Source organism: Aplidium turbinatum, chromosome 12 (assembly GCF_918807975.1).
Source record: "Aplidium turbinatum chromosome 12, kaAplTurb1.1, whole genome shotgun sequence".
NCBI classification, from domain to species: Eukaryota; Metazoa; Chordata; class Ascidiacea; order Aplousobranchia; family Polyclinidae; genus Aplidium; species Aplidium turbinatum.
This window is the reverse complement of record NC_137483.1, coordinates 8378403-8449051: the sequence shown is the minus strand read 5'-3', so window position 1 is coordinate 8449051 and position 70649 is coordinate 8378403. Positions and strand designations below refer to the sequence as shown.

The 70649-nt window shown below is 38.2% G+C and overlaps 6 protein-coding genes and 1 non-coding gene across 8 annotated transcripts in view; 3 read left to right on the top strand and 4 right to left on the bottom strand.

The window, feature by feature from the left end:
- LOC145780788 (vacuolar protein sorting-associated protein 29-like) overlaps positions 1-2561 on the bottom strand; it is a 3666-nt gene extending 1105 nt beyond the window's left edge. Inside the window, exons 1-5 of the mRNA XM_082592423.1 lie at positions 2495-2561; positions 1584-1775; positions 1260-1331; positions 826-989; positions 1-130 (exon numbers count right to left, since the gene is read on the bottom strand). The exon at positions 1-130 is cut by the window's left edge and continues 1105 nt beyond it. Of these exons, the coding sequence (XP_082448549.1) occupies positions 10-130; positions 826-989; positions 1260-1331; positions 1584-1775; positions 2495-2500 (555 nt within the window). The 5' untranslated portion in view covers positions 2501-2561 and the 3' untranslated portion in view covers positions 1-9. The remainder of the gene's footprint in view (positions 131-825; positions 990-1259; positions 1332-1583; positions 1776-2494) is intronic.
- Positions 2562-14217: 11656 nt separating this feature from the next.
- LOC145780726 (methylmalonate-semialdehyde/malonate-semialdehyde dehydrogenase [acylating], mitochondrial-like) lies at positions 14218-22268 on the bottom strand. The gene is made up of 13 exons (XM_082592348.1): positions 22179-22268; positions 21108-21161; positions 20567-20638; positions 19961-20122; positions 19764-19842; positions 19470-19624; positions 17679-17826; positions 17168-17331; positions 16608-16755; positions 16126-16307; positions 15673-15841; positions 15142-15251; positions 14218-14925 (listed from the first exon to the last, which is right to left on the bottom strand). The coding sequence occupies exons 1-13, from the start codon at positions 22206-22208 to the stop codon at positions 14824-14826; spliced, it is 1575 nt and encodes a 524-aa protein (XP_082448474.1). The 5' UTR covers positions 22209-22268; the 3' UTR covers positions 14218-14823.
- A 1522-nt stretch (positions 22269-23790) lies between these two features.
- Positions 23791-23897, bottom strand: LOC145781466 (U6 spliceosomal RNA). The gene has a single exon (XR_014290758.1). It is a non-coding gene; the product is annotated as a U6 spliceosomal RNA (small nuclear RNA).
- Positions 23898-23986: 89 nt separating this feature from the next.
- Positions 23987-25929, top strand: LOC145780834 (dynein light chain Tctex-type 1). Its single transcript, XM_082592480.1, has one exon. The coding sequence runs from the start codon at positions 24115-24117 to the stop codon at positions 24454-24456; it is 342 nt and encodes a 113-aa protein (XP_082448606.1). The 5' UTR covers positions 23987-24114; the 3' UTR covers positions 24457-25929.
- A 33-nt stretch (positions 25930-25962) lies between these two features.
- LOC145780984 (uncharacterized) lies at positions 25963-40478 on the top strand. Of its 2 annotated transcripts, XM_082592673.1 has the most exons (20): positions 25963-26124; positions 26317-26521; positions 26785-26951; positions 27276-27457; positions 27785-27900; positions 28128-28294; positions 31360-31477; positions 31866-32041; positions 32420-32653; positions 32977-33185; positions 33559-33689; positions 34115-34265; positions 34851-34914; positions 36150-36314; positions 36730-36928; positions 37647-37951; positions 38379-38531; positions 38764-38840; positions 39186-39331; positions 39765-40478. In XM_082592673.1, the coding sequence occupies exons 1-20, from the start codon at positions 25963-25965 to the stop codon at positions 39902-39904; spliced, it is 3267 nt and encodes a 1088-aa protein (XP_082448799.1). In that variant the 3' UTR covers positions 39905-40478. The 2 variants fall into 2 exon arrangements, with proteins under 2 accessions (XP_082448799.1, XP_082448800.1); XM_082592674.1 differs by lacking the exon at positions 25963-26124 and having other exon boundaries at positions 26354-26521; positions 28137-28294.
- Positions 40479-43923: 3445 nt separating this feature from the next.
- Positions 43924-47362, top strand: LOC145781026 (uncharacterized). Its single transcript, XM_082592733.1, has 2 exons — positions 43924-44189; positions 46526-47362. The coding sequence occupies exons 1-2, from the start codon at positions 44004-44006 to the stop codon at positions 46910-46912; spliced, it is 573 nt and encodes a 190-aa protein (XP_082448859.1). The 5' UTR covers positions 43924-44003; the 3' UTR covers positions 46913-47362.
- A 7666-nt stretch (positions 47363-55028) lies between these two features.
- On the bottom strand, positions 55029-61152 carry LOC145781101 (protein C-ets-1-like). The gene is made up of 13 exons (XM_082592856.1): positions 60977-61152; positions 60559-60730; positions 60329-60411; positions 59578-59675; positions 58861-59048; positions 58618-58737; positions 58187-58387; positions 57957-58043; positions 57121-57825; positions 56670-56906; positions 56428-56554; positions 56187-56291; positions 55029-55972 (listed from the first exon to the last, which is right to left on the bottom strand). Exons 1-13 carry the CDS (start codon positions 61046-61048, stop codon positions 55864-55866), a joined length of 2304 nt encoding a protein of 767 aa, XP_082448982.1. The 5' UTR covers positions 61049-61152; the 3' UTR covers positions 55029-55863.
- Positions 61153-70649: the final 9497 nt, after the last annotated feature.

Below are 70649 nucleotides of genomic sequence, written 5' to 3'. Positions count from 1 at the left end.
TGTTTCTCTCTATGTCGCTTTTTGGTATTCTATTCGTTCAACCTTGACATCATTACCCTGTAGTTGGTACACATAAGTTACCACGGTGCTGGCTTGTATGTCCATCAGCACAAACGAAGGAACAACATCACTGTAAAAAGACAGTAAATGATTTAGCAATGAAGTTGTGAACTTGAATTAAAACTATTGAGAGTTGCCTTAAACGAGAACCGGGTACAAACTGATTGAGCCAAATAAGGATAAAAGAACAGTGAGTGCTTTGAACAACAATGAGGCAACAACGTTTCAAGTAACTGCAGAAGTAAGCTCCAACGTTTCTTAAGATCACAACCGTCTACATCAGTGTTGTGGGGGTTTACATTTTATGCACATAAATCGCTTATATTGGGTTTAATCAACCTTCGAGCTAATCATAATGCTTTATTTTCATTACCAAATAATTCAATAGAGTTGCTTGTAAACTATAGAGCACTATAAACAGAAGAATAAAGCTACTGTAATTGCTAATATTTTTCCAAAATAGGCGTGCTTCCTATTTACATGGTGCTGTAACAAATTTCACATAAGCTGATGTAAAAACTTATCAAAAATTTCATGTTAAGCAGTAAAATGTTGTCGTTTTCTTTTCATTTCCAAACTGTGTTCAAACAACTCCAACTAACAGCAGGTTGGTGAGCCTGCTTACTAATTATGCAAAATCAAAGGAAACTCCAGTAACTGCTTGTTTTAGGATTAGGAGAGCTTCTTGACAGTGTATAATGTTGCACAGCTTTCAAATTTCAAAAATAGTAGGATACATATTCTTCTGAGATACGTTCAACTCACCTTGACACAGGAGAAAATGCCCCAGTTATGCTTCCGGGATTAATATAAAAATGATTTTCATGTTCATACGCTTCAAACTTATGTGTATGGCCAAACAGAAGAATGTCAACATTCAGTTGTCGCTGCAGCATAGCTAAGCTTTCTGTATCTCCCCAAGGACATATCTAAAAGCAAAGAAATATGGGAGAATTAGGAAATTGCCACTGACTGAAAGAGTAGGCTAGTAGGGATAGAATAAATTTGTAACATATATAGTTTTATATACATGCTGGAATTTTTATTGTGCGATAATGCTAGTGTGAAATAATAGTCAAACTACATATGTTAAGCATGTCTTAATTGTAGATATCTGCACATTTAAAGATAAAATGATATATAGTAGGCTAAATTGTAATGAACAACAGTTTAAATTCTGCAGAAAATAACCATAATACCTGGTGACCATGACACATTCCAATGCGAAACTGACCAACACTGACCACTTTTTGTTCAGGATAACTTGTGTTCTACAAATAGAAAGTCTTCAACACTGTGGCTTTTACTGAATGTGCAACAATACAACTACCACTACTATTTCTACTCATAGCTTTATTACGCAGCCTACTTGAATGTAAAAAAACAAAAAGAGATTCAGATTGAATATATTTACACCTTCAAAAATCCTAACACAACTATGTAGAATGTAGATTAACCGTTAAATTATTAGAAATTAAATGTCTTGCACTAACACATAAAAATAATTTATCAACAAATCTTACATCATCAAAGTCTCCACGCACGACATGAACATCACTTGCTAAAGTCTTCAGATAATCATATGAGTCTCTGGTGCAGAGATTCCCAGTACATAATATGTGCTGTATCTTTCCAGGGACTAGCAACTTCTTGAACTTCGGCGATAAACCTGAAGCTCGATAAGGAATGTGAATGTCTCCGGCAACGAGAACAAGCTGAAAAGACATGTCAGTTAATGCTGAGCGTATGATACAGTAGTCCCCATTTGTTAATCCAACCGTTAATAGGCCCAGTCACTTATTAAGCACAATTTTGTACAGTCCAGAATTACTGAATGTATAAGAGTGGCAGAGAATCATTCCCTGCTTAATAAGCCCACCTGCTTAATAAGTCCAAAATTGTCCAATCCCAGGATTGGTTTAACAAGCGGAGACTACTCCAGACAGCAAAATCCTTCAATTTTACGTTGATCCAATGTCTGCAGACGTTGAATCAATGTAAAAATGCCAAATTTCGGTTTCTGGGACTGTACCAAAATTTTAATAAAAAATATAAATGATAAAAACAGTCATTGTAATATCCATTGAATCAGCTGCTTCTCTGATATTAGTCAATAAAATTAAATCTTTGTGACCAGCTTCTTATATACATTACTGATTTTGTCCATCACACAATTGCATGGAAATGACAAGCAGAGTACCTCCACAATGTTATTCAAATGCTCTGATTAATTGTTGTGTAACGAACATACCGTACAAATTTAGCCTAAAGTATCACTCAAAATTAACTTCTGGGCCTAGTTAGATTTTAGCCATTGATCTTTGATCAATTCAATTCAATTTATTTTTTGCTGCTGGCGCAAACATGTACAAAGCGGCCTTGTTAAAAAAATTAGCCTTGTTAAAAATCTTTAATGTGTTTCTAACAAGCTTACCACCATAATTTTCCGAAAGTTTCAGCTACTGAACTACAAATAAAACTTTCTTTATAAAGCTATGTCTGCAAATTAAAAGAACACATTAACATTAGTCCATATGTTTTAGGGTACAAATTTGGTAAAATGTTCATTGTTTCTAGCACTAGTTCAATGAAAAATAGTACACCATGACAATGCGCAATTGCGCATTGTCATGGGGCAAAAAATGTCAGTGAAGCAATAAATCAATCTGTTTGTTGTTGCTTTAACTTTCATCAGATGAACGTTGCAACTAGTGGTAGAAATGATAATTGTCTTGATCAGGGGTCACCAAACTTTTTTCTCTGAGAGCCAGATTGCTGCAAGATTAACAGCTGCGGGCCGGATGCAAATTGCGAAAAGATATACAAGTATTTAGAATCTCCATTGACTTGAATTGAGCACAATAAATAACAAAGTCAGCGGTGGAATAGCAAAGTTGTGATGAAAATCGAAAGGTTGCTGGAAAAGTCATCCCCTGCTGTGATACACTACAGGGCATCGTGTTCTTGAAAAAACATTACATCTTTCCAAATTTGGCCTAGGCTGTCCCCATTTGCGGCCTAACGATGAAAACAGAGCACCAACATGTAGGCTGCCTGGTGGAAAAATGTAGGCTACAAATTCAACATACAACAACAAACTATAAGAACAAACAATTTTAACAAAGAAGTCTCTATTACACAAAAAGGCAAAGCCAAAGACAGTTGCTAATGCCAAGGGAAGCACATTTACAGAATTTATAATCAGTGTCTGGCAGTTTTTCTATTACAGGTTTTCCTTAACAGTTGTAGTGCAGCTGTTATTTCCGCAGCACGTGGCGGGCCGGATGAAATCAGTTTGCGGGCTGGTTCCGGCCTGCGGGCCGTAGTTTGGTGACCCCATGGGCTTGATGAACACCCAAAATTTTCAGTAGGCTATTCAAAATGTTCATTATTGTTTTCTTTTCAGAAGACTAGTTAAAATGCACAATTAACCTGTTTAAGTTAGGGCTACCATATGTCCTCTTTTTTCATAAAAAATGAATTGTCCTCCAAGGACACTTGAAAATGCTGAAGTATCCTCTTTTTGCATTGCTATCATTTTCAACAAGGTTTTATTTTGATGTGACCTTGGCAAAAGCTAAATAAGGCTAAGCAACGATACCAAAAAGGAAAAGTGTGTTTTCTGTGAGCTGTAGCAGAAGTAGGCTATCCTATAAAAGAGTTACCTCTCTACCCAAATTGTAGGCTATCCTGTTTAAGAAAAGTGTTTATTGACTTTGAGGTTGACAATACATTGCTTGCTGTGGATATGGTGGTTACATTTATTTCTGTTCCAAACGAAGGCAGTGTTACTCAATGACCATGTCAGATGTATTTTTATTGTTCGACTCTTGTGTTGCCTGTTTGGATGTATAGACAACTAATTTCATTTTCCGAGTTTACATCCTTTGATTGGATGCTTATTGCTTATGCTGTCTTACACCAAAGAATAGAATAACGCTTTTCAGCGGTGTGTAGAAGTATCTGTCAGAGAAAAAATGTTGACATTGATGATGTTAAACTGTTTGATCTATACCGAAGCTAGTGCAAAAGCGTCTTAAACCTGATAGCTAGCTTGCATCAGCTTTGTTTAAATGATGGCACATTAGAAAATGGACAGGATAGTTCAAATAATGCAGAACTATAATTTTTTTTTAATAAATTGTTAAAAATCGAGCAATTCTTCATCTGCAACAAGCTATGGCTTAAAATGCAAATGTAAAACGCATGTTTTCTGCGAAAAAAATCAAATGAACAGCAAAATGTTCATTGACTGAATCTGACAAATAAATATGTTATGTTTTTTATTTGTCACTTTTGCTACATAGGCTTATAATCATCTAAGAATATGTAAAAATTGTTTAAACGTAAAAATCCACTTGCTTACTAAACATGTCCTCTTTTTGGGTGATGAAAATGGATGCAACCTAGTTCGTACCATGAACAGTTCGGACCGTCAGTTTGTACCTTGAAAAGATCGACAAAAAAAATTAAAAAAAGCCGAAGTCGCTGATCGCAGTTTCCGCAATCATTTTTCCGCAGTTTCCGCTTACCCTAACTCTAACCATAGAGTAATCTATGCTCTAACCCTTGCTGATCGCAGTTTCCGCAAACATTTTTCCGCAGTTTCCGCTTACCCTAACTCTAACCATATACGGTAGTAATCTATGCTCTAACCCTAACCCTTGCTGATCGCAGTTTCCACAAACATTTTTCCGCAGTTTCCGCTAACCGCAGTTTCCGCTTGCCCTAACTCTAACCATAGAGTAATCTATGCTCTAACCCTACCCCTCGCTGATCGCAGTTTTCGCAAACATTTTTCCGCAGTTTCCGCTAACCTTAACCCTCGAGTTTGTTTCAACTTGTTTGGAGAAAGTGGGGAAACTCCGATCAGCGACTTCGGCTTTGTGCTATTAAACTACGATCAGCGACTTCGGCTTTTTTAAATTTTTTTCTCGATCTTTTCAGGGTACGAACTGACTGTACGAATGGTTAAAGGTACGAATTAAAAAACAAGAAAATTGTATAAAACAATTCAATTTTATTTTTCATTGCTGGTGCGAAAATAATTACTTTACCACGTATTTGGTTCTTTTTTGGCATGACTGACAAGTCAAGTTATTTTGTTTTAACAGCGCCATGTATTAACAAACAATTAGAGTAAAATGTAATTGTCAAAACAATGCATTGTACAACTGTTGGTTAGATTATGGCGCAATCAGGATGGTAGCGAAAGACCATGAGCAGTCATCTAGTCAGCCACCACCCCATCACAGTAAATCTAACTACACATTCATACACACTAGTGTGCAGAGGCAGGCACACTACTTTATTGAATAAGTGACAATTAAGTGACTAAGTGAATTGCCCACATGACTTCAGGTCTGCACTCTGCGACCACACACAAAAGCTGAGTTGTGACATATCTAGAGCTGTGAAATTGGACAAAAAAAAAACATTACTAGACTACCGGGTAACTGGAACAGGCTAGAGCCGAGCCCGAGTCTCCCACTTTTGGTTTGACGACAACAGGCAGTCAAAATTGCCAGATGTAAATTTAAAGACAGTGATAACACAAGCCCAAAATTTGACAAATTTGCGCAAAAATGATGTCAAAATTAAAAAAAAAGTGGTAGAGATGGAACAAAACTAAACAAAAAACTCGCAAAATGTTAAAATGTTTCTGCGACTCCAAAACTTGCCCAATTCTGCAAAAATGGCAGCTCTGCTGACTCCATTATCAGTGTTGCCAAATTTTTAAAAGTCGCCAAATTTTTTTAAAATTTTGTCCTTTTTTAATTTCACTCAAGTTGTGATCAAAATTGAAACGATTGATTTAATGACAATTCAGCTTATTGGCCATACTGAAAAATCATTAAAAAAAGTACCACAGAGATGTTGCGAGACAACAGCGAAAAGACTAGATCTTATAATCCAAAAAAGAGCCGTTTTTTTGTTTTATTATCTTTATCCTGCATAGCGGGAAAGCGGATTTGAGCGCTATGCATCGGTCTACGCCTTCCGACGTACACCTGACCCACGCTGCAAAATATTTCTCTCGAGAGCAGCTCGGGGTACTGTTGATATAATCAGTTAGGGCGATGACAGAGAGAAACCAGGGCTATAGTCTGGCGGCACCACTTCGTAATCGACAGTTTGTGATCAAGGCTTAGGCTACTGCCTTTTCCTCAAAAAGCATGACCTTCAAGGCCATGGCTGGTTGAGCAAGGCAGCACAAGTAACTGTGATCAATGACCATGACAAGCTTAAGCCCAGTGCCGGATTAAGGGGGGGGGGGGGCAGACTGGGCTGAAGTCCCCCCACCTCAAAGAAAAAAATCTGCTATTTTTTTTAGTTGCACAGCTGGAGATTACTGCTTTAATTCGTATCTCAAACAAGCAAGGGCGGCTCACCCATATGTGCTGCGGTGCTGCAGCACCCCTGCCCAGCCCCAGTTATTCAATTTTTCTTCGTTTTTTTTTTAACAAAAAACATATTTATTTGATACTTTCATATCCGAAAATGGTACGGATTACGGGTCAAAGTTATGATAATGCTGCCAATATGAGTGGCAAGTATAACGGTCTTCAAGCTCTTCTGCCCGAGAAATGTAGTGTAGCTCATTAGGCTATGTCCCTTGTACCATTCACTTAATTTAATCGGTAGCCTAAATGTCTTGTAGAAACATGCCGTTCTGCCGCTGAGCTTTTTGAATTGTTGCAAAGCCTTTATTCATGGCTCGTCTCGTCTACTCATCGTTGTCAAGTCCATCGAAAATTCCTAGATGGTTTGCTTGTTTTGAAGACATTATCTGATACAAGATGGTCAGTTAGATATGATGCAGTTCTTCTTCTTCTATCGAGTCTTCTAAAGTTCGTTGATACACCACAGATTGACACATTCTTCCGCAACGGAGTTATACACTGACAGGTCCCACCTACTGCACCGGGTGGCAAGCCGAGGGCAAACAAGAAGGTGATCCGCTGCATAGGCGTAGTCAGGGGGAGCGAAAGGGGCCATGCCCCCCCAAATTTTCAAACTTTTGATTCCGAAGTTGAGCCCTTTGTTGAAAATATAATAAAGTTTGTAGAAATTTATATCGTTTTCCAAGACATCTGGCTATTTACACCCCCAAGGACTTGTTTTAGACACACAGAAAGACACCAATAAATTTTGCAAATCGTAAATCGCGCAAAATTTACGCGATTTACGTTTTGTTTGTTTGTTTGTTTGTTTGTTTGTTTATCTTTATCCTGCATTGCGGGAAAGCGGACTTGAGCGCTATGCATCGGTGTACGCCTTCCGACATACACCTGACCCACGCTGCAGCCGACGGTAGCCACTTTAACAAGTCGAAATTCTGCCACTGCAAATGACTACAATGCAACCGCCAACCAATCAGAACATGTTATAAGAGGCTACTGTCCAATTGTGACCCTTCTAGCACTCATCCAGAGAGTTAATGCTTGTTTTGAACTTTATTTAGTAATTACAGAAGAAAAAGAGCAATAGCAGTGGTGGGAATCGAACCCGCATCAATGAAATGACTACTTTCTAGCCCTAACTCTAACCCCTAAGCCAACCAGCTGACAAAAAATCCATCACTTAATTTGCTTTCTATCATCTTCTTTTCGCCATTTTTTACGTCACTTAAACCGTAGCTTATGATTGGTTGGCGGTTTCATTCTAGTCAAGTTTAGTGGCAGAATTTCGACTTGTTAAAGTGGCTACCGCAGCCGACAGCAATGTCTGTTTCCGGTTGTCTACTTTACTTATGACTTAAATTTGGTACTACCATTACTCGAAATCGATCACTAGGTAGAGGCAATTATCGTAAAGTTTCTTGCCCAGAGAAACAACAGCAAGTGCGAGTGGCTGGAGTCGAACATGCAGGCTCTCGACTGCGAGCCCAACGCGCTAACCACTCGGCCACGGCTGCCGACTTCTTTGAACTAATTTGTGGAAGCAATTTCAGAATGGCTTTACTCTGTTGGGTTTTTGTGTAGTTGTTGAGTTTTTGTGTAGCTGAGTTTTTAGTGTTCTCTAATTTAGCCGCAGTTTTTGCCCGTTCGTGTGCATAGGCGTAGCCAGGGGGGAGCGAAAGGGGCCATGCCCCCCCCCCCCCCCCCAAATTTTTAAATTTTGGATTCCGAAGTTGAGCCTTTTGTTGAAAATATAATCAAATTTGTAGAAATTTATAACGTTTTCCAAGACATCTGGCTATTAACACCCCCAAGGGTTTGTTTTAGACACACAGAAAGATACCAATAAATTTTACAAAACGTAAATCGCACAAAATTTACGCGATTTACGTTTTTTTTAACTAAGTTAATTTGTGGAGCAATTTCACAATGGCTTACTCTGTTGGGTTTTTGTGTAGTTATTGAGTTTTTGTGTAGCTGTTTTTGGTGTTCTCTAATTTTAGACGCAGTTTTTGCCCGTTCGTGTGTAAGAGCTATCTTTAATAGGTTAATAGCTGTTTATCTGCTAATAAATTTCATACAAATATTACCCTGAAAGTGTTTCCAGAAAGCGCTATAATCCATTATTTGAGTGTAAATTTGCAAAAAACTTTCCGGGGGCCATGCCCCCGGACCTCCCTAAAATTCGTGTGCCTTCGGCACCAGGCCCGGATTAAAGTCAAATGGGGCCCCTGTGCTAATGAATTTTATGGGGGCCCTTACCAGCTTACGTGGAGCGTAATGGAAGTAAGCTGGTTTTGCTTGCAGAGGAAACCGAGCCTTGCTTATAGATAAGTTAGATAACTTTGAAATAGCACGTGATCGATGATTAAATAAGCATGTGCAAATTAAGTCAACAATGTTTACGTTATAATGGATGCAAAATCAGTAATCACACACATTAAATCAACGAAACCGTGCAAGGGAAAACATTGTAGCAAGGGACCACTGTTAGTACTGCACACTTCACTGCAAATTGCAATGAAAGGTTATTCTGAATTTCTATTCTAAACTGCTCTTTCATTCACTACTAACTACTAATAGGATTTAGAAAACTAACATGAAATTCAGCCGAACGACTTTTTTCTGGCTTTCTTAGCTGCAAAGTCTGTAAGGATAGCATCAAAATTGAGAAGTCGCAGTTTATCACACTCTATGCTGAGAAGGCTCAGATGGGGCCCTCTGTCTGCGGGGCCCCTGTGCTTTAGCACACCCTAGCACAATGATTAATCCAGGCCTGTTCGGCACGCTCTAACCTCCCACCACTTCTATTGATTCCCTTGCTCAACCCACCAGGATACGCTACTGCACATCAGGTGGCGATGGCTTAATCAAACACTTTGTCGTTCTCATGATTTCATCAAATATTTGGCCCCCCCCAAAAAAAATTTCTGGCTACGCCACGAATCGTGTGTAAGAGCTATCTTTAATAAGTTAATAGCTGTTTATCTGCTAATAAATTTCATACAAATATTACCCTAAAAGTGTTTTCAAAAAGCGCTATAATCCATTATTTGAATGTAATTTTTCAAAAATTTTCCAGGGGAGCATGCCCCCGGACCCCCTAGAATACGCGTGCCTTCGGCACGCTCTAACCCCCCTACCACTTTTATTGCTTCAACCCACCAGGATACGCCACTGCACATCAAGTGGCGATGGCTTTAAATCAAACATTTTGTTGTTCTCTTTAATTCATCAAATATTTGGCCCCCCCAAACATTTTTTCTGGCTACGCCACTGGTCCGCTGTTTGGGACTCGGTGCCACAGATACATGGAACTGGGCCCGTGTCGTAGCCCCACTCCACCATTAATTTTTAGCGAAAAATGTCACTTGATAAGGGCCCCCACTTTCAGCTCAGCCCAGGGCCCCATAAACCCTTAGCCTAATCCGGCCCTGCTTAAGCCAATATCGTGGCTTGAAATGAATATAATTTTTATCACAAATATTTAGATTTTACTTGTTCGTGGAAGTGCCATCGCATTTGTCAACTCGGTTACATTAATCGTGTCATTCCGGAATAAGGTTTGGTTTGGTTGTTTGTTCTGCAGATCAGCCAGACACTGACCCATGACACTGCCAGACCCATGACACTGCCATGACAGACCCATGACCCAGCCAGACACTGACCCAAGCTGAATCGGAGATCGAGTGGCTTTGTGTAGATGTAGCAGGCTACAACATCGTCAATGTCTACAAGCCCCCACCTTCGCGGATAACATCAACAGCCATCCCAGTGTTCCCCCACCCCAGCCTCTATGCTGGCGATTTTAACTGCCACCACACTGACTGGGGATACAACTCCATCAACAACGACGGAGATAGTCTGGCCGCTTGGGCAACCAACAACAACCTCGCCCTCTTACACGATCCTAAGGGCGCACCGAGCTTCCACTCCGGTCGTTGGAACACTGGCACGAACCCAGACCTGGCTTTCGCAAGTGATGACCCCGATGATCGCCAGCCGGACAGACGTGTGTTAGAGAAGTTCCCAAGGTCTCAACACCGACCCTCGCTAATCACGGCCCCCTTGCTTGCCACACCTATTCCGAGCAAGCCTGTCAAGCGATGGAACTTCAGAAAGGCCGACTGGGAATACTACAGCTTCCTCACAAACGAAGCTACGCAGTACCTCCCATCCCCACACACCATCAAAGTGGATGAAGCCTACCAGGACTTCTGTGATGCAATCATATCTGCGGCAAAAGACTCCATCCCGCGAGGTCGACGGAAAAACTACATACCTTGCTGGGATGTGGAGTGCGACAGGCTTTACCGCGACTTCCTCCGTTCCCCCCAGGGTACCGCCACCACCAACTCAGCAACAGCCCTGCTGGCAAGATTGGATTCAAAGAGGAAGAAGCGCTGGACAGAAGCCATAGACTCAATCGACTTCACGCACTCCAGCCGCACAGCTTGGAGTACACTCAACAACCTCACTGGCAGATCACGTGCCTCTCGTCGCCAATGCCCCATTTCAGCAAATGCCATCGCCTCACAACTTGTGGAAAATGGAGTGCACAGAACGAGAGACCGTGAATCAGACAAGTCCGTCCTCAAGGAAATGACGGACCTCTGGAAGGTCCCAACACCTGTCGAGGGCAACATCTCTGGTGAGTTTACGCCAGAAGAATTTGCCTCCGCCCTCCAGCACCTAAAGCCAGGCAAATCCCCGGGCCTTGACCACCTATGCCCGGAACTAATACTCCAAGCTGCCCCCTCTATGAGGTCCTGGTTAAAAGAATTCCTTTCCTGCTGCTTGCGTCACCTGCGCATCCCAAGAATCTGGAGAAGAGCCCTAGTGGTTGCAGTCCCAAAGCCGAAGAAGCCCCCAGGGGATCCGAAGAGCTACCGCCCCATCTCTCTGCTCTGTATCCCCTTCAAGATATTCGAAAGACTTATCTACGCCCGTGTCGAACCGATAATAGACCCTCAGCTCCCTCGGGAACAAGCCGGCTTTCGCCACGGAAGATCAACTGTAGACCAGGTCACCCTGATGACCCAAGACATCGAGGACAGCTTCTCGGCAAAAAAGAAGGCTGGCGCCGTGTTTGTCGATCTCACGGCTGCCTACGACACTGTATGGCACAGCGGCCTTACCTGCAAACTACTCCGTCTCCTTCCTGACAGGCACATGGTCCATATGATTATGGAACTTGTGCAAAACCGCAGCTTTACCCTTTCCACCGGTAGCGGCCGACGAAGTAGACTACGTCGACTCAGGAACGGCGTCCCACAGGGCTCTGTCCTGGCTCCCCTCCTCTTTAACACTTACATCTATGACCTGCCTGACACCATCTCCAGGAAGTATGCTTATGCAGACGATCTGGCTCTCCTGCATCCAGCCGGAGATTGGCAGTCAATGGAGAGGAACCTAAGCCAGGACATGTCAACTATATCAACATATCTCCAGAAATGGAAGCTACAGCTCAGCAAGGCAAAGACAGTGTCGGCGGCCTTCCACCTAAACAACAAGGAAGCAAAACGTGAGATCAACATTACCACCGATGACGAACACCTCCCCTACTGCGCCGAACCCACCTACCTCGGCGTAACCCTGGACAGGTCACTCACGTACCGACGACACCTGGAGTCACTGCGCAAAAAACTATCTGCGCGCGTTGCACTTTTGAGGCGGCTGGCGGGTTCCGGCTGGGGAGCTGATGCGAAAACCCTTCGCACAGCTACCTTGGCCCTTGTCCATTCTACCGCTGAGTACTGCGCACCAGTGTGGTGCCGCAGCTCTCACACCCGCCACATTGACACCGCCATCAATGACGCACTACGCACTGTGACTGGATGCCTGCGTCCCACTCCAACGGACTGCCTTCCCATCCTTGCAGGCATCCAACCTGCTGAGCTTCGCCGTAAAGGAGCCATGATTTCCCTTGCTCGTCGCGCACTGGACCCCGACCACCTCCTCCACAGTACATTCCAGCGCCTACCTGGAGGACAGCAGCGACTGAAATCAAGACGCCCATTTGTGCCCGCCGCACGACAGCTTCTGAACAACGTTGAAGATCTTGAAATAAGTGCGGCACACTGGACGAACTACACATGGAACATGGAGTGGCAAAACAACACCTCCCGACTCCGTGATTTCCTACCCGACGTCGATCCCCACCCTCCGGGAATGTCCCTCGCAAGACTTGCGTGGGTCCGGCTTAACCGCCTACGAACCGGCGTCGGTCGCTTTCGTTCAGACATGTGCAAATGGGGCCTGGCTCCCTCACCGGGATGCGAGTGTGGCGCCACAGACCAGACAGTAGATCATGTCGTCCATGACTGCCCAATCCATCAACCACCACATGGAGCGCTTGGACTGAAGGCCCTGGATGACGAAACTGTCGAGTGGCTGATGACATCATGCCCAAACATATAGTCCAGAAGAACAGCTCATACGACGAAGAAGAAGCCAGACACTGCGGTACCACCTGGCTCAGACCTGTCAAGAAAAGAATGGGTGACTCTGAATCGCCTCCGTAGGCTACTGGTGTTGGTCGCTTCAAGCACAATATGTTTACCTGGGGATTGTGTGACTCACCAGCCTGTGTTTGTGGTGACTGTCAAACAGCACAGCACATCATTAATCATTGTCCAATGTTTCGACCTGCAGAACCTGTGGATCTCATAGACCCTGATATGAAGACATCGCTCTGGTTGCAACAATTGGGAGATGTTGCCTGAATTGCTGCCTCATAGGTAAGAAGAAGCCTATTTTTATACAAACTGCCGAAGTTATGGTTATACAATAGAAGGCCCTGTAAACTGCTAATGATGTTTAATACTTTATACCCGGCAGCTCTTACTTGCGCAGGGGAGCGAACAATCTCCGGATTGTCTGACGACTACCTGCTGCTACAAATGCGCTTCTTTCTGTGTGATTGTGCGAGGAAGAGTGACTAGTCCTCACGCCCTGTGGTCGACGTCGCCTTACATGCGAAAGTGGGAGCTTTCGATGTTGGGTTCTCAGCGAAGGCAAGTCGACCCTTGTGTTCTATCAGAAACAACTTAGGTTTGGGGTACCGAAATAGAGCAAAATCCCGAAAGCGGATCAAGCTGTTTCGTACCACATAACACCCCACCAGTGTCTGAGGTATGGGTTTGCCCGAGACACGCAAAGGTAGAGTGTCTTGCGTTGTTCTGAACGTCGGGGTCACCAGTGCGGGAGAGAGTGACTAGTCCTCGCACCCTTTGGTCGACGTTGCCTTACATGCAAGAGTGGGAGCTTCCGATGTTGGGTTCTCAGCGAAGGCAAGTCGACCCTTGTGTTCTATCAGAAACAACTTAGGTTTGTGTGGAAGCGGATCCCGAAAGCGGATGAAGCTGTTTCGTGCCATAACTGCAGTTCGGAACGAATTTTATATGTTACAAAATGTAGGCTATAGGCTAATAACGGAATGATCTGACAGAGAGAAAGTTAAAAATCGAAGATGCCAACGATAGAGAGAAGTCGCTGCAGACAACTGGTCGACCCTGATGTTTCGAGATGAAGACTTCTTAGCAGCAAAATGGAGAGAGATGCCGATATGTTACGAAATCGTAGCAAAGTTCAAAAAACAACACTAATACCGGTAGATTATTAGGCTACATTTATGCTGCTGTATCAGTAATCGAAAACAAAAACACTGGCGACAACGCAATTACCAGTGACTGTCGTATACTGGTAGAGCATCAGTGAAAACACCGCTTTTACCATGAAAAAAATCACGCAAATGTTCAAGCTTTGACATGTATTTTGCGATGGCGTATATTTTCGTTGTGTACAACAGGTATAGACACTTGGCATATTGGTACAGTACATTAGGCTATTTGTGATGTTAAGTTGATCTTTAAGAAAAACACATAAATTCCACGTGAGAACATCAATGACAATAACTTACTTATCGGCAAACGCAAAATCCGCCTCCAAGAGACAGTACAATTGCTATAGGCCTACAGATTAGGCCTACACTAGAACACAGCTGGTTTTAAAATTGTTAAGCTGAATATTTCGGAGAAAATATGGATTTGGGGAAGTGAAAGCATAGCGACCTATAATTAGAGCTTACAAACGATTGTAGTTGGTTATTTTGACAATACACGTTATAAAACAAATAAAGCTTCAATTGGAATGATAAGAGGAAACATAGCTATTACAAAAAACATAATTAAATTTTTTATTTAACTCACCAATAGCTTACAACAAAAGCAAAATTGCTTTGAACGATTTCATTGAACGACAGAAAAGCGTTAAAACACCACCGTACTTTTGCAAATTTCAAGATAAAAATTGTTCTTCATCCAAAACCGAGAGTTCACCACTGATTATTTTATTTGAAGGTTCAACGCATGACTGGCATGGCTACAGTAGCTTTGGTATCGGTGGCATCTTCCTCGCGCCACAGTTGAGTGATCGTTTTCAACTGGGTGTAGAATTGGATGCCCTAGGTATGGTAAATATGTGATTAGGCTAACATAAGTTGTAAACCAATAGACCACCACGCTGTTACAAAAACACTAAGATTCGTCTTTAATCAATCGTATGCAACGTAAACCAAATCATTGCAATTTTGCAGTGCAGGTAGCCCATAGTTCAATTGAATGAAGACGGCTTATAAGCATGGTTGTCATTCAGGTTTTTGCTGACAACACAAACTGACCTGTTTGCCGTAGAAGTGCATGTCACCTCGGAAAGAAGCTCTTGTGCCCGTGAATGAAAACATGGGAAGAGGAACTGGAATTGGAACGTTCACTCCAACTTGGCCAACGTCTGAAAAATAATTCATTAGGAGTGTGTTGGGTGGCCTTAAACCACTTTGCATTTGACAATGGAGCTGTGGCACCGAGCCCCAAACAGCGGACCACCTTCCTGTTTGCCCTCGGCTTACCACCCGGTGCAGTAGGTGAGACCTGTCAGTGTATAACTCCGTTGCGGAAGAATGTGTCAATCTGTGGTGTATCAACGAACTTTAGAAGACTCGATAGAAGAAGAATTTGACAATGGAAAGTATTTAAAAACATTTTAACGTTATTTGCACGAGTTTTAACCACATGTTTTATAGTCAACATATTATCAGAACTAAGTTTATTCGTCTGTAAATAAATTAAACAATAACAATATGCGCATAATTTGGCGCGGCACGGTCACTTAACATTACATGAACGACGTCGTCTCGCAGGAGATCACTCACCAATTTCGTTGATAAACTTTCTAGCGGTGGCACCACTGCGTGTGAAGATGGCAGTCCCGTTTCCATACGGGTTGCCATTGGTGATGTCTATGGCTTCGTCAAGAGTGTCTGCTTCCAACACAATCAAAACTGGGCCGAATATCTCCTCACGGTAGCACTCCATGTGTGGCTGGAAAGCAATGTAAAAAATGAGTAAATGACTGATTAAAAAGTTTAGGCTACAAATGAGGTTTGTGAGGTTTTTCCATTCGATAAATTCAACTTCAATTCTTATTTAAACACACACGACTTAAAATTTTTGAAATAAATTATAGTTTAAAGATATAAAATCAAAAAATTAAATATCAGTTTTGTTGTAAAGTACTGATGAACCCAAGCAGTCTCGTTGACCAAGTGAACTATAGATCGTCATAATAGAATTCAAACCGACAAGATTATTGAAAAGTGTATCACCTTCACATTGGTTAGAATAGTTGGAGCTAAGAAGTTTCCGTTTTCATAACCTTTGACCTTTGCGTTTCGCCCATCGAGCACCAAGTTGGCACCTTCATCTACTCCGCTTTGAATGAGACGTTCGGCTCGATTTTTGGCTTCTGGAGATATCATGGGACCCAAATCTGCGCCTTTTTGGTCGCCTTGAAAGAAGTAAAAAAAGGTTTAAAATTAGAATGTTATTTTCTTCCTCTGCCACAAGCATAGGATACAAGTTCATGAATGCACGAGATCGTCGTATTATGGGCGAAGCCTAAGTTGGGCTGCTCTCAAACTGCATCTCTATGCATTCAAACTCTAACAACGTAGCATACTGTAAACGAAATTGAAAGCAGGACAATTCGAAGTAGCACTCGTGTTTTAAAACTGCTGGTTTACTGGGTATATCACAGCAGACACTAGACATCCACCCATATAAATGCGATCATACATTAAATCATTACCAGCATTGACTACAAGCTTCTCCGATCGTTCTTTCAACTCTTTGATCCATGCTTTAGCTTCACCAACTAACACAACGGTCGACAAGGCCATGCACCTTTGGCCGGCCGCCCCAAACGCTGCGCCCACCAACGAGTTGAGAGTGTGTTCCTGGGAGGAAAAGTTTATTCTAAGAAATCTTTGGTTTCTAAATCCTTTTCAGAGAACTGTTGTCAAAGGCAGTCACGTTTTCATAGAAGTGCGCTGATGTGGTAACCGCAACATTAGTACGTATAAGCAGTAACTTAGTTACTTTGTTGTCAGGAGGACATAAAACAAAACAAACAAAATTATTGAAAGAGAAACTACACGAAGACTTGATATACTATGATTTCAAGACATATCTTAAAACAAAATAAGAGTAATGTTCTTACAAATTGTTTTAACACTCTGACTGTCCTTGGCAAATAGTGCAGGCACACCGATGCAACCTATCTCACATCATCATGAGATTTCATCAAAAGCGACTTTAATCAATAAGAAGAAACAACGAAGCTTATAATTTTAACTGCAAATAACTCACTTTGGCGGCGTCTGGCATGATGATTCCATGATTCTTCGCTCCCATGTTGGATTGAACGCGCTTTCCAGTTTTCGTTGCTCGATCGTAAATGTACTCGCCAGCTGGATTGGATCCGACAAACGAAACCGCTTTGATGTCAGGGTGGTCGCAGATAAAATTAACAGCTAAAAAAAGTAAGAAGTATGACATACTGCAACCACCTGCTTGCATTTATCGTCATGACAAAAACATTAATCAACTGTTACGCAACAGTATATTACTTGAAACGGCACGATTTTGTTACTTTTTTATTGTTTGAAAATTTAATTTCAACAAAGGTCATCTTTCACCAGCTGTAATCTATACGTGTAGCAGAGTATTGTATGACATGTAAAGCTGTTGAAAAGACGGGTCTATTAAGGACTCTTACGCAAGACGTTTATCACAAGAAATACTACAAATTTTTCTATCAACCAAGCGCAAAGCTATGAAAGTATTAGAACTGTAATCATCAACCTGTAATCGCACTCACAATCGTGGGCCCCATGAATGACGTTGAGAGTTCCGTCTGGGAATCCGGCATCTTGAGCCAATTGCGCAAGCAACATCATCGCACCAGGGTCACGCTCCGATGGTTTGATGACGCTTGTGTTGCCGCAAACCATCGCCATTGGGAACATCTGCAACCAGGGGAAAATGCTGAATCAGCAAAACGTACTACCTTGGTATTCTTATTTCTAAAAGATTCAAGTAAACATAAAGTTGGTGAAGAAAACAGTCACCAAATTAATAGAACAAAAGCATAAAAAAAGTTACAAAAACAGACGATATTAACAAGGTTTGACAAAAATTTTTTTATTGCAGGCTGTGCATTCAATGCATGGTGCAAAAAGCTTAGCTGGGTGGTATGCTGTGTAGTGTGTACTGCAATTACCTTGTGTATAATGACTTATATTCTAAAGCAGGACTTCCCAAACTTTTTTGCTCGCGACCCCTTTTAAGCTCCTAAAATTTTCCAAGGCCCTTTACGGTTAAGAGGATAAACAATGCGAAATGTACGTTTGTGATATTTATTGAAAGGTTTAATTTAAACGAAAACTAAAAACAAGCTATCCGTACTCGAAGCCTACTACTTTTCTACTTGTAGCCTGTTGAAAACAAAACCAAAAAGTGAACATACTGCATTTATTCAGTGTGATGGGTGCGGCTGTTCTCTGCTACAAAGCAAGTCTAGGCGTCGCTCGATGTTTGTCAATAGGCGGTTTCAATGTTAGTTACGTCGGAACGGTATTTTACCAACGTTGAAAACACTGACACGCACATACGCGGAGAAGAACGGCAGGAGTGCGGTTACTGCTAAGCCATAATATAATGGTGAATATTCCGCTCTAACGTTCGGCTAAGCCAAAAAGTATAAAACTTTTTTCCAGAAAATTCAAGCCACAACTTAGTCAAAAGATAGATCTACAAATTTTTTCTGAGATTTGAAAGAGAGGTGCTCGGTACTTTGTTTTTGCATTGCAAATGGGTTTTAGATCCTATCTAAATTGGTTTTGTCCAACTCTAGAAGAAAATACTTTTTAAACAGTCTTGACAAGCGTCGATAACCAGAGGCTTAATAAAGCTTGATTCCACGCCATTGTTAACCAAAAACTTTTCAGTAGGCCTAAATGAGAATATTTCAAATGAATCATTTTCAATCTTTTGTTTGTTTGTAGATGATGTACACTCCAACTTTTGATTTCAATTAAAAAACATAAATGTTTTCTTCTAGGAACGACAAATTAAATTCGTACCCCTTTTCCAAGCAAACCTGACTAATAGCATGATTCGAAATGCCTTTACAAAAACGGCGGACAAAGTCTAAACTTTTTTCCGTTGGTAAAATCACGAATTAACTTTTTAACACGACTAACTTTTTAAAGTATTGGTTTTGAAATCCACGTTTACAATGCAGCAAAGAGGGTTTTAAACTCCTATTCCATATTTCACTACATAAATTTACAAAATACGGGTAGCCTATTGAGTGCACGACGTTATTAATAAAGTTAATAACTTTCGCAGCATCTTGCACAGAAGTGTTAATATGCATCTTTTTGTAAAATTTGCTTTGTGTAATATGCTTTTTGTAATTTGCTTTTTGTAATTTGCTTTTTGTAATATGCTTTGTGTAAAATTTGTGTAGCCTACTTTCTGCGACCCCCGAAGTTCGTTACGCGATCCCTTGAGGGGTCGCGACCCCCACTTTGGGAAGCCCTGTTCTAAAGCACTGTATTTTAAAATGCTAAATATGCTTTTATTAGTTAATACTAATCACTCTTACCCATAGCGGGATCATAACAGGAAAGTTGAAAGGAGTGATGCCAGCACAAACTCCAAGAGGATATCTATAAGTCATTGTGTCCATATCTTTAGCCACCGATGACATGGTTTCACCAAGATTCAGTGTAGTTATGCTGCAACAGTGCTCCACGACCTCTGTGAAAAGAATATGATCGGATTAAAATTAAAACCATCCGAAGTTAAATCCATCCATCTCAAAGTAATTGATCACAACTTTTGTGAAGTGAGCGCACACTGCTGGTTAATTTTAGAAAAACAACTGTCACAAACATACGCAATCCACGCAGAACATCTCCTTCAGCATCTGCCAGTGTCTTTCCTTGTTCCTTCGTAATCTCTGCAGCTAACTCTTTCTGCAGAACAAATAATGCTTAGTAAACGCAAGAAAAAATAATAATGAAAAGCCATGTCTGATAAAGAATATTATTTTCGGAAGTGTACAGCATACACATACAATCTTGCAAAACCCACCATATTATTTTTGATTAACTGCTGGTATTTGAACATGATCTGCTGCCTGTTGAGAACAGAACTTTCTGACCAGGTTTTAAAAGATCGTTTAGCAGCAGCAACAGCTGCATTCATCTCATCTTGGGTGGCTTCTGGGACCCTGGTAATGATTTCATTTGTGGCCTGAAATATAACACCAGATGTAACGACTGTATTAAATACTGATGTATAAGTTGATATAGCCAATGTCATATGCACAAATATTCTATGTACTACGTTTGTGCACACATTAACTATAAATAACAAATATTTACTAATATTTGTATTCACTATAACTGTTAGTTTTTAAGCAATCCAGAATCTTTTACAATATCACACATTGTTGAGCCCTTATGTTGGTAAAAACAATGTAAATTAACATGGTGAGGCCAGAAAAAAATTTTAATAGCAAAAAGTACCGTACTTAAAGTTTATTTTAGCATCAGTGTGGTTGAATTTAAAAAAACAACCTATTTCCAGCATCTGTTTTAACATTCAGGTACATACCAGTACACATAAAATTAAGACAACTAAATTGTGAAACAATCATAAATTTTGACAAACACGACAAATTTTAACTCAACTTACAGGATTGTGAAGGTCTATCCACCTGTCTGTCTTTGATTCAACAAACTTGCCATCAATAAATAGTTTTGTGTTCTGTATAATTATATAACATGTAAAGAATTCTTCATAGGTAATTATTCTTTAACAGCAATATACGAAACAGTACCACATATTTTTAAAACAAACAATTTAATATTAAGCAGTTGCAAAGCTATTGTTTCAATATAAATTTATTCTATATATATTGTAAATTGACTTCAACTAAACTTACACCCAAACACTGCAAACAGTACAAAATCCATTTTAGCAATGTCTTCAGATCAACGATTACCGGTGAAGACAAACTGATTATTGTCTACAAATTTTAACTTTTTCTAATTTAATCTAGTTTATAAAGATTTAAATCAAGTGAACAGAAATGCAACTCAGTCAATCTTCATTCATATGTCAAGAAAATACAACTTTTTGAAATCTGATACAAATTGTAAATTTAATATTATGAATTAAATGCTATGTCATGTTATGTCTTATACTTTCAATATGTTTTAAATAAAATACTTACATTTACAGCTGTTGATGCACACCTATGAACTGGTTTAGTTGATTGAAGAGTTTTCTAAACAAACAAATATATAAACCCTTTTAGTAAAAAAAGTTGAGAATTAATGTTCGTAACTAGTGTGACAATAATCTTTAATGATCTCTGTGATGTCACAAGGCCAACTTAGACTGACTGTGTCTTTGTTTCAAGCTATTTTTAGATCTGTTGCAGTGTGATTATTTCCTTTGTCCATTATTTTGCTTCAAACGAAGTCCAGCTGTTGAAAAATTAGATCTTTGTGGAGCGATGTCTTGCGCATGAAATCACAGCACGAGATTACAGTCGCTTGTTTTTCTTTTAATAACAGGCATCTGTCTGGCAATCTTATTTTCTTCACTTCGCTTTTGCACATGGCAGACAGTTACGTGAAAGAAAAAAAGGACATTCTCCCTAGCTTTCTGGTAAACGTTTATCACATGACTCATTGTCTTTGTTCAGATGTTTGTAAGCAACAACAATAAGTATACAACAATAAGTAGGCAACAGCAATAAGTATACAACAATAAGTAAGCAACAACAACAGTAAGTAAGAAACGTTGGAAATACAAAAAGCTAGGCTAGTTATCATCTTTAACATCAGGAGGTAACCTAGTAAATAGTCACCAGAAGAACGCAAGTTACTTTAATTAACAATGATACGATTAAATGAATGAAGATAGTTTTACTCTACATTAAATACTGTAGGACTTAGTTTGGGATTTCAGGTTTTGATACAATAAAACGATTGATATGTTTAAGCAGTAGCCCTATGCAATTAACCTATTTTGTTAGTATTACATTAGCCAAACAAAATATCAAATTTACATTTGGAGTTAACAAATTCTAGTTAGTTAGTGCATGGTTTATGTCTTTTGTTTCCCATGTAACGAGGGTTAGACATCAGGTAACTACAGAAAAAGCCTTGATATTTTGCTTAACATGATAAATTTTCCAGGTGGGCAATTGTTGCCAGGCTGTTTTACATAATTCTTGAAACATCAAACAAAAATAGGCCTATAGCCTACAGTACACACACAGCTTACTGAGTCTCACCTTTGAAACAGAATAAAAACAACGAAGCATATTGAATATACCGGTATTTACTAGGCAATTATATCTGTGATTAAGAAACCTTTATAACCTGCAATTTAAAACAATCATTAAAAGTAGGCCTACCCATGGCCTGACAAAGTCTTACAACATATGATTCAAACACTGTTTGTATGCAAAATATGATTTATGTGGTTATGATAGCAATGAAATGGAGCAGAATGTCAACATAGTCTATAGCAAGTATATAAAAATCAGTAAACTAGCCAACCTGTTATTTTGTTTCAAATAATCTGTAGGCCTATTTATAACATCTCTTCCAGTAAATAGGCGTATAGGCCATTATGAATGATTTATTTGCATCAGACAAAGCTGTTCATATGGAAACCGATTAAAACTTAATCACTATCTCTTTATATAATCGACACTTTCAAGTCCGGTCTAAGTTATAAATGATGCCTTCACATGTTAACTCCCTACGTTTCATCACTTATAGGTAGCTGATACTTGCAAGTTGCAGCAATTCACGTTATGCAACGTAGGCTATGTAACCCCAGCAATCCCTCACACTCAGCTCAATTAGGTTTCGCTTGATTGGTCAAATATTGTGGGTTGGAAAGCGAAGAACAAAATTCCTTTTTGTTCGGGTTAAGTAAAAAATTTTGATTTTTTTAAAATTTCAAATGTGTACCATTGTTATGAGCCTGTGTTCATTAGTTTTACCTCAGCAATAGTTGAGAGAATTTCATTGACCTTACAATGACATTATTTTATAAATAAAAACAATAATGTTTCTGGACGAGTTACGAAAGCTGTTTTTTTAAAACATCGCAGAACTGGAACGGATAATATTTGTAATGCAGGATTTAAGGTGTAAAACTCAGCCAGTCCCTATCGGAAATTGCGATAGATATGGGCATTGCTGCACAACTACAAAGCTTCAAAAATGTGGCCTATAGAAAACTTGGGTTTGGCTGTCAATGAAAGAGAGGTTTGTGGAAAAGAAAGACCTGGACAAAGACGTACGAAGTAGATCGACAGTGCTCTAGATTGAAGATTTGGACTCAACCGGACAAAAAATTTGCAGTAAAAAAATTGCCTTCGGCCCTCCTTGGGGCTATAGCCTGCTGAACTGAGCAAGTTGTCGGCTGCGTAGCCGAGTGGTAAGAACGTCTGCGCGACGTTCGAAAGGACGTGGGTTCGACACCGCTCCAAAGCACGCGGCTGTGTCTCGGCGAAAGACACTTAAAAGCAAGCCAAAATAAGGAGAGCAGCTGACTCGAAGACTATATGTCGCTTCGCTGCTTCCTGTCGTCTGTTGTATTATCGCATCTGTGATCGCAGTGTTACGTATGTTATCGCAATGGGCGCAAATAAAAGCATGATTATTATTATTATTATTGAGGCTATTTTTCTTTTGCTTGTGCCAATGTCTAATTTAAAGAAAACTCCATTAGTGAAACAAATTTATCTCTTCCAAAAACATTGATTTATCAATATTTAAAAAAAGGTACATCTGTTTTTAAAATTACCTAAAAACAAACACGGATGTTACTTTTAGTATGAAGATTACAAAATCTCAATCAAAAGATGGGTTGTTTTTTTTTTTTTAATATAGGCTATGGAACGCTTCACGATTTTGCGTGTCATCCTTGCGCAGGGGCCATGCTAATTTTCTCTTTATCGTTCCAATTTTAGTATACGTACTGCCGAAGCAAGTACAAAAGATGGGTTGTTTGAGCCCCGTCAAATTTAATTTGTGAACAGCGCCTCTTCATAAAACGGTCATCCCTAAGCAACCAAATTGGTAGATAACCTTTCAACTCCAGATTACTGAATTTGAAAGAGACAAGTTGCTTTACTGTGTGACAAAAACTTCAGGCAAACTATTGAAACTATCCTTCTTTAAAAAAACTGAACGAACAGAAATTTTTTGAAAATGGATGACTTTCAAGGCGGCGAGGAGACTACGTTTGTGGTTGATGATATTAGCAATGTAATTAAGGAGTCCATTGAAAATACGATTGGTGGAAATGCTTATCAGCATAACAAAGTGAACCAGTGGACATCTAATGTTGTGGAACAATGTCTCAATCAGCTAACAAAGCTTGGAAGACCATTCAAATATATTGTAACAGCAGTTATAATGCAAAAGAATGGGGCTGGCTTGCATACAGCTAGCTCGTGCTACTGGGATAACAGCACGGATGGAAGCTGTACTTTACGATGGGAAAACAAAAGCATGTATTGCATTGTCAGTGTTTTTGGTCTAGCGATTTGAATGAATTGTTTAAGCGCATTTTGTCATATATTTTGATGTGTTTTATCTCCTATCTCAATTTTTTTAAGATAGGATACTGTAAGGCTTGCTCACTGGTATTAATATCCCTGTTCTAGGCTATTAAGCTACCTGCATAGGTACTTTCACAATTTTTTCTAACTTTTTTTTTCAAACAGTGACCTATGTATGTGCAAGCACACAATTGAATTGAATTGTATATTTGCATTGAAATCTTGTAACACCAGCTTTAAACAAAACTTGCATATATTGTGGAGTTTAACAATGTTACCGTACGGGTAATTCTTTATTAAACTGCTGCAACTTCATCAATTTTTTTGTGAACAAACTAAGAAATAGTTTTCATTGCGAGGAAATAGTTTTCATTGTATATATACTTAATGTACTTATGGTACGTCAAAAGCATAGTTGGAACATTAAAAATGATTCTCAGTATATGCTTGAAAATAGCTTAGTTGCATATGAAAATTTTTTATTATATTAAAATTGACGGTACCGTAACTTGTTGAATTGTATACATTGATATGTATAATATAGTAGGTCAAAACATTGCATAATTAGGTGTAATAACGCTTTTGCCAATATGACCCTTTTTAACAACCAGATAGTCTTCTTTTTTATGGTTTGGATATTTCATAGCGTCGAAAAATTCTGTATGAACTACATGTTTGTGTACTCCATGAAGTCTAGTTTTTAAAGACGTTAAGAAAATTTAATCAAGTGACTAATTTGGGGATTTGTAAAAATGAAGACCTCTATATCCTAAAAGTTAGCATTGTCAGGGACTGAAAAACATTTTTAGGATTTGTTAAACACTTTCAAGGGTTGCAAGGTATTGTCAAGTATTTTCAGAGATTATTAATTTATTAGGTATTTTTAGGGATTATCATGTCTGTTGACAATGTCTAACAACTTCTAAAATACTCAACAAGGTCTCACAATGAGTATTTGGAGGTACCAATAAAAAGTTTAGTTGAAGTAGGTCATAAATACAATTCAGTGTACGCAGCAAAGCCTACAATCCATGCAAAATATAATATCTACTTCATTTGTTTACTGTATTATCTTACATTTTACTTGCTGATTTTCTGCAGTAACAATAAATTGTAAGTAATAGATGATGTTGTTTTGTAGATGTGTAGCCTAATTAAGATGCAAAAGAAGCAAATAGTATAACATAATTTATGGATATTAAGTTTTATAGACTTTTGTATAGTCAAGATATAGTTATAACAAGGAATCCAGTACCGTACATAATACTTCATAAACCTCATTACAACTTTCATGCATCATGTTTAAAGTCAACTGGAGTAATACGAGCATCAACCTTTTAAGAACGCATTTGTAATTTGGTTGATTTGTTTAAACTTGTTACTGTGCTCTGTAAAGTTAACACTATGTTTAACTAATTCATTTTGTGTTTGTACTTTTCATGAATGTGTTGTGTTACATTAGTTTTACACAGTCATTACTTAGTTGTACTTAAGTATGGATGACTGTGATTTAGAAAAACTCTCCGCTGCCCCTGCTAAACTATCCCCTAAATTTAATCGGAACACAACAGAATATGATTCAACGGTGCCAAGTAGTGTTGAAAAGATCAAACTTGACTGTTTAACAAGCGACAGTGGGGCATCTTACCAGATATTTGTAAGTATTGTATTTTGCATGACCTTGTTTTTGCATTACAATTTTTTAATTTTGATACTATTGTATGTTTGTTTTCACTACAAGTAATTGGTTTTTATTGCAAAACACAGAATCAGTTAGTGAGATAGTTAAATGCAAATGTTTGATTTTTATTAGCTTATTTTTTGACTACTGGATTATATGCATCATTAGGGAGGTGGTGGTGAGAAGACTATCCTGTTAAAAGAAGGTGAAGTTAATGAGATTCGAATCGAAGTTTCAGCAGAAGATGGCACTGTCAAGAATTACTTCGTCCGAGTTAAGCGACTATCTGCATCCGATGCATCTCTTACACAATTATCTTTATCTTGCGGCAAACTTGACCCTACTTTTGCAATGGACGTAGACGAATATACATGTAGGTGTAAATGTATAGTGCATTGATGTAAATGAAATACAGTATGGTATATGATCTGTTTGATAGATTTTATGTAAAATAATTTCTGCATGTTTTCATATAATTGAATAAGCCTAACTGCTTTTTAGTGTCATTACTTGTTAATTTTTGCAACTATGCAAGCTAAATATGCTACAATTGTGTTTTTCAATAACCCTGTGCATACAATTTTTAAAGCATTTAACATTAAAGGTTACTGATTGATTTAAATGTGTGTTTAACAGCTACTGTGCCTTGTAATGTTGAAGAGGTGACTGTGAAGCCAGTAGCACCTGACAAGAAATGTGTCATAGTTGTTAAAGGAAGTATGGAAAATTTTGTTATGCCCTTGCTTCTGGGTGAGACCACAATTGTTGTTAAAGTGAGTTCTGTTGATGGAACCAACACAAAGGTATGATATTTCCTCATTTACTTAAACATATTTGACCCAATTGACTTTTTTAATTGCGAGCATCCCTTTCAATATAAAAATGTAACGCATTGCCTAACCCAGGAATACATTTTAGCTTGTGAGGCTACATGGAAATACTATTCGTTTTGAATTGTAGTTAACTTTCATAAACCTTTTATTGAGAAAGCTTGTATCACTAAATTTATTCAAACAAAGAAGACCAAACAGTTGATCAAGTTTGACATAAATCTGATGATGATGGTTGCTACATCACTGTATTTTTTTATATTTCTTTGTAATATTGATGGTTTTGTTTTATCTAAGGATTACAACATCATAGTGTACAGGAAGCAATTGCCATGGCCAGTGACATTGAAAGATGCAGCAATGGCAATGAAGACAGAATGTCCAATGACATTGTCACCCATGTACAATCCTGTTTCGATTTGTGGGAGTGACCCTAAAGTCTCAATGTCACAACCATGCATTGATATGCTTACCAGAAGGTAACAGTCTTCAATAAAAAACAAAAATGTGACTATGAATCCAGCAAGCTCATTGAAAACTATTTCTGTCCACATTCTCTCTTTTTTGCTGTTGACCTCATAAAAAAGTGCTAATGATCAAAGAGAAATGTTGCTTCTAAACTTTTCAGTTATGTTTTCTTAATTTGCACTTAAAAACTTTGAAATAATAAAATCTTCTGAATTAAAGTCTAAAATCTTATCTGGTAACAGTTGTTATTTGTATGCTAAGTCTTAGAACAAGACACCTTAAAACATAGTGTCTTGCATTTACCATGTTGTTTACTGCATTTGTTAACATACATTCAGGTCTAAAGTGAATCCTCTGAACGATGTTGTATTGGATAAAGACTGGAGAATGATTGATATTGATTTGGACAAACTAATATCTGATTGTGTTGCTTCATCTGTCTATTTGTACAAAGGTATATGTAAAAAAATACCATCGATAAGTTCATACTGGCAGCTATATTTGTCGGCATCAAATTTTAGGAAAATCAAATCAACGAATTTTGAAGACTATTTTGTGCTGAAACGAGATTGCATTATTCACTGACCAATTTTAAAGTTAACAATTAAGTTATTGCTGTCTGGCTTTTGTTTATGAACATATATTTGAATTTGAAAACGAATAGAATTTTAATCGTGTTAGGTGTGAAAGATGAATTGCCATTTCGAAGCATGGCCAGTCACTTGACTAAGTGCGAAGCAAAACCTGCAGCTGAGGTTGATCCAAAAGCAGTCACCGACACCGCCTGGTATAAAGCTGAGTTCGAGAGTTCCACAGTGAAGCCTTCTGAATTGAAGCATAAAGTTGAAGTAGGTTTATCAATGATCGTCTACACATATAGTAGGGCAGGTCGATTTTATACTTTTTTCGGAATATTAAAGTGAATAATGTACCGGTAGTTAGATTTAGCTGAAAAACTCACTTGTGAAATATCAGCCATACCGGATGAGAAACGGCTTGCGGAAATTTATTTGATTTTTTTTCTCGATTTTTGAAAGAAAATTGCATTACCGCTAGATGGCGCAAAACCAACTTCGAAAATGGCTGCTTAGTTTTCGTTTAAACTGCTTTGACTCAATCCTTCGGGAACTCAAAATGAAAACTTTTATGTTCAGGCGTACGCTTCGAAGTAAAAAATTAATAAAAATGAAACAAATATTCAGTATACGCGAACTACAGTAAGTGAAAGTTGGTTAGCTGAGCCAATTCGTCGTAAGAGTGACGATAATGACCTTAATACAGAAACGGCCTGCGCATATTTCTAGTGAGAGCTTTATAGCAACAATTGTTTTGTGACGATTTTCGAAACCGTAGGAAACTTGCGAAGCTTCCGAAACCAGTTTTACGCATCTCTCCACACCTTGCGAATGTGAAGGTACATCAGAAATGTTCAGTTTCCGATCGTTGTCAACGAATGATTGAAGGTCCTAATTTGAAACTTCCTGTGTCAGTGGTGGGTTTGGGCTTTCAAGATCGCTGATATCCACTAACTCTTGCCACTCGTTTGCATTCCAGTTGACTAATGGAATCTTTTTTGCTGCACTGTGCTCGCTAGAAAAATACAAAAATAAGTTAGCGACTGCTAAAATTTTTACTATCGACGCCAAGAAAAAAACAGTTCAGATTTTGCTGCTGTCTGTAATTTTTCGCCGATAACTTTGGTTTTTGCGTAGGCTCGATCCAGTTTGGACTTATTCATAATAATGTGACGGAGATCAATTTCCGGTCTCAAAAGATGTTTTATGTCATGTAATAATGCATTGCCAAGCGATGATACAGTCACTCCTCAAAGCTCTAAACGGAAAAAAAGGAAATTTTACGGTGCTGTATTCGCAGGCCGGCACTCTTGCTTGTCCTAAAATAAAACATGATGACATTAAAAAAAAGTAACTTACGGTAATAATAAATCTGTGATGCAAATCAAATGTTACCGGCCTAAATTATAAACATTCAAACATCAGGGATTTATGGCAAACAAATGTAAAATAGTTTCGGTATATAAGTTTTTAGGTTACTTATACTCTTTGTGCACTGAGCTTATTAAATAACATCAATATTATGCACGTGTTGATTTTTTCATTGTGGTGCCAATTCATATGTAGCCTATCACTTTCAATCGACTAGATAAATCGTGCTTACCTTGTCTGACGCCGAACACGACGTGCTTGAGCTACTTATCCATTCGGGTAATTCTGATGGTCCAGGTATGTCGCCTTCCTCCTCGTGGAAGTCATGGGGAAGTTTTTGTAGCCGTTTTTCATTATTTTGTGCTTTTGAAACTGCTGATCGATCAACCAATAACAATTGAAAGATACCTTTAGGACCAATTTTTAGCTTTTGATCCATCAGATAAGCTCTTTCTTCCAATGGTATTTTGGCGTTTGCAGAGAATACACAGAGAATGTGCTCTTTCTTGCAATCCAAGAGCTTGCAGTTGACTCGAGTTTCCCTGCATGCCACAACTTCCAGCGAACAAATACATGCCCAGATTAGCTTTTGCTCGGCCTTTTGCGTGTATGCAGTTTATATTCTTAACCAATTTCAATAAATCTTTAATTTTTCTGTTGATGGCTTTGTCAGAAATCAAACGTAGGCGAGGATTTAGCTTACTGCCTGCCAGATACTAATTAAATTCTCGCTGATGCGCAAAACAATACCCCAAATATTTCTTTCAATTTTAGCATTGTTAAGGTGGTAATAATATTGAATTAGTTGTTTATAAGTGCTAGGTTCCGTTTTGGCAAGCTCGCAAGGGCCTCCTCCATGATGCTGTTCACTTTGTTGTGTTAAACGTGGATTTTCTTTTGGCATGTTTCAATAAGAGTTTGTGAACAAGAAAATTTATCACATACTAGCTGAAATTAAATAAGATTTAAAAAAACTTTATTTAGATCAACTGATTCACTGGCTTGTCAAATCGTTGTTAAAGTGAGTTCAATTCATTGCTGGCCTGTCAATTCATTGCTCAAAACGATCTATTATATTCATAAGAAGCACATCTCCAATGCTGTAATGATAAGTTGATTAGGCTACTCAATCTAATGGATAGCTTAAGTATATAGAGACGCGTCAGGCTTATAACAAGCACTAGGCCTACAGTCTATCCTGTGAGTCCATCACTGAATTAACTGCTTAATTTCAATTCAAGCTAAACAACAACTTTTTCACTGTTCAGGTCTCCTATTCTTATAAAATTCCGCTAACTTACTGTGATTAGGTAGGCCTACATCATCTATAAAGTATGGAGAAAGTCATCGCGCGTTTGCGGCTGTTATGACGACTTCCGCTAACGGCGCTACATATTCGCGCTTTTCATAAAAAACGCGGGGAGCAACTTTTAAGAATTTAATCGTATTTCCGCAAGCGATCGTTGCACTTTACTTATGTTTTTTACTTGCGAAAGATGTTTTTCACTTATTGGCAGCTACCGGTACTATATTCCATATCAAATTTTTAAATCGACCTGCCCTAACATATAGTAGCTTACTGAAACAGATAGTTCCATTGATATTCATGTTCAAAGCTCTTCGACTGCTTGAATGTGCAAAATCCATGCAACGATTTTGTCTTCATCGATTCGCCCCCATGTTGTCATTGTGAAAGGTTTTGAGTCAAGTGCACAACTAAAAGTAACTATTCGACGCCGATTGAGAAACGGCTTCGTACCATTTTGATACATACTGTATCAAACTATGTCTATCAAAATATTGTTTTAATGGTCACGCTATGCAATTGACTGGCGCTATTTAGCATTATTACCTAGGTCATGGGCCACTTTAATTAATTTTCAGTTATTTTATAAAAGCGAGTAATTTGCCGTTGAAAAGCTTTCGTAGTTGTTTGATGCTTTTATCAGTACATTTGACCTGGTTAGGTGCGCAATTGGGAGAAAAGACTCCATCATATGGCCAGTGAGTCTAACTCTGATGCTTTGATGAAAGACGTGGAAAATAGATTAAAGTCTTATAGAAGCAAACTTCCATTGAAGCCGGGTTTGTAACTACTCTAAAATTGTCCAAATAAGCTGCTGCTGATCACTGAAAAAGTTAGGTTGTTCATCAGAATTGTTTACTTTTTGCAGTATATTCTTCCAATAATAACGTTTTAACTTTCACCTTGTACATTATTTTTTCGGAGGATGCGTCTTTGCATGATGTGCGAAACGTCAGTGTAACATTAAAACACCTTGAATCTTCACTTATGCTGTCCATGAAAGTTAAGGGTTTCTACTTGTAATGTTTCTTCTTCTATTGTTAACTTCTCATCTTACTCACTGCATACGCATGCTGATGTTGAGCCAACGTTAAAAAGGACGGATTTTGGTTTACGATGTGTTTTCAACGTCTCATCTTGCCACATTAAACATTATTTTGTTTGAAGGTCAGACGCTGACATTCCCAGAAGGGGAATCCCCCATTGAAGACCTTCATCAAATTTGCATAAACTTGGCCGCGGCTGTCAAGGCGAAGAACAAGGAATCCAAGTTTCATTTGAAGCTTGCATTCGCTTTGGAAGAACAGCAACATCTGGCGGAGTTGTTCGGACTCTCGAAGCAAGTCAGTTCTGTATATCTTTGAAGATGAGTTTTGTTTTAACTCTAATGTAGATTGTCTGTCATGTTGTTTAATTATGAAAAGAAGATTTTTTATTATATATTTTTTTTTTGCTTGAAGTGTTAGTATATGAAGAAATGACCTTGTAATAATGTTGTACTGTTATTATACGTTATTGTTGTGCAATATTGTTGCACTGTACTTCATGTTTGTACTACCGTTTCACAACATATTGCGAACGAATTGGCACTCTACCTCAACAGCCAAACCTATTTCCCCGACCAAACGAGTTTCTCAAAGTTTGAATCAGATTTGAAATAGGATTTATAGTATCGTACTACAATGACACATTGTTTTACTTTATATTTTGCAACTTTCAAGGATGAAGACTCTTCGGAGGTGGGAGCGGGCACTAATAAAGCTGCTCAGGAGAGTTCAAGGCTGGAAGAGTGTCAGGCTATCGCTAGACTCCGCGGTGTGGCTGCAAACGCTCCTGTTGCTCTTCAACTAAAAGCTATTGATGAGGAGTACAAGAGCCTGTTGGACAGTGGCCAGTCAGGAAGAGCAGATCACGTACAGGAATTGTATGCCTGGAGGTCGAAACAAGCTTTAAAGGTGGGTTGCAATATTTTTTTTTTTTTCTATCTGTTGTACCGAAGGCAAGCTTGCAGAAATTGCTTTTGCTTTAAAATGCATTTCATAGACTGAGAAATATCAAATAACTCACAAATCGGATTATATGATGACTATTATTACTGCATCTTATAAAAATAGATTGCATTCTGACATTGCATATTGAATGACTTTGTAGGTGAGGCTTGTCTAAATGTCTAACTAGTAGCGGTGTAATTGAAACTGCAACCGCTACATTGGGTTGTGGCTAAAGTTAGGTTGTCATCAGAGGTTGGTGTGTAATTGTATGTGCTGTTTTCACCCAGGGTGAACAATCTGGGTTGCGACACTTGGATGAGAATGAACCACTTGCTCAAGCCTATCTCAAGTTCATGGACGCCTTGACACTAGACCCGAACAATCACTTATGCAACCTGCATGTAGCCCGATTGATGCTTGAGAGGGGCGACCACCAGGAAGCAGTGGTGAGGCTCCAGCAAGCAGTTGGCCTCAAACCTGTTAGCGTTGAATCACGGTGATTTTGTGTTTGTTTTTCGTTGCATGTATACTGTAATTGTATATGCATGTACCGTACCTATGTGCTACGTACTGGCTAGCTGCAGGACTAGGTTCGTTGTGGCGCCATGGATGATCAGGACTTAATTCTGACGACACGATTCTGAAGACAGTCTGATGAAAAGTACTTTGCAGCTTTGAGCAATAAACCACCTTTTCCTGCCATCTTCAGATGCTGAAATTAGACATATATCCTTATCAACAAGAAAATTTTGTGAACCTGTACGCATAACCTCCTTCGGTGATGGTCGGAGTGTGTTTACAATACTGTATAAGTAAAAAAAATTTACAAGTTCAAAAACTTCTAAATATTGTGCATCGTAATGTTTTAGATTTTTTCTTGGCTTGGCACTTTGCAAACAAAGTGGTGGCCCGGGAGATCGGTTGCCAGAAGCGCTGCTGTACCTGCATGAAGGATTGGAACGACTCCTTATGCGAAGACAGAGCGAGGCCGAGACAAAAGGTAAAGCTTAAACAAAGGACAACTTAGATAAACGTTAATGAAGAACAATTGCATCTTTGCAATTGCAAAGAAACATACGCAGATATAGGACTTGATAATTTGGTCAGTTTGCTTTAAAATTATTCTAACCGTATTATTATTTAGATTTTCCTAAAGGGATATTTAAACGCAGTTTGATAGTAATTTTGTTTTGGCTTAAAACTTGGTATTAATGATTGCTTGGGTTTGTGGTGAGTTCACTTCGCAATTAAGTTTGCCTACGACTGATGATGTGTTTTACAGGCAGATAGACAGTTTGGCTTATAAGTTAGCCTCAACAATGATTGTGTTGATAATGTTAGAAGATTGTACTTTGCCTTACTGGTTGTTCCAATTCCTGTCAAACATCTGTTAAAACTATAACACTCATCTAATCGTACTCCCAGAAATGACACGTTCTTCGTTGACTGATTACCACGCTGAAGATATCTTCAGATTGTCCAATGTCCAAGTGCTCCGTGCTTTGATGGTGCTGGCTGAGACGTTGAAGAAACACCCGCAGCCGGGAATGAGGTCGGCGAAGGAAGTCTACCACTGGTGGGTGAAGGTGTTGATATCAGTGGGGAAAAAGTGTTTCACTACTTTAGATGTTGACTGTCTCTATTTGATGAAGTGTTGCCACACATGAGTTTGCGCGCAATTGCTCGTGAGATGATTTGTGGACTGGACAGTCAGGCAATTTATTTTTAAACATAATTAAAATAAAATTATGCATTGCAAGCCATCGATTTTTAAGTAAACACAACGCATACTGCGCACCAGCGTAAGTAGCTACGTGAATATAATATGAACGCTTTGCTTACGATTTCAACCTGTGTTGTGAATCGAAGAACTGCACAGAGTTATTTCAATAAAGTTTCAAAGTTGCGAAACTTCTGCAAAAACTGGCAGACCCCCGCTAGCGCGGACAAACGCCAGGTCTCATCTACGGAAGAAGGGAAAAACGGATGGCGATGAATGCAATGGCCATAACAATTTATTCTCATCTGGTACCAGCATTGAAAATTGAATCAATGCAAAATTGCCCATGTTATTCTTAATTATGACGTGCGATGAAAAAACGCATGGTTTCAGTGATTATAGGAATGTAAAACTGCATCATCTCACTCAAATATTTTTCAGCGTATGTCTCCACTCTTCAATAGCGCTGTGTTCCATGTTTTACCGCGGCCATACTTATCAACAGGTGAGAATCAGGCAGCGCCCTTACGTTTTTTTGAAATTTAGCCAAAATCCTGATCATGAAATTGACGTTTGGGATTAATATCGGACCAAACCTGCTGCTAAGGTTTGATTTGCAGGAATTTTCTATGGACCTTAACTGGTTATGCGTCAATTCAAAGCCGATAATTCAAAGCTGCCAATTCAAAGCCGATAATTTATTTACGATAAAGGCAATAACCCTAACACTAACCCTAATCTTAACCCTGAGATCTCTGAAGAACAGACATCTTTCATTCTGAGATCCCTGCCTTAAAATTTTGTCTTTGAATCATCGGCTTTGAATTGTCGGCTTTGGATTGTCGGCTTTGAATCATCGGCTTTGAATTGTCGTGACACCACCTTAACTATTCCAGCAATCTCTGCTAAAAGTCAGAAAGGAAAGATTGTAAAATAGACAAATTGCTTGTTTATTTCAAGTGTGTCGTTAAAACTTGATCTGATCACAGCTTTTCATTTGGTAATAAGTGTTGCACTGGAAAAACCATCGTCACCATTTCAACAGCAAAACGGTGTATTTGTATCTGAGGAAGAATAGATAGGCGATAGTGGCTATTGTAATGTATTGGAACCGCACCGTTGCACTCTTAATTTTGTGTTGGAATTTGCTCTTACCAGCGTCTCGCATTTTGCTTTACGCGCTTTTCATGACGTCGTAATTGGTCGCTTTTAAATAGACTTCCTTGGCGGTGTTGCGGCAGTTTTCTTACATTCTTACATTTATTACGTTATTACAATTATATGTTCAATCGACTTAGTGTCGGAGTCATGTTGTAGTTGTCGAAGTCTGTGCAACATTATAACTATAACTCTGCATAACAACTCACAGATTTCTCTTTCAAATTCTCACAAACTAATTGAAAAGGGGTTTCAGTTTAGCAGGCCATGGCCCTAAGAAGGGTCGCAGGGCATTTCTCACAGGAGCGGCGTAGGCCTACTATTCATAATTATGAGAGTAATCAAGGATGGCCACTCCGCAATCGACGGCATGCCTTTACGTGTCTGGCAAAGACACAGCCACATGCTCTTGAGCGGTGTGCCTTTTGAACGTCGAACCATTGCTCTAACCACTTGGCTATGCAGCCTACAGATGTGTAGCCGATAAATAAAATGTAAAAGGTGCGTGACACTGGTGGCTTCAACAAAACTCGGCTGTAAGATCCAGCGCACCTGCTTCACACGTTGACTATTTGTTGTTAGATTGAGTGGACGCTACTAGATGCACATTATCAGCTGCTAGTGCTCATGATGGGAGATACTTCCAGCGATACCGCGTGGACAGCACAACGATGCAGGTACTTGTCAGCCATGATACGTTCGACAACCATCCCGAGAGACAATCAGCTGCTTGCTTTGCAAGAAAAGGTATTTTTTTATGACATCTTTCTCGAAACTTGACTTCTCTTAAATGGATTGTTGCTTCTCTTGTTTGCAACTTTAAACGAAAAACTTGCTTCAATGTGTTTTCTTGTTTGCTTCTCGGAAAACATCCTGACTATAAAACCTAAACGATTCTTTGGTGCTTAATAACCTTTACATACAGATGCAACTTCATTGTAGCGTTATGCCTTCTGTACATCTTTATGTGAAGATGGAATAAAAATCTTTTTCTCTCTCCCTTGTGGAATGATTTTCCTTAAAATAATGTTGATAAAAGTGTTTCTTGTCTTTTTTCAATTAATCAGTGTTTTATGTCATCATAAACGTTACAAGAATTCTCCTGGCTGCTCTTCCAAATGAGTGTTTTTCCTGGTATCATCCAAGTCCTTACTTCCTCCAGGTGTCACAGCATCTTGCCAGCATCAATCCCTGTAACAGTGAGTCCCTCTACCTTCTTGGGTTATCCCAGCTCATGATCTACGATAGCGAGCTGAAATCCACCAATGAGAAGTCTTTACTAGACGCTATAGCCAGTCTGGAAGCCAGCATCGCTCTTGAGGGCAAGCCGGCGTCCGGGGAACCCCCTGTACTTGTAACAGGTGAAGCATCGTTTTCATTGTTTGGCCGATATTTTTATTTACAACTTTGGTGTAGATGGAGTGATTACTTTGTTACACCATAAACAACAAAATAAAATAAAATAAATAAAAGAAACATAAAAGAAACAAAAGAAACAACAAAATAAAAGAAAGAGTGAAACCATTCACCAAGCAACAATACGACAATTTTCATGTTGAAAAAGAAACTGTCACCTTTTTCGGCTTGTATCAAGCCTTCCTTTAGCATTTGAAAGAATCATCATCCCCACTACACTGGTACAAGAATTGTGTTGAAAAGATTAACACGTAACAATTGAAAACACGTAACAGATCTAAGGGTCCTCTGGCAAACAACTGCCTGTTGAGCCCCTCCTGGTTTGCATGAATATAATATTTATATTGACTTTCAGAATCGGTTTTGAATGTCACGAATCAGAAATTTACTTTTTAGGAACTTCTTGTTTTTTTATCTTCATAGAAAGTAGGAAAATTTGTTTGTTGTTGAAAAGATTTTGTAATGCATTAATGATTTTCATTTACATTGGGTAATTAATTAACTAATTATATATTGAGTTGTAAATATAGTTTGCGAACCATTGCGTTGTCGCGCATTTGATGTGATGCTACTGCGTTTTCTTAAAACTAGACATCTAAAATTTTGATGCAAAATAATGAGTACTTCTTCTTTTAATACGTTGACGGTTTCTTTTTTTTACAGGCCAGCAATGGTGGCAGGATAAAGTTGCAGCCGAGAAAGCAAAAGCTCAGCCGGCCCAGCCAACCAGCCCGACGAAAGCACAACCTGCTGCTAGAGGTAGAGGTGCCGCGCCTGCCGCTCGTGGTCGTGGTAAGGGAGCTGCATCAACGCAAAGAGGCGGTAGAGCACCGGCTAAGCCAGCACCAGCGAGAGGGCGCGTTGCACCCGCTAGAGGAGGTAGAGGTGGCGTGACGTCACCAACAGCTTCGTCATCCGACACGAAATGCGACAAGGCGGCACTACCTGCTAAACCAGAAGAACCGAAGGTGGTTTGCATTGAAAAATAAACCCTATATTGTTCCAATATTTCAGAGCACGGCCCACGAAGCGATTGATCAGCTTTGGTCAGATTTTTATAAACAAATGCAACTTTTAAAAATTGTTTTAACTCTACTGCTCCGTGAAATTTAGAAAATGGGTGGACAATTCTTTTTTACCATCAACACTGGGCAACACTCACCAGCGCAGCTACCATATTGCGCTTCGCTAGTCAACGGTGTAGGCTAACTTACGCGTTAACCGTAACACTTCCAATCGTAAATGTCTTTGGCTGTCGATTGCGGAAAGAATTTGCAGTGACAATTTGTTGAATGCAATGTTGAAACATCTTCGATCGTAAAAATTGGTAGTTTTTACTTTTGTAAGCGCCACTGCTACTCCCGTTCATATAAACAGCTTTTTGTCACACTTCAGCGTGTGGCCCCTCAAGCAAGCAGCAAGCCAGCTCCCATCAATCGGTCCTCCTACTTAACGAGGATGGCTCTAGCTCGTGGTTTGTCTAGAACTGATGCCAGAAAGGATGAAGCTCGTGGAAGATACGAGGAAGTAATTAAAATGGCACCAGAGGTAAGTTTCATGGATTACATAACTAGTTACATTTTTACACTCATTACAAAACTTTATGCCCAATAATCGCTCTGTGAAAGAGCACTCAACAATGTACCAAACGTTAAGTTTTGATAGTTGTAGGTGAGGTACTGGCTTGTGTATGCTTGTCACTGGTCAGCCTTTATTATAACATTCAGTTTTATATAATAACTTATTGGGTGACCACGAACTGACCAGTATTTTTCTGCAGGTACACGACTCTTACATTGAACTTGCTGAGCTGCTCGTGCGAACCGACCCCTTGGCTGCTGTGGATATTTACTGCAGGTAAAAGTTAATGTCTTGCAATAGTGGTTTTGAAAATTGGTTTGTTTCATGGTCTGAGGGTGACACGCGAGACTGCTACGACAGTTTATCGAAAGAACAACGACGGCAATTGCCGCTGCATTTAGTGTAAATTCTACGAAGAGAACTATGCGGAACATTTTTAATCTGCATAGCAGACACATAACCGACTGGTCCGCAGATGGCAGTAGTATTACTGAAACATTTCTCTTCATTGCAGTCGTTTTCTATTCGATCCTACCTCGTTTTGATAAATTTTAAAACAAAAAACCTTTTCGATAAACTGTAGTTCCAGTGAAATTTCTGAACAATGTTTTCTCGTTGTAGGTTTCCAAGCAGCAACAAGGAAGAAGATTCATTTGACGATGCGTACTTGAGTGGAGAGATCGTCAGCATACTGATGAAGCATGAAAAATTTGACGATCCGCGTATGGTGGATCATATGGTCAAGTGGGGCCGAGTGATGGGAATTGGTGAGACTTTTTGTTTTCCCCACTAAAAAATGATTGCTGCTATACGGCGCTGTGTCTTACGGCAGCAAACATTTTTTGTTATTCATTTTAACTATTCCAACTTTAACTAAAACTAAATAGAAAAGTTTAAAGAGGCTGAATCCTTGACAAGTTAATGTAACGAGTAGCCCAGCCTGGTGCATTTTTTAATCTAGGCTAATGTGTTAGTAGAGATGCAAACTCAAAACGTTCCCACACACAGAACCGGTGTACTGTAGGCTAATTGCTTACCTTTTGTCAGCACTTTTCCGTGGCTACCAGCGACATTTACTTGGATTTTATAAAACTTTAGTTTTCCGCTGAAAACCCTGCACCTTGTTTCTCGGATTCTTTTCGATTTTTGCGACTAGAAATATTATAATCTGATAAATGACAAGTTCTATTTATTTTCTAGGAGTTCTTGAGAAGCACATGGGTATTTTAGATTCTAAGTTTAAAACTGAAATGCTGAAGAACATCTACGCCGGTGTGCACAGAAAGGCTGTAGATGATCCTGACTTAGCTGCATTCTTCAAGTTCAAGTGTTGGATTTAATCTTCGGCTCGTCTTGGTAGTGAATCTAGTCTTGCTGTGATCTTCAATTAGCTTTTTAGTCGACTCTGAGCAATTTCCGTAAAACGCAAAATGCTTTTGTGGTCTAATAGCCTGATTCAAAATATCCGATAGTTTCAGTGCGTCTGAACAAATGGTAGCATATCTCAGACAGAAAAATCATTTTTACATTAATTTAACGTCTGCAGACGTTGAATCAATGTAAAAAAATGGTTGATTTGCTGTCTGAAATATGTTTACGTATCCGAATGTAGTTTGCTATTTTCATTTGTTGCTGCCAAATTAATTATCATTCACTGTGAAATGACTGCTTTAAAACAATATTTTGTGCTACCTACTTTCTAAGCACTGTTCTGGCTTATTGTGAACGCCGGCCTGTGAACTGTATTCTACTGTAGTGTGACCAAATAGTTTTACAATCAGTGGCATCATGCCTGTACTTTGTGTTTGATGATGTATGATGGTTTTGAACTGTTGCATTTCCTTTTCTTGTATTTGCCTTATTTCATGTTGTGCCACTGTAGTTGCTTTTTATTTTTATCACGATCGCAAATCTGATCAACGCATTGACTCTTAGCATAACCTATGCTCTGATTATTTAGTGTTGCCCCAGCACCCTTTTCAACAGGTTTAAGCAGTCTAGCACTCTAACTATCGTTAACACCCGACTACTTCGGTGGATAGCCTATTGTTTTAATGTTGGTTCATGGTGTGCATTTGGCTATTTCCCTGCTTTTATCTATTTTCTATCAGCACCCTTCTGCATCCCCTGAAGTCGATTTCAATAGGCTACCCCGGTTGCGAAGTGCTGTTCGAACTATATATTGCCAGGGTTAGGATTGTGGGAATCTTCATCCTCGGACTAAGAAAGCTTTTTTGAGAGCTTAATCTTGGCAGTTTTGCATACTGTAGGGCCTAAGCCTACTTGTCAAGGTTTTGAACCACTGCTGACGCCCGGTCACCGAGATTAACAGAATGGAGCTTCCGTTTGTTAAAAATTTATTGTCTGAATTATTCCATTCACTGAGTGCCGCAGGATGGAAAGCAATGCATGAATGCGTTGTTCAATCACACACCCTAAGAACCTAAAAGAGTGGGGTCTAGTTTTGGTTTGATTCCGCAGCTTTGATGCATAGCCTACGATAAACCGAGTCGTTTATACCGAACATTATTTTGGGTCTAAAATCTCCAGAAGATCTTTCTTAATTCCTCAGTGCTGTTCCAGGCCAGCGTTCTTTTGCTCTGTGATAGCGTAGAATGTGGGATGTTGCGCTTGAGCAACGCATTTCAAGGACTGCTCAACTCAAGGACGTTTCAACGTCCGCCCCGATAGCTCAGTTGGTTAGCGCGTGATTTCGTGAACGAAGACCTTCAAAATCAAACGGCGCTGTGGTTCGACTCTCGGGATGTGCGCTTGAGCAACGCACGTTGAGGACTATTCTCAATTCAGTGGCACCTAATGGATGGAATAATTCCCCGGCAACAATCAGAAACTTCCCTCTGTAACCGGCCCTGCGTCAAAAGTCTCTACAAGTATGCAAAACTACTAGGAATAACCAATCAAGGCTTTGTCAGTCCGAGGATAAAGATTCAAAACCAACCAACTCTCCGTTCCTAACGAATGGAATAATTCACAAACAGCAACAACAAACTTCACTCTGTCAAACTCGGTAACTGGGCCTGTGTCGGTGATTCAAAGCCTCTACAAATATGCAAAGCTGCCATGATGACGCTCTCAAACAAGCTTTCAGTCCAAGAATAAAGATTCCCACAAAGATCAGTTTGTTGTGATATTTTTATCACAAACATTTAAGTAGGAAGTAGCTCAGTAATTTCATTTGACTATTCTACTTTTGGGAATGTTAAAGGCATACTAAAGGAAAATTTCAAACCGGAATTAAGCATTAAAATGAGTAAACTGAACATTCAAGAATACATTTCAAAAACAATTACCGAAAAAAAATTGTTTTCAATGGCGCTGGCAAGGCCCAAAGTCCAGTGCTTCATTTATTTTCATTTTTTTCAAAATGACCAAAACGTGCAAACACTGCTCGAGAATACGTCATAAAAGCCAGCAATAACAAAAGCCACGTTACCACATCTGATGTTTTGAGCAAACTGTCTGCTGTTTTGATGTTAAAATGTGCTGTTTTGATGTACATACCCCTACATAGCCTACAGTCAAATCGCCCGCAGTAACAATTATTGCGTGATCGGTTGATTGCTAGCCTTTATGACGTAGACTGTACAGTCGCACGCACGCTTCGTTGCTCAGGCTCAATCTCGTTTTGAAAGCTCTGACAAAAGCACGCGCGCAATGGTGGTCAGACCGCAATGGGGCAAAATTTTATTGAAAATCGTATTATGGTAGCATGTTAAACACAAAGAACGTGGAAAATCGCCAAGTCAGGTTTTTCCTTTAGTACCCCTTTAAAAGTATCTTGCAACCAATCATAAAAATCAAGATTTGTATGAAAATACTTTTCAGTATATTTTTGTTCACACAACTTCCTTTTTTCTGCAGTTTTTTAGTAGTTTTTGTTTACACACTTCTTTTTTTCTCCTATTTTAGTAGTTTTTTTTTTTACTTTCTGGGTTGTTCTGGGATAAATTTTTGCTGCTTCCATCTGTTTTTGTATCTTGACTGCGTTTGACCTAAAAAACTAAAATGTGAAAAAAATTGCCATGGCAACACTGATAATTTTTTTGCTTTTACACGTGAAATCGAGTTTGTCCATCCATCCCCCTTATGATCCTAGAAGTGGAATCTGATTTCTGAAAGAAAAAGTGGGAAATAAAAAAATAAGTCATTTCTGAGAAAGTTTTGATCATGGATCCTAGAGTAGATTAGTTAAAGCTGTTTATTTAGACCTAGCTTGAGGTGGCTGCTGACTAGATGACCGCCTGGTCTTTTTGCAGTCTCCTCGTCATATGATACGGTATGACACACAGCAGATAATTGCATATTTTGTATTCTTTTCATGTTTGTGACAAATAAATGAACTAACTGTACTCATTGGTGATTATTTAAATCATACTCATCTAGCATACCGTATATTGGCATTGCAGTAAAATTCAAAATGCCACGCACTACCCTGATCATCCAGTGAATCCATCATGCTACTATACCTATTTCGCATTTATTGGGAAGCTAGGCTAGTTAAATTCAATTTAAGACACAAAAAGTAGACAAAAGACTATACAGTCATTGAGCCAGCTGTCCTCATTCAGGATATGTTGTACGTATGATTTTGTCGGTACAGTCAGTGTCCACATTACTTTATGATATATTATGATCATTGTACGTGTTTGATCCAATCTGTCAACGTGTCAACCTTGCAGAAAAAGTGTTGTTTGGTAGATTACTTACTGAGGAAATGATATTTGTGTAACCTTCTGATTTAACAAGTGCTTAGAAATACATTTAGACATTTGATGTGAGTGTAAATAATATGATACATACAGACCATCTCCTGAGGATGCCAGTTGACGCCAAACTGTTTTTTATTACCGCAATGTTTAACCCCTTGCAAGCCCATATTTTTACTTGAGTAGTCGATGTCTTGTATGTCCTAAAAGTCTGGGCAGAAAAAGAACTACAGTAAAGACTAAAGAGTGGAAAGTCTGGCAAGCAAAACGTTGTGGCATAATATGCACGATATCAAAGCTGAATCTGTTTATGAAATGACAGCTTTAAAAAACCTTGAAGAGTTGAAGAAGACAAGTCAGCACATTAGCATGAGACATATTCATGTTCATTGTAAAGCTTATTCACATTCTAGTGAGAATTTAGACTGCTTTCATCAAAATCAATTATGACAAACTATTTCTACTGCATAATGTATTGTGTATTTGCCTACTATTTGGATGTAAAGCTAACAGTTTTCGAGCATTTACGTTTCTATAAATTAGTTCACTTTTGGTTAAGACTTTGTATTTGTCTGCTTGCATAGCCTATAGCAACTGTCACCTTCGCTAAAACTTCTGTTGTTTAGATTGAATTTTTATTAGTAAATTGGTGAAGTTTAGCCTATATTTGTGCAAATTAACTTTGCATGCAACAGTGACATAATATTCTGAAATGTCATTTCGTGGCCGAGGAAGAGGTGGAAGTTTTCGAGGAGGAAATTTTCGCGGTGGTCGGGGAGGGAGAGGTGGTTTTGGAGGAAATCGTTATAATGATGAACCACCAGAGTATGTTGTGGAACTGGGAACCGCAATGCATCCTTGTCAAGAAGATTTAGTTTGCAGATGTACAAACGAAAAGGTAAGGTCAATGGTCAGTATGCAAAGATGTCAATCCCTTGCTGCAATGTCAGGATTGCATGTAGTGTTGTAATGTCGGGTCTGCTACTACTTCGGCAAGTCCGATTCTGCGAGTCCAATTCGACTAGTCTGATTCGGCGAGTGCCCTATTTGGCGAGAGCCCTTTTCGGCGAGTTCCCTATTCGGCGATTTTTCAAATATTTTTTTTAAATATCGAGTACCGTAGCCTAATTATCATTGTCGCTTTTACATTGTTTTAACGTCGCTAAACGTTCAAATAACTCCCTAACCCTTAACCCCCTATCCCTTAATCCCTAACCCTCTAACCTTTAACCCCCTAATCTTTAACCCCCTAACCTTTAACCCCCTAACCTTTAACCCCCTAATCCTTAACCCCCTAACCCTTAACCCCCTAACCCTTAACCCCCTAACCCTTAACCCCCTAACCCTTAACCCCCTAACCCTTAACCCCCTAACCCTTAACCCCCTAACCCTTAACCCCCTAACCCTTAACCCCCTAACCCTTGACCCCTAACCCTTAACCCCCTAACCCTAAAACGGCAATAATAATTAGGCTACGGCACCCGATAATTTAAAAAAAATTCAAAAAATGCCGAATAGGGCACTCGCCGAAACGGGCCATTCCGTGTAATGTCATTAGCAATAGAAGCTACTCACATTTGTTACTCTGGTAAGCCCAGCAACTTCGTGCATCAGCGTGACTTACCAGCTATATATGTTATTATTTCAAAATTTTTACAGATATCAGGAAAACAAACAATATGTATTGCTTAATAAGTTGTTAAAACCACAGTTTCAAGCTGATTATTTCATATGTACTGGTTTTACTGTAATGCATAGTTTTTCAAAGCAATTTGAAACATTTTTATTTTAACAACCAGTTCAAGCCACTCTCCAATCTCCATTGAATGAATTTTTGCAAAGCATATTACTCATGTATGTTTATGGGAATAAGATTATTACTGTACTCTGCTTAGAAAAGTATAAACGTTGTTTTTGAGAAATTTTTCAATTTTATTGAAGTCGTAAGAGTGTCTTTTCAGTCTCATCTTGTTTAAAAACGGATTTATCTAAATATGATTGTACAGTACCTTATTTTACGGACCATAAGGCGCACTTTAAATTCTTTTTTTTCCTCATAAATTGATCGTGCGCCTTATGGTCCGATGCGCCTTATGTATGGATCACCTTGTCGGCAGCCGTGGCCCAGTGGTTAGCGCGTTGGGCTCGCAGTCGAGAGCCTGCATGTTCGACTCCAGCCACCCGCACTTGCTGTTGTTTCTCTGGGCAAGAAACTTTACGATAATTGCCTCTACCTAGTGATCGATTTCGAGTAATGGGTAGTACCAAATTCACGTCATAAGTAGAGTAGACAACCGGAAACAGACATTGCCGTCGGCTGCTGCGTGGGTCAGGTGTACGTCGGAAGGCGTACACCGATGCACAGCGCTCAAGTCCGCTTTCCCGCAATGCAGGATAAAGATAAACAAACAAACAAAGTGCGGTAGCCGGTAGTGCTTTATTGCCTACACTCAAAACCAGTACCGATATACTATTATATATGGTCCGGTGCGCCTTATGTATGAACAAAAAACTAATCAAAGCAATTTATTGACAGTGCACCTTATAGTCCGGTGCGCCTTATGGTCGTAAAATACGGTAGTTCCCTGTTGTTAAGTCCATCTTAAGACCAAACAATTTTGGGCTTATTAAGCAGGGGGCAATTCTCTGCCTCTCCCATTTATTCGGTAATTTCAGACCAAATTGGACTTAATAAGTGAGGACAACTGGAGACTACTCAGATTTTAAGTCATTGTTTCAATGACTGTTTTGTCACTTTGAAAAGTATTTTCTAAATACAGCTTCGGTAGAGAGTTTGTCTTGTTGAACCATAGGCATACGAAGCCGAGCAACGTTATCAAGTTTAACATATTAAAGATTATTATATTTACAAAAACACAAAACTACGCAACAATTAAATATCGAACGTTTTCGACATCACACGATGTCCTCTTCAGGAATAACATATATACAATTTTTACTACATCTGAAAAAATACAATGGTTATTATAACTTATTTTCTAAATATATGCCATGTGAAGCGATTGTTGAATCCATTCCCCTTTCATAGGTCATTCCAAGAAAATCATCCAAATAAAAAATTGAAAATAAAATTTCAAGTTTTTCTGTTTCTGTTAGTTTTGATCAAAATAGAGTTTTGCTTCCACAATCCAATAACCTATTGAGAAGTTATGGAATGTTTAATGAGATCCCTTTTTCAACTAGTGCTGTGCAGTAACTTTGGCCATTTTTTAGATTCCTTACTTCAATGCTCCTGTTTATCTCGAAAACAAGTCAAGAATAGGAAAAGTTGACGAAATATTTGGACAGATTCGTGAATTTTATTTCTCCGTTAAAATGGCGGACAATATGCAAGCAACATCATTTTCTGGAGACACAAAATTTTTTATTGATCCCGCTAAGTTACTTCCGCTCCAGCGGTTTTTGCCTCCTCCTCCTGGTTCTGTTGTGAAGCGGGGAGGACGTGGTCGTGGTGGAGGAAGAGGCCGGGGAGGAGGACGCGGTGGTGGAAGAGGAAGAGGAGGAGGTGGTGGTTTTAGAGGAAGAGGAGGCCGGGGTGGAGGAGGAGGATTTCGAGGTGGAGGAGGTTTCAGAGGAAGAGGAGGACGTGGAAGATATTAAGATGGGGGTGTGCAATTACTGCCTTGTCATCGTGACTCAGCACATAAGCACACCCGGTAATGAACCTGTCGTTCGCAGGGTTGCTTTGGTGCGTTAGAAAGGACTATGGTTGTGACGCTTTGGCATCGAAATTAGAAATGTGCTACAAAAGTTTTGCTTTTGTGCTATGTTCTCTCACTGTTTCTTGAATAAACGAGAAATTTAGGATCTGCGAATTCCATAAATAAAGCAAAAAATGTATCAAGCAGCACCTTCCTTTTCATAAATTTGCCGTGTTGCGCTTTCAGACATTTTTGCTAAAAATACCCATGTTTAGTTACTAATCTTGGTTTAATGCGGATAGGTTGCCTTATTGTGATCTAGTAATTTTACAAAGTGAATCAATTTGATTTCCGGCTTAGTTACTAATATGAATTCTATGGTTGAATTCTTAATAAAACTTGCAAAGTTTTTAACAAAACACCATGACTCTCTGGCAAGGATTTGTCAGGGCAAAGATGTTGACGGACAACATTGATTCAGCAATTAAGGTCGTTAAGACTGACATGGTTTGCGTTTCTACGTTCTTGAAAGTTTTGTATCTTTCAAGTATCCTTAACTGCTTAAGGCAGGAGCGGATCCAGGTATTAACGTTAGGAGGGACGATGTCATTGACATTCAGGTAAGGGAGCGTTCAAATATTAGTTACGTAACGCTGTTTTTCCGAATTTTTGACCCCCCCTCCCCATGTGACGCCAACGTAACGTTTTTGTCAACGCCAACGCAACGTTTTTGTTTTGTTAGCCAAAACCAAAACTGTTTCAAAGTCTTGTTGTTTTTTCGCTTTGCTATTCGATCCAAACGCCCGATCGTACTCACGGACCTGTACCTAGGTCGATCGAGTTTTGTGGGTAGGCTACTGCATTGACAGTGGCTTTCACATATCTTGAAAAATCAAACACAGAAGGAACAGCTTTAGGGATGAGCAGGTGTCTGGACTTGGTGCCTTGTAGCTCTGCCTGTAGATCACGTTGGTAATCGTTGGCCAGAAAATGATTGCTGCACACACGGCAGTGCTTGTTTACAGGTGGGTCTTTGAGTTTCATCGCCGAGATCCATTTCTTCAGCTTGTCATTATTCATAGGTAAACGATGAAAAAATACCCCTTTGACGATTCCCCGGTTAGTACAACCGGTAGCCATACAAGAAGCCACCATTTTAAGGGCGTAAAAACTCCCTTAGCACAAAGTTGTTTGCTGTTTCGGTAGTCTACGCGATTTGTTCCTTGTGTTTGCACGCAAAACAATAGACCTTGGATGCGGCGTTGTCAGCCAATCACGTCATCAAAAATTTTGACCAATCAGAATCATTCAAATCAAAAAAGGTTTTTTAATTAACGGTAACACAAAAAATAAAAAAACTGTTGAAAAATGTTTTATTTCAGAAAGATCTACAAATACAAAAGTCATGTATTTTCGTTGCAGTGCACCTTTAAGTTTAAAGCATAAAGACCAAAAACAGTCTTTAATGAATTTATTAACAATTAACATAATGTACTTCAATAGCTGCTGAAGTCAATGAGACATCTGTGGTCGATCAAAGTTGTCACTTTCATTACAAAGCAAACATACGGTAGCCTACTGCTTTCTTGCCGACTTGTGTGAAAAAGCGCTTGAGCATATTTGTTAAATTCGCGACACTCCTTTTCAACTTTACGTTTCTTGGCAAAATCCATAGGAAAATATTTAGTGCAAATTCAAAATCTGAAAACAAAGAAACTAAAAACACAAAGAACTAAAATTTAACCAACAATCACTATAATTTGTATACGTTCCCGGTTTAATTATTACACTAAACAGCCAAATTTCACTTTGATCTAGAGTCTAGACCAGGGGTCGGCAACCTACGGCCCGCGGGCCGGATCCGGCCCGCCAAGCAAAATTATCCGGCCAGCAGCATTTTTGCAAATTGTAGTTGGCGGGCCAAAACGAACATCCCATTATTTTATGCTGCCATTTGGTTTTACATAACAGAATTAAGATTACTAAATGTTATGTAAAACTTTCGCAATTTTTACTTTTCCATATTTATCCGTAACGCTCACTTGTAATCACGTAGCCTGTGTACTTATGCCGCAACAATGCTTAGTTAGGGCATTGTCGCCATTTTGAATTTCCTTGATATTCTTTCTCTGCGAACTGCATTTTAGAGAGAGCGACGTTGCAGGCCTGACAGATAGTTTGATAGATTTGAAGTTTTAAGAATTAGTTTGTTTGAAGGTTGATAATTTAGAAATATGTGTAGCTTAGGAAGCAGGAATTGGCCTTTTTAGTGACAGCCGGTCCAGACTTTTAAATTACTTTATTTTTTAGAGTTATAATTTACTCCCAGTTCCATTTTTCCGTTTTTTCAACAAGTGATTCTTGTCTTTGAAGAATTTGCTACTTGTTAGAATCCACCAAGCATAGGAAATTATCACAAAGCGCCTTTGTACCCGCGACCTATCGATCACGGGTCGCTTTGTTATCGTAAACTAGGTTTGGGGCAAAATTTAGCTTAAGCTTGCAGAAGGTAGCATCAAGGTACTTGGCAGTTTCACCTTGAAGTCCGGTTATATTAGCCTATTTACTGCATGCTAGTTGCAGGCTACATGAGTTGCGTTAGTAATAGTCAATTAACCGTATATTTAACGGCAAGTTGAGAACACAACTTACTGATGACCACTTGCAAGATGTTATGATTCTTGCCTCATCCAACCTATCACCTGACCTTCAGAAACTTTCTAGCAGGAAACAACATCAAATATCACATTAATGTTGTGCTGTCAATAAATAAAGTACTTGGTGTTTTTCGTTACCAATTGTTACTATTTTTCTTTATATAAATCTATATAAGCCTATAGTAGCTAAATATGGAGATACTCTGATAAGAACGCCAATTTTAACAATATTATGAAAAGTAAAGAAAACGGAAGTGCAAATGGAAAACTTGTACGGCCCGTTGACATCTGCGCAGTTTTGTTTTGGCCCGCGACTGAAGAAAGGTTGCCGACCCCTGGTCTAGACAAAGAAAAAGAATGGAAAGCCCGTTTATGACAGAACATAACATGTTTGTCACTTGACTAAAAACCGAAAACAAATAATCAAAGAACTAAAAAATAACCAACAGTCACTATTATTTGACGTAGTAAGCAAGTAGTGGTGGATTGCGGCAGAGTGTGGCCGCGGACCACATTTATGTAAAGACCGGAAACTGTCTGCGGGCCGTATGTTGCCCGTCCCTGACTTAGAACCTGTATGGAATTACAATATCGTAGTTGATACTTGATAGAGATTTTGTTGGTGCTGTTGGATATGATTTCAGCTTAATTTAGTATCCAAACAACGATACCAGCCAGCACAAATAAACTACCGTAAGCGTTACGTAACGTTTTGCTTGAACCCCCTCTCCCCCGATAGCGTTACGTAATATTTGAACGGTCCCTAAGTGATCAGCCCGGCACAAACAACGACGGGGTCTCCCATAGAAAATTTAGGTTGAATTTGGTGCGTTCTGAGAGCATTTCGAACACAAATTATGAGAAATTCTATAACTTAAAAACCCTCAACAATGCTGTTGTTTAACAAAGGGAGGGATGAAAAGCTGATGTGCCCTTGCCATGTCAAGTTGAAGCCTGAACAACCTAGCCACATTTATAGTTGAGACTGAACGTTTCACTCTTGATTGTTTCACAGCAATTTAAAAATTGACCACTGAAGGATAATAACAGGTAATTCTGTCTTCCCAATGTCACAGCATAATATTGATACAGACATTGAGGTTGTTATAGACTCAGGGGCGGATCCAGAGGGGGGCGATCGCCCCCCCTACAACCCAAGAAAGTAGCTTTATTCTTCATTTATATGTAGGCTATACGATTTGGAAAACAACATATCGAAAGCAATGCTGAATAAGTCTTTCGCCATGTTCAAAGATTAGGTTAAGCTAAGGTAGGCTATAATAATAACATTGTATAAGGCTATTATTTCGTCGCAGAGTCTAATTACCAAACGAAATTACTAAAACTTAAAAAGTTCTTAAACTTTTTGCCGGCACTGTAGAGCATATAGCGATAAATCCCTTAGCCTAGATAAGTTGGTTGACAGAGCAGGTTATTGGCAACTTTGACGGTCAGACGTGGAACTAAAACCATTGGAATTCTATCTTGAAATTGCATCTACAAACAGCAAAGCTCAATTTTTTTCAATGAGACTTTAGCATCTTGACACCTAACATCATTGCTACCGGTACCACGAAATTGCTCAAGTACCGACCCGATAGCATTGACAAAAGTCATTTGCAATGCCTACAACAGCTTGTTACGTCATATATTTAGTGTGGAATCTGCTCTAGGTTCAGAGATCCAACAATGGAAGGAGAAGTGGGAAAATAAAACTGTTCTGGCGACTGCTGCAGTCTTACCGATGACTGTAGAAGAAGCTTTACAAACGTGTGATGAAAATGTGTACACAATCGTACACTCTCTTCTAAAAATATACTATTAACCTTGCCAGTCAGCGTAGCATCAGCCGAAAGAAGCTTTTCATCTCTTCGGTCGTTGAAAACCTGGCTGAGGAACAACATCGGCGAGGAAAGACTGAATGGATTGGCCTTACTATACCAGCATCGGGACATTTTAATTGACACAGACTCCGTGATAAATCGATTTGCCAACGGTAGAAACCACAAACTTGACTTTGTGTTGTAGTCAAAGGTACGACACCTGTTAATATTACCAGTACCGGCAAAGTAGCTTTTTGTTTTCGTTTTATTTGTGAAATTCACAGAAATAGTTGTTTCTGTTATTGTTAGTTACTTTTTTGTCTGGTGCAGCGACCGTGCATGACACGTTTTAAGGAGGACTATATCTTTTGGTCGTCATTTAACTATGTTTAACCATGTTCAACTGCCATTCTATTGTACAAATTGTAGTGTTTCGCTGGTCCAAAATAAAAATTTACAATCGATACCTAGCCAATAGTGGCGATTCTACGGGGGGTGGAGCATAACCCAGTGTTTTGACCTGGCCCCTACTTTTGTTGCTCATTATGTTGAATGTATGCACAACCTTTCCTCATTGCTCTTTGTAACAATTCAAAACTTGTCAGAGGAATAAAACCTCGAAGTTATACAGTAAGTCTATAACAACCTCAATGTCTGTATCAATATTGGGAAAACAGAACCTGTTATTATCTTTCAAGGTTAATTTTTAAATTGCTGTGAAACAATCAAGAGTGAAACCTTCAGTCTCAACTATAAATGCGGCTAGGTTGCTTAGGCTTCAACTTGACATGGCAAGGGCATATCAGCTCTTCATCCCTCCCTTTGTTAAACAACAGCATTGTTGAAGGTTTTTAAGTTATAGAATTTCAATTTCTCATAATTTGTGTTCGAAATGCTCTCAACGCATCAAATTCAATCTAACTTTTCTATGGGAGACCCCCCCGTCGTTGTTTGTGCCGGGCTGATCACTTGCCTGAATGTCAATGACATCGCCCCCTCTAACGTGAATACCTGGATCCGCCCCTGTATAGACTTAGTGTATAACTTCGAGGTTTTATTCCTCTGACAAGTTTTGAATTGTTTTAAAAAGCAATGAGAAAAGGTGATGCATTCACTCTACATAATGAGCAACAAAAGTGGAGACCAGGTCAAAACACTGAGTCATGCTCCACCCCCCGTAGAATCGTCACTATGGGCTAGGTATGTCATGCACGGTCGCTGCACCAGACAAAGAAACTAACAATAACAGAAACCACTATTTCTGTGGACTTCACAAATAATACGAAAATAAAAAGGCTGCGATACTTTTTCGGTACGGGTAACTAATAGGTAGGCTACTAACAGACGTCGTACCTTTGACTACAACACAAAGTCAAGTTTGCGGTTTCTACCGTTGGCAAATCGATTTATCACAGAGTCTGTCTATTAAAATGTCCGGATGCTGGTTTCAGTCTTTCCTCGCCGATGTTGTTCCTCAGCCAGGTTTTCAAACGACCGAAGAGATTAGAGATGAAAAGCTTCTTTCGGCTGATGCTACGCTGACTGGCAAGGTTAATAGTATTTTTAGAAGAGAGTGTAGCCTACGATTGTGTACTGTAGCCTACACATCTTTTTAGTTCCATGTCTGACCGCCAAAGTTGCCTGTAGCGGACGCTGCTTTCAGCATATCCACGAAGTCGGCAAGGAGTGATAGGACACGAGGTCGACTACGCTGCTGTATTGTTGCTAATTCAAACTCAGAAGATCGATGCTTGCTCACAACGTAATTGTTTATAGGTTTTAATCTTCGATCCAGCAACACAGAAAGTAAAGGAAAACACCAGAATCATTAAAGCTCCACCACCAACAACTGGATACGAAATGTTGAGTGCTACATTATTAACAATAAACTGATCCAAACGTCATCCTGGCAGTGCCAAAAAATATAGAAACAGTAGCAACAACGAAACTGATATATTGCTTTAGAATTACCAAGACTGATTTCTTGATACTGGTTTTAAGTTCTGATTTTAGATATTGCATTCAACTGATTTTCATATTGAAAGAAACGACTTTTCATATTGAACAAAAACTCAACAAACTGATTCCATATTAAACCAACTCTGATTTTTCATATCGCAAAACTGAACAAACTCTGATAACTCAGATTTAGAATCATGAGCTAAACTTCTTTAAGAAGGTTCTAGTGTGGGATTGCGAGTTTTACATACGATCACACAACGCAACACGACTGCAAATCTACATAACAATGAATCAAGGTAGGAATTCGGCATAGTGAAGTTGATTACTGAAGTTGAATTCCCGATTACTGGATTGAATTCCCGAGACGTGCAGTTATGCGCTCAAGGCGGAGCCTTCTGGACAAATCTAGTGACGTAATCGTGTGACGTCAGAGACGACAGAGCTCTCTAGCGCTACATTGCCAATAATCTGCTCTGTCAACCAACTTATCTAGGCTAAGGGATTTATCGCTATGCTATACGTCTACAGTGCCGGCAAAAAGTTAAGAAACTTTTTAAATTTTAATAATTTCGTTTGGTAATTAGACTCTGCGACGAAATAAGCTAATAGCTAGATAGATAAATTTACGCTGCGGGAAGTAGCCTACTGGTTTTAGGCATTCACTGCATTTAGTTTAACCTCTAGGTATCTTGTTGCGTGTTTTAATTCTGATTCTTGCTGCTTTACTTTACTCATTTTATCAGTATGTTTTTGTGTTGTGCCATCGTTGCTGAACAGGTTGTATTAACCTGTTTTAGCCACCTTGATAAAGTCAGTCGTGCTGACTGACGAAACGTCGGAAAAAAAAGCTAGTTATCATCTTTAACATCACGAGGTAACCTAGTAAATAGTCACCAGAAGAACGCAAATTAATTTTATTACCAAATGCCTGGTGAACAGTCTCTCTCTGTTTTTAAGCTAATAGCCTTATAAGCTTACTATGTTATTATTATAGCCAGTGCTGTATTCGTAAAAAAAGCACAGGGTATAGGCTACTGCCAGATTTGTCAAAATGATAAATGATACACAACTTGCAAAATCCTATTCTTTATTCTACCATAACATGAATTATATCAACATCAAAATTGGACGAGAAGTACAAAACTGTTTATTTTTCTATGAATAGGCTACATTTCAAACAGCCTGTCGAGAGGAATCTACATCTTTATCTTCTTTACAAATTTGGGATCTAGTAATTAGTTGTCAAGAATCAGTAAGGATAGCATAGACACTCTCTTTGGAAAACCAGAGAGTATACTATGGTTGTTCGAAAAAGCAGAGGATACTGCGTATAGCCTACCGCCGTATACCCTCGAATACAGCACTGATTATTATAGCCTAACCTAATCTTTGAACATGGCGAAAGAATTATTCAGCATTGCTTTCGATAGCTGTTTTCCAAATCGTATGCATGTAGGCTAAATGAAGAATAAAGCTACTTTCTTAGGTTTTAGGGGGGGGGGGCGATCGCCCCGCCCCTGGCTTAAGGCGACATCTACAATGGTGAAATGAAGGTTTCCTGTCTGTATGGTTGCAGTCTGTTGGCTTGGTGGTGTCTGGCGCTCACAACCGACTGGGAATAATCAAGCAGTAGTCAGCTGAACACAGTTTTGTATTCTTTGTTGAAATAAGACGTCAATCGTACGAACCGTGTAACCTGTACTGCACTTCAACAATATTACAGCGTTCAGAGACAAGAAACACTAAATATATCAATGTTCGCTTCCAGCACCGACATTGTGAAGATAAGTTTACACTAATTCAAAGTGCGAAAATAAATTAGTGAGAACACCGCTATCATAGTCGCCAAAATGGAAGGTGAGTTTTACAGATCACGACAGTTTCATCTGAAATCGCATTAAAAACTCGAATAAATAATGAAATTTTCAAATTGTGAACATAATCAAAACTGGTACGGTAATGGGAATCGAATTCAGTCCAATGTGACCATGATTCATGAGTTACAAAATGTGTAAAAAAATCATTCAAACAGCTCGTGAGTATTACAAAACTATGCAGATTATGATTGTCTCACGTAAGAAGAGAAAATATTACAACCGAATAACATCATAAAACTGTGTTGCAACGGCAAAAGCATGAGAAGATAAAATAGAACATCATGTATCGACATATCTCATGATCATATAACTAAAAACATTATTTGTCATACAAACATTACACTGCAAGTCATTGACGTCTAAAACTCTTTTTTTTTCTAAATTTAACAAACATCCATCATCTCCCTTCGTCACTGAGGCTGGCTGCAAAGCTTTGAGTTCGATTGTCTGAACTATTGTCGTATTGCGTTGTGCAGGTTGACAGAAAAACGTCATTTTGGGAGAAATGTGACGTCATAAGATGCTACAAAGCTTCTTGGTGTGAAGCAAACTGCAGTAGTTTCTATTCATTGAGAAGTTGCTTTTATGTCTTTAATCATCTAGTCGGTCTTCGGGTTTGACATCCAACATGGCGTGTAACTCTCTTGGAGAATATCCAAGAAGACTCTGAAGATCGCAGACAAAGCGATAGACGTAACGTCTGCAAAACGATAAAGTTTTGAATGTCACAAGAGCAATGAAACTAAAAGAAACTTCAGTACTTCACTTTCAGGAATTTTAAAATATTGCCACAAATAAGCTTTTTGCGTCAGTTCTCCATTACATTTTTATGGATTCAAGTAGGCTACTGTATTATTATTAGGCCTATGACTAAAATTAAATCTCGTCAATTCTTGCAAAGCAACAAAACCTACCTTCCAGCCGTTTTTTGGATGATGTTCTTGTCATAGTAATATCTTAGACCTCTTGAAAGTTTCTCGTAATTCATTTTAGGTTTGTTCTTTCGTCTTCCCCAACGCCTGTTAAAGAAAACTCATTTATTACAGCTGTCTCAAAACTCTTGCTTATAAATTCGAATAATAAATATATAGGCTACAGGTAAACTAAGTTGTATTTTAAGCTGTAGCAGAAAACGAGTAGTAGATTAATACTAACCTTGCGACCTCATCGGGATCTACCATTTTGAATTCCCAACCATCTCCAGTCCAGGTGATAAAGTGTTGGCAGGATTTATCCGTCAGCAATTCGATGAGAAACTGCCAAAGTTGAATTGGTCCACTGCCTACAGAAAAATAGACATCAGTACTGAAAGAAATCATTAAGTATCGATTTTTATCCAAAATAAAATCAGTTGTTCTAGAAAACTGATTGTTAGGTTTATTGTTAAATAGACTTACCATTATATCCGCTCAAAAAAGCTCCAGGAATCACAGGATTGCTGGGGAGTTCTTGAGCTGCTCCGCTTTGGTTTTCTATTCCTTCGTTCCTATGAGACAGCAGAAATGAACGATTTGCTTCTTCGGCTTCAGGAGTCAGAAAACCACCATCATTGTTCCATCCAAAAGAACTGCTTCGAGACAAGGCGTTGTGGCTTTGGTGAAAACTTTTATTGTGAATCGTTTGCTGAATTTTTTCTGGAAAAAAATAAAGAGTATAAATTTAAATGTCATTCACTTTGGAGTCAGGGATTGTTTGGAGTTAAACAAGTTAATTTAACAACGTACGAAATGTTTTACACCATATTGTACTGCAGTTCTGCTAAGAAACGGTGGTAACTGCGAATAAATCTGTTACCAAAATGAAAAATAACTAAACTAGGTTACCCTAACTGAAATTAAAAATAGTCACCTTTCGTTATCTCTCGCCGTTTCATTGACTCCAATTGTTGATGATGGCGATAGGTAGTAATATTTGCTTGGTACAAATCCTGCCACTGATGTGTTGATTCATTTGATGGGAAAGCCAATTGTGACGGACGTCTGTTGAAAGACATTGAAGGCGCGTTTGGGGTAGTGGGTGTAGGGTAAGGGTGTAAACGCGGCAATGTTGGTCGACGATACGGCTGCAAAGGAGTTAAATTCGGCTCAGAGAAGCGGCGTTCTTCAGACGGGATTGGTAAGCTAAAGTTTCGGTTTATGGGCATTGACATTTGTCTTCTCACAATATCTCCATTGTTTTTAGCTACAGTTTCAGGTTCCGGTTTGATATGTCCTGGGTAGGGATTTTCTAATGATGTTGTTCTCCGGGATGAATCCAAAGGAAAATGAGATTGAAAAAATGGCTCTTGTTTCACTCGTATAGGTGAAGCCGATGTGGGATTTGTATTGAACGGAGGTGACATTTCATATGATGACGAATCGGGCAGGGATGTTCTTGGCATTAAATTGACTGAAAATCCTTTGAAAGACGTTTGGTTGAGTTGACTTGAAAATGACTGGTTACTGCAATCATTTTGAAAGTTTGGCATAAGTTCTGAGTATACAGGCGGTTGAGCTACGTCGTTTGATGGCATTGGGAACACAGAAGGCTTCAACTCTTCGAGAAATGACTTTTCTGAAAATTATAATACAAAGCTGACTTTATTTTCAGATACAGTTAAATCAATATTTAAAGTCATTCAAATCAAATCGAAACCAGCCGTACATGAATAGCCGACACCTAATCATCATAGGATAACACTTTACCTGTTTTCGGAGTAAGCCTGCTGACATTTTTCAAAGCTTCTCGATTAGTAGTTTGATTTTGTTCGTACGGATTTTGAACTTTACAGTCTGAAACAAAATATTCATTAGTTTGATAAAAGACGAGAAAGCAATTGTTTTCTTGAATGTAAGTTGTTCTTCTATTCGAGTCTACCATTCATGTTCACTTTACAATTACATTTTAACAATTACATTAATGTTCACTTGCTTACCTTCTTGTAGCCGATCCAAGTGTTCCCACAAAATTTCTCCAACAAAAGGAGGACATAGTTTGAGAAACTCCTCCTTACGAAGTCCACACAAAACCGATCCTGGTAATGAAAAGTTGCTCTCATCCAATGACGGAATACTAAACTCTTGTGCTATCCATCTGGCCCAAGTTTTCACGCACGCTGGCGACCACTGGCGGGGATCTAAATTAGAAAAATACCAAGTTAACCGGATTTCGAAACGGTCAGTTTGAACGATTCATGCGAAACCAGTTTTAGTTTCCTATGTTGATTATATTGTTAGGCTATATTTAAACTGATTAGTTGTTTCAAGAATTAAGCCATGCTCATAAGTCATTATGCATTACAATTTACAAGGAAGTTGTTTTTTGTCGCTTTCACTATGCCATTCTGCAAACTCAGCTTTTAGCTACCTTTTGTCATGTTGTTTGCTCGCATTGTGATGTCAAACGATGAAAATGACTGACAAATGGCGTCATTCATTTTTGCTCCAGTTCCTGGTGTGATGAGAGGAAAATGAGGAGTTTTTGAAACTGCAATTAAATTACTTCATTAAAAAACTTATATTAAGCAAAAATAGAAAAATGGTCGAGATTTAACATTACTTTTTAACACTTAACTTAAAAACATAAAAATTTAAAATGTTCTATTCTTACCATCGGTTGGCAAGGAAATGTTGTCACCGAAGCTTGAAAATCTATGAATTTCTTCAGGAGGTGTTTCAGAAGTGCTGTCAAAGTCACAAGAGCTGTTGTTTGAACCATACTCTTGTCCTGTAGGAACTTCTTGCACATCGTCTTCTACACTTGGCAAGCGAAGAAACAAACGGGGCCGTTTCCTTTTACTAAAAACAATTGATACGCGCATGAATACAACGGGATCTAAGATCCTGTGTGGGCTATACGATGGCTTAAACACTGTTTTCCAGTATATGTGTTTATATAAAGAAAATTTAATAAGATTTTTGGAAAATATCATATTTGTTTGTTGGTTATCGACATTTTTACAGGAAACAAGATGCTGAACACTGAATGGTAAACAACATTGATTGCAAGGGCAAGTTCGTGCAATTTACTGGACCTCTTTACGCACATCCGCATCGTCACACTTGAGTATGTAGTACGTAAATGTCAAGATGGGTGTATAATAAATCTATACACGTGACCTATGCTAGTAACACATGAATAGAAAATCATATTTGTGTTCTACTATACGACCTCCATCTGCTTTAGACGTCACAAAGCTATGTAAATATAAACATCTTAGGAAACTAATGTCAAGACATTGAGAAAAAGTCAGCACACACAATTAAAAAGCTAACAAGCGTCGAATCGATCCACAACAGGAAAAATGCCGTATTTCCTTCCACTTACCTTAATGTTTGATCGTTCGCGTCATTGTGTAGATTCTCTATTGATTTTTCTTGAGAAAAATTGATGTGATGAGATGTGACTTGGGTTGTATTCTCGTTCTAAATTCAATTAAGATACGTGTTAAGGAGGAAATCAAATGTAGTCAACAAAATACTAAATTCTTGAATAAAAACATTTCTTTGTCAACAAATTCGCTAGGTGTCAAGTGACTAGATATTGATAACAACAACACAAAAGTATTTACTGTAGGCCAGTGCTTCCCAAATGGTGGGTCGCGACCCATTGGTGGGTCGCGAAGCATTTCTAAATGTTGCCGAATGTTAAAATTTTTTAAAAAATACCGACGTTACTATGAATCTCCGCAGTTTGGTCTTGAACAGTAGGCTACTTCGCCATCACTAATCTTCACTTCATTTGTTGACTTTTCATGAATTGTGCACCTTGTTTTCTATTAGATCGGGAAATTATTGCATTGTCATTACGTAACAATTATGCAACAATGTAACAAATACGTAACAATTAGATGTGTTGTGTCGCATTAACTATTTCAGTATGTACGCCAGTAGTAAAGATGCCATAATAAAGATGTCATATCTCATTGTGGGTCGCAAAATAAAACTTGCATTAAAAGTGGGTCGCACAATAAAACTTGCATCAAAAGTGGGTCGCGAACCGAAAAAGGTTGGGAAGCACTGCGTGTAGGCTAAGCAGTTTATGCACTGTTTAGTGTTTACACCACCACCGTAGCTACCTGGTAAGTGAAACCTTTCGTTAAAGCTCGTTGCTGTTCTGAAGAAGTTGAAATCTGATGGTTGGGATTGAGGGAAGATATGTCTGAAATGAAACAGACTGAATTTAAATTGACCTTTGCGGTAATTGTCAGTTTATAGTATTATACCATGCTAAAAATTTTGCCATATCTTAAGCTATTTGAATTAATGTATGCAAGCATATTCATACTCTCATTCAAGGCCAACATACCGTAACTGCTTTGTAAAGGGAAAGAAGGTTGCTGTTCCATTCCGTCGGAAAACAAAGGATAGGAAGGCAAAGAATTACTGGGTTGGGCCACATTCAAGTCCATAGGAGGTGAAAGCCTTGACGATAGTTTCCCGAACACTAATTGTTCACCAAAGAAATCATTTTCATCTTGCTACAAAAATACAAAAAGGCATAGCCATGAAATTGATAGAATGGCCAAGTTAATCAAACATGCAACTGAATTGCCGTCACACTTTTAACCTTTAGGCTACATTACAAGTTAGTAGAAGTTTGGGAGCAAAAATAACTGAAACACTTGTTCAATTTCATTCATGAAAAACATAAACCATATACTAAAACTGAACCATGAGTTGAGTGGGCAAAAATTGATGTTATGAAAATTAAGAAAAAAACTTACTTTCAGTCCAAGAGGGGGAGTGTTGATGTCAAACGAAGGAACAACATGTTGATCTGTTGCAATGGTCTCCATGTCTAATGTAGAAAAATGTTCGCTTGAAAGCAGCACAGTTAGCGATATGGTCAGTTAATTTAGAACGTTAAAAACATTTATTTTTTTCAGATCGCCTGCAAATGAGATCTGCAAATTAAACACAGATTAGATAAAACTGTTCCATAAAATAAGCTATCCTTCAAGAAATTCATGCTCAAAAAAGTGCAAATACATTTTTACTGTTAAAATTTAGTAGGCTACAGTAGTTTTCTTTTATTTATTCTACCACATTCAATAAGCTGACACTCAGCTTCCAATACAAGTTTAAGTAGACAATTCTACTGGCTACCACTACCAGTAGGCCTATACTAATTTGAAAGAGTCTCGCAAAGTAATTGCTGACCTACTGATGTTCTGCAACTGACAAATTGATGGTTCGTTGACTCCAAGCCTATGGTGATTATTTTCTTACAGCATCAAGTGTTCATTGCTTCAATCTAAACTGCTGGTCAGCTAAATGCAATCAAGAAAAAAATCACCATCAAATTCTAAAAAAAACTCGCCTAAGCAATTAAAATCAGACATAAACAACGAAAATTTCGTGTTTGAAATTAACTATTTATTTTCTCACGGCTGCATTGTCGACTGCATGTCCAAACTGTATTCTGAATCAGCACTCAAGGCACACAAGTTATATACTGACAATATACGCATTGGTGAAATTCACACTGCACGATTTTGGTAGATGCCCTACGCGCGCGCTCCACGACCACACATGAGACGTTTTGAGCCAAAATGAAAGAACAAGATCGCGCTTTTCCTGCCTGCTTGCCTACCCCATGTAATCTACGCTTATCACGTTATTTTAAACCTTGGCTGGGCACGTTTTCATTCATTACTACATCAAAAGATTTTTTTTATATGCTGTCAAATCAATGAACTTTGTCGTCTATCCTTTACCCGTTGAAATGTCGTCAACGTAATTAAAAAAATTCTTAACAAGTTTTTCTTTTGATATCCCATGGTGTTGACGATTTAAATACCCTAAGGTTACATAACTCTCGCTTCATTCTGAGCTGTGCACCTGTCGTCGTAATTGTGTGCAGAGACTTTTGTGACATGAAAAAAATAGCATATTCAAGCTTGGCACAGATTCTTATACCAACCCCAAAATTTTTGATAAAGTTTTAAATGGTTTTAATCAGTTCAAAAAGGGCAGTTTCAATAAAGTGTTAAGTTCAATAACACCGCTTTGATGGCAACATTTTCTACTAATTCTACAATTAACTTTCAGTTAGTATTTAATGAAAATAAAGGAGTTTCGCTGTTTAAAGTTTTTAAATCTTGTTTTTGCGGCTTCAAAACTAATGGTGATTTTCCATCAAAATTATAACTTAAGTAAACTCACAAGCAATGTGCATTTAGAATAGTGATGCTTTGAACACTGTGTAGGCTAACATCTTATCGCATCATGTGTTTATCAAGCTAGAAGGCAGAATATTCAGATTAGTACGACCTTGTGATAAATTGTGCTCAAAATTGTATGATTTTAAACTAAAAGAGCTTTTGTTTCAGTGTCAAATAAACAAACGAAACAGATGTTTTACCGGTAGGCCACCATTCTATCTCACTAACTAATAGCTTACAAAATTTTAAAACGTGAGCTTTGAACAAGAAATTTGAGACGGCTAAATTAAATCACCTTATTGTCACACTTATCTGATTTTCTCACGTTTCTGCGTTTTCACCCATAGCAAACCCCAACAGCTGGTGGACTCTGTGAACTCGGGTGTTTCTGCTTTTGTACAAACATTTTCCTTTATAGAACTGTAAACTCTTCTTCAAGTACCATATTCTTCAGAAAATAATGACTGTGGTGGAGTATTGTTTGTAATGGTGCTATTTTATTCGTGTTTTTTTTTATAATTGTACGGTTTGTACCGCACTATTCTCACAACAAACAAAATAAAAGTTTTCTCTCTTTCTCTGTCTCTCTCAATAGAGTAACATCCAACTGTTGAACAACGGAAATTCATAGCCAAGTTTTCAAGACTTCGTCATATTCTTCAACATGCATTGTTATTTTTTGTCTCATTAAACGTAACAAAGTATAATGATCACACTTAGCCCAGTATCTAACATCTCATCTTCTCGAATTTTTACTGTGGTAAGCTAGCAAAGCTTCCTACTATTCTCCTACTTAGATTTAAAACAGCCCAACCGTTACATACGTGACGTGACGATCTGGCAGGGCAAGGCAAAAAATGAAGAATAGCAGTGCCATCACGCTAAATGGAAAAAAAGAAAACTGCAGTCAACCAAAAAAAAAAAAAAATGACGTCTGCTGAGAATTTTACCAGAAGCTTCTAGAAACCTCAATGCAAAACCAAAAAAGTTACGCTTCCCATATTCCTCCTGGGATGCAAATTTCTGATCACAAAGTTTTACAATTTTAAATTAACGTCAAGAAATTCACTCTTCCTGAGTAGGCTACCATGAATTCTTCGTTAGATCACCAATTCAATATTTGAGGATGGAAATGTAAACATCCGCGAAAAATTCATTTTAAGCTAATAAATCCTAAAATATATTGTGTTTATGAAAACGTTAAACTTGTAGAATGACGTCACGTACAAAGTGAACATAGCAAAGGATTTCGAAATATTGTTTCTTATGTAACGAAGGCGAGTATTTGTGGTTCGACATTGATTATTTTCAAAAAGTGGTAAAAACCTTGTTTGTATTTTCAATGTTTGTTATCACGACGTAAAATATTATTTTCTGTTACATTTTGATTTCACTCTTCCCATTACCACGATCGTTCAAATAAAATCAAGTATCGATAATAATCAGAACTTTTATGTAATTGGGAGTTTCCGCAATCTTTAAAACTCATCAGTACCAAAATCTTACCACAATCTCACGAATCTATGAAGCATAAACGTCCAATCACTTTTATCTTTTTTTCCACATCGACAATCGGTTAATTTACAAAATTATTGGACGAAACAAAAAGGTGTGAATAAAGAAATCCAACTGTAAGCCGCTTGTTACAAATTAGGCCCATTTTGTTCTGTTAAGTACGGGTCTGTTTAGGTGTTCTAAAATCGCCTTACTTGAACGGCTAAGCAAAAAAGCATTTCCGCTATCAAATCTTGTGAACAAAAATAATACCCGTGGCAAACTATTGAGGTGGTAATCGATATTTACTACAACCACTCTTGTAAATAAGCAAACTAACTGAAGTGTGAACGCCCCAAGGAAGTGCTTATGGTAGCCCAAACCTTAGATCAGGAAGTTAGGTGATTGGATCTAAATTATAAATTCCAACTTTAAGTTCGAACAACGTAGTATTTGTGAAAGTGCCTTGAGGCACATTTTGATGAATAGCAGAAAAAGAAATTTCACACAAAACTAAAAGTCATGGTAGATTTTCAGTTTTGTGTAGGGTGCCAAAGTCCACTTTTACTCACATAGGATACGTTTCACGATCAAACGTGACTTTAGGAGCAAACTGAATCATTAAAAAAATGTTTTTCTCAATTTAACTGACACTGTGTGACTTTTGGCACTTTACTTATTTAAATATTTTAGAACTAACAAAAGCGTTCAAATTAGCAATTAAACATAGGCTACTGATGTTGACTTCTGAAATCTACAAATTACAAGACTCACTGAAAAAAATGTTTGAGTTTGTAAAGTCTTTACGATTGTGATTAAAATAAATAGGCTACATATTGTAGCCTAACTACAAACAGAACATACAACAAATTGTATGAACAATATTTTATTAAAAAACAAAAATACTTTTCCTGCAAAACTTTACCCAGACAATACTTCCTTTCTAACTGAGGGGTGTTTACCAAAAAAAAAGGTACAACATCTCTGTTAATAAATACATCGACTCAGTAAGCAAGAAATACTTTGAATGAAGATGTTCTTGTTTGCCACACAGTTAACTGCGCTTTTTTCGAAGTTTTGGGACTGAACATTCTGAGCCTGTGTTCTTTTGTACACTCTATAATGTCAAGCCAATTAAACAACTGAAATATTTCAAGCTCTTTGAGTGACTAACAAATGCGTTGTTTGAAGCTAGTATCATGTTCGTTGAATCATGCTAAGAAACTTGATCTTGAATGTCAAGGTCTGTTGAAACTCTAAAGTTTAAACCTTATCTTGTCATTTGGGCAATGCTAAAAAACCTTATTTGCTAAACTGCAGTTAAATCTTAAGGTAGCTGACGATATGTGATGCAGTGCTACTGACACCGTTGACCTTAACAATGTTTTATTGGAAGATAACGCACAATAGTGTGGTTGCAAATGTCTAAAAACATGCCCAACAACTCAACCGTTTCATTGCATCATCAAATCTGTAAGGCTAGTCTGTTTTGAAAAGTTAAACTTGGATTTAAACATCCATAAATTTGCAGCTAACTTGTTTATAATAATATCGCCACTGTTGTTTTAGACTGTAGAGTAAACCCTTTCCGTATGCTAGATTAGAAAGTCATTGACCCTGCTTTTATAGCACAAGCTAGCTACGCAGCCTGGACAAAACATTTCTGAAACAAAATAATATTTTTTCTTTACAAATTTTTAGACAGATAAAGAGCCAACTGTACTTTAGAAGCACAACAAATGTAAATTACACAAAAAAAGTAAAATTATATTATTGTATATTGTAAGATAGGTCTACTTCTAAAAATTAATATGCTAGTAATAATCAATATTTTTAAAAATAGCATCAAGCAGTCAATATAACAAACCTTCTAAATTGATTGATAAAGCTTTTGTAAATATAACAAGGGAGCTATAGATCTGACATATTATTGCATATTAATGTGTTAATTTTTTCTTAACATCCGCTGAGTTCCACGAACTGTATATTTAGTAACAAACAAACCAATAAAAACAACTACAGGAATCGTATATGCCCATTTTTATATATTTAAAAATTAGCAACTATTCACATGACCAACTGCTGCAGCAACGTAGCAGCAGTGAAAATAGCTATTACAAAACGCTTCATAAAGATGTTCATAAAGAGTTTAGAGTGGACATGAAGATGCTGTCACAAAGATAATCCGAAAATAGAAACTTCTAAAAGTATAAAGATATGCTTTTATTATTTCTGAAAGTGGTAATTTTTTATTTAAAAAACAAATACATTGGTATCGCTTACTACTTTAGTCTCTAGGTATTATTTAACTGAAGCAGAGTGTTTAGATCCTACTACTGTAACAAACGAATGGTAACATCCTTCATTACTTTTGAAGACTGCAGTTTTGAAGGTTCAGTGCTTTTCTGCGCTTTTTTCACCTTCAAAATATTACCAAAAGGTGCAGAGTTCCAACATTGAGTTACTCTTAACCGGCAACGGGTAAGAGGAAAGAGACACTTGTAGCGCCACGGTTCATATCGCCATCCACATGTCAATCAAACTGCTGTTCCCAGGCTCCTTACTTTGTTTGGGTCATTAACTTTTGATACAAAGCTAAGAAAAATAATACATGAACAATGTCGTAATGATGTAAGACTGATCAGTAGCATGGAATATTATTAAAGTTAAAACAAAACTTTAGTTGGCTAACTACAGTAAAAATCAATCTAAAAATGAATTTAAAATTTGTTTTTTTTATTCTTTTACAACATCTAATCAACGCTTCGTAAACGTTTGTTATTGGTACTTTGTCATTTTTGATGAAAAGTTTTTTCAATGCCATGGTTCGGCTAATAAGTTAACCAAATGCACAATCGTTATGACAAAGCCATCAACTGTTATCTTCAAGCTGCCACAGGGATTACCTGTTATCTATTAAAATAATAAACGTGAAGGATTAATACAAAAAGGCTTCCGCATAACTTGAGAACACACCTAAGTGTGTTAATCTTCTCAAACCTCCTCAAATCTTTCCGGAACATAACAATATCTGTGCTGTTTCCTTGTTATCACGTTTGTTTTTTTAAATTGATTGTTTGATGTCTTTTTAAAATTTATAGACGAAAAAGCGCAGCCAAAAGATATCTCGTTAGTTATAGCATCAGTGATGCAATTAAACACTTGTTGATGTTCTTTCGTCACTACATTTTCATGAATAGCAGAAAGTAAGAGCTTGTTCTATTCAAAAAAATGTTCATATTATTTTTGTCTATCCTTTGCCGAATTATTTGAAGTCTACTCTTATATAGTTAACAACGAACTCCAAAGTGTTGATTATTATATAGATAAAAAGACATATGATAAACTTTCAATGAAAAGAAGGCGATAAAATCAAAAAACATCCGCTTTTAAAAAAAAATAGAAAAAAAAGCATTTGCTTTTGCGCTGTAACAACGAAGTTATGGGTGAAATTTCTACTTTGAAAACATTGTCTGGTAGACCTGCCATTTCCTGTGTCAAAAGTAAAACATTATTATAACAACCTAATGATGTACACAGTTGATCTTCTTGCACAAATCCGATTGTGGCGGTAAACACTTGAAGTGATTAGACAATTCTCAAAAGTATTGCTCCCGAATTCTCCTATGACACATTACTCCACAGCTGGATTGAACTAAAAGTGATTGTCTTAAAGACGCTGAACTGAATTGTTGAATATGTTTTTGTTATTATTGAAACAAAGAGAATGTAGCAGTAAAAACTTTCTTTTCGAGTCAACACCATCGCAAGAAAATAAACTGAAACACAAAATGTTTTTGTCTGAGTTGTTTCTAGATATGCGTCCCAAAAAATTGCTTTTCCAAACGCAATATTTGCGATTTAGAAAAAGATAAAAATATTATTTTGAACATCGAACATGATCATGCATCAAATAACCATTATACACATGGTAGAATGATTGCAAGATGTCACGTTTCTTTCCAGCTGTGCGTGAAAACAGGATCTACTGCAAAGTCTTAAAAACGATCATTTCTTTCTGAAAGGTCATCGAACTGCACACTCCTTGGATTTATCGATTGCATCAGGAAAGAAAAAACAACGTCCTTGTTAAACAAAATTAGTGATAATTTCATTATTGTGATGAAATTACGATTAAATAGAAGTGACTCAAATCGCAGAAGATTGGGGTTTCATTGCCTTTATTTACATTTTCAACAATTCGATTTGCTCGGGCTTGAAAAAATATTGGTGGGCTACAGTAGATGGTAAACACTGGAATCTGACTATAGAATCGACAGGTTTAGCAGATTCTACGATGAGGTTCTAGTATTTACCACAGTAGACATACCAATTTTCTTAAAATCTTTTTAAGAATAGCGACCTCTATACAAATACAAAGAATTCAAACCTTAGAAAATCTTACAACATTAGCAAGCTGTACCCTTACTGTTAGCTTTTCTTGATTTCATCTATTTTTTCATAAAGCTATCATACCCTAACCCTCATTTTATGTTTTGAGGCTGTAGTTCATGCCAACGGAGTTGATTAACAATGGTATCTTAGCCTGCCTGTCCTTTTCTTCACTAACACTACAGTATTGAGTAGTCTTGTAGTTCTACATTCCCCTCTTGCAGTATTAACTTTGGCTGCAAATCAAAACTGCAGCATGACTTTTTCTGTGGTAACTTCCTTTAAATTTCAAAAACGAAACCACTAATTTCGTCACTAGTTTCAGCTTCATCATAAGCAACCTTTTTAACTTTTGTAAATATGTTGTAGCCTTTTGAACCAAGTGAGAAACCAAGACAAGTACAATCACAAGCCACATAGCTCTTACTCAAGCTGTACGCTTTCTTTGTTTAATTTCCTGTACCGTACTGAAATAGATTTTCAACTCTAAAAGTGTCTGAGAAAAAAGTAATATTGACTAGGAAAGGCTAGTTAGCCTATGCCATTTCTAGATACCCTGATGTGGACCAATGAACCATTTTATTGCACAGCACTTCCACTGAACAACAGGCTATAAATGAAACAAGGCACTAAGCAGTACAGTAATATGCCAAATCTTTAACTTAAACAGGGTATTTCCAGAAATCGCATAAAACGTGCTCCAATATGTCCTCCAACGCTGGAAATAATCTATCGTCGGAAGTAGGCCAATTACGTAATAAGTCACACGTTAAAGAAGGGTTATTACACTAGAAGTCCTTACTGTGTATTGCATACATATTGTATCAATTAAAAATATAACCCATGTGTTAATTTTATGTTTAACGACGTATAATTCCAGTTTTCTTGCTGTAAATTGCGTAAAAACTTTAATCAAAATTGAAAGGTAAAGTTAAAGTTCCGATGACTAGAATTGCCTTCTCAGAAATGAGTGCTCATGATTGGTCAAATGCATTCTTATTGGTCAGAAAAAAATTGACAAACAAATTTGTCATGGCAAGTTACAGTGAAATTAAATCATTCTTTAATTAAAAATTAGACGTATTTTTCCTTTGTGACCAACAATGATAATGCATTGTCTATTTCGATTTGATTTGGTTCACGATAAAATCCAATTTTAGGGGTGCATTTGAGTAGTCTTTTCAGTGTTGAAATGTTTATTCGATAACGTCCGTTGGTAGTTTTATTCTCAGTTGCTTGAAAGTGTCGACAACAAATAAAAAAAAACTCAATTTTATGATCGATCGTTCTTCGGAATCACTGATCTCCAAAGTGATAACAAAAAAGAGTTCAATTGACGCAGTTGAGGTAGCCGCTGTACGTTAGCACTTAAGCTTATTAACCACTTTTCCATAGCCTGAGGTAGAATCTTGGATTATTTTTCAGTTTGACAGAAATTCAGAGTTAAAACGTCGATAATCTTGATTAGAAACCATCGGCTCAATAAACAGTTCACGATATCTTGCAAAACACTACACAGTGTAAAGTGAAATCCGCAATTGAAAGATAGCAACGTTGAATGCAAAGGAGAGGGGTTCTCAAAGACTCCAATCTTGTATTGCAGTTATCGCAGTTAATTGAGGTTTCAAAGCTCTTCATTTGTTTTAGCTTACAGTCTGTCGCTTCTGTGAAAATATCTTCTTGATAGTTGCATTTTTGTAAGACTGTCGAATTAAAATTGTTTAAACATGTTTATAATACAGTATTTTATTACACTTTTAGGAAAAACGCACTATATCCAAAAAATACAAGGGTTTTTTTAAACTTCCCGGCCCCCTGGGAAAGTTCCGGGCCCCTACAATCGCTCGGGTCCAAAAGTAACCCCTGAGTTCTTTGTTAACGTTGCTGTACACAGATCAATAAATTTTTAAGCTTAAGTTAAATAGCCTTGCGGGTGCTCAGTACAACAATATTTCAAACTTTCAATTCCATTCAAACTTCTTGGTCTTGATTTTGTTTCAAATAAATTTAGCTGTGAAGAGTTTCGTTTCGTGCCAACTAAAAAGAATTTGTTTCAAACGACCCGAAATAGTTCTAACAATGTAATTTATTTTTAGAGAAGAACTATTTTTTTAAAAGTATTTTTTGAAACCATAGTTCCGACAAATGTGCAACCCTTTATTTCAAAGGACGGTTTTTATAATTTTATCATCATTTCCTTATTCCTTATACGCTTACATGAACTGTATGTTCAAGTTCACAGAACCACTTTCTGTACACACATAATTTGGTAAAATTTTGTACGGAGGCGGACGCTTATCCTGTTTAGTTAACGAAGTTTATCATGAAAGTGTGTTTTTTACCATAA

Bases quoted from the DNA above. Each gene is read 5' to 3' on its own strand.
- LOC145780726 (XM_082592348.1), bottom strand. From the start codon at position 22,208: ATGCTTCGTTGTTTTTATTCTGTTTCAAAG. The intron at 17,827-19,469 runs GTAAGAGTGATT...CCCTGGTTGCAG, and splicing joins CTGTTATGATCCCGCTATGG to ATGTTCCCAATGGCGATGGT. The intron at 16,308-16,607 runs GTAATGATTTAA...ACTTCTTTCAAG, and splicing joins GAAGCTTGTAGTCAATGCTG to GCGACCAAAAAGGCGCAGAT.
- LOC145780834 (XM_082592480.1), top strand. From the start codon at position 24,115: ATGGATGACTTTCAAGGCGGCGAGGAGACTACGTTTGTGGTTGATGAT.
- LOC145780984 (XM_082592673.1), top strand. From the start codon at position 25,963: ATGGATGACTGTGATTTAGAAAAACTCTCCGCTGCCCCTGCTAAACTA. The intron at 27,901-28,127 runs GTATATGTAAAA...TAATCGTGTTAG, and splicing joins ATCTGTCTATTTGTACAAAG to GTGTGAAAGATGAATTGCCA. The intron at 32,042-32,419 runs GTCAGTTCTGTA...GCAACTTTCAAG, and splicing joins TGTTCGGACTCTCGAAGCAA to GATGAAGACTCTTCGGAGGT.
- LOC145781026 (XM_082592733.1), top strand. From the start codon at position 44,004: ATGTCATTTCGTGGCCGAGGAAGAGGTGGAAGTTTTCGAGGAGGAAAT. The intron at 44,190-46,525 runs GTAAGGTCAATG...GCCATTTTTTAG, and splicing joins GCAGATGTACAAACGAAAAG to ATTCCTTACTTCAATGCTCC.
- LOC145781101 (XM_082592856.1), bottom strand. From the start codon at position 61,048: ATGGAGACCATTGCAACAGATCAACATGTTGTTCCTTCGTTTGACATC. The intron at 57,826-57,956 runs GTAAAGTGTTAT...TATAATTTTCAG, and splicing joins CAGGCTTACTCCGAAAACAG to AAAAGTCATTTCTCGAAGAG. The intron at 56,555-56,669 runs GTAAGTCTATTT...ATTTTTCTGTAG, and splicing joins TTTTTTGAGCGGATATAATG to GCAGTGGACCAATTCAACTT.